The sequence below is a fragment of the Eumetopias jubatus genome, unplaced genomic scaffold (assembly GCF_037043125.1).
Source record: "Eumetopias jubatus isolate StellerSeaLion01/CBP00866 unplaced genomic scaffold, mEumJub1_p1.0 scaffold_3, whole genome shotgun sequence".
Lineage (NCBI taxonomy): Eukaryota > Metazoa > Chordata > Mammalia > Carnivora > Otariidae > Eumetopias > Eumetopias jubatus.
Genome location: NW_028274809.1, coordinates 138122451 through 138194539, shown reverse-complemented (window position 1 = coordinate 138194539; position 72089 = coordinate 138122451). Strand labels below are relative to the sequence as shown.

Genomic DNA, 72089 nt, shown 5'->3' with positions numbered 1-72089 from the left:
GATAATGCAGGATAATCTCCTCGAGATCAGCTGATTAGCAACCTTAATTCCCTCTGAAACCTTAATTGCCCCATTGCCAGGTAACAACACGTAGTCACCGGTTCCAGGAATTTGAATGGTGACATCTTTGGGGGGGGGCATTATTCTGCCTACCACAAGAAGGAACACCAGAGAGTGCAGTCATATGTCTCTAATCCTCATAGCAACCTTCGAGGTGGAATGTTTACCAAGAAACTTTGAGAATTTAAGTACTTTGTACTTTTTCCCAAGATATTCTGCTATTAAGAGATAGAGCTGGAACATGACCCAGATCTGTTCTGAAAGCCTGTGCTCATGCTCCATGCTATGTTCCTCCCCAGGAGGCAGCCTGGCCCCTCTACTGAATCCCTACACCACATGGAGCCTAAAGATTCCTCAGCAGGAACCTCAGAGAAAATTCATCTTCATTCAGGCATTTCAAGGAATACTAGCAATGACAAAGAGTCGGGACAATTTGCCTCTACTTCATATGGCATTGCAACCACTGCAGAACTGGGCAATGTGCTAAAACTTGCAGGTTCTTGGGACCCTCAACTGTTAAACCAAAGATTTGGACTGTATGATGTCCAAGACACATTCTAGCTCTAAAATTCCAAGACTGAGTAATGGTACTGGTGAAACCACTATGCTGCAGAACAGGTCCACTAAATGCATGGTTAAGTGTTCCAAATGCCCCTTATTATTGTCATGGACTCATTAGTAACATTTTCCAGGCACTCAAACCTATCAGCTAATTTTAGTGTTTTTCCCTGGAGCCCTGTTCTCCTGCTCCAAGTTGGTCTGTCTCCTGCTCATGCTTGCTGCACATGACATCCCACCATTTTTGTCCACTGCCATGTCAGGACTTTCTGTTTGCCATTCTCCTGTGTTCGATCTTCTCTTTTCTAGACCAAAATCCTCCTCTTTCTTGGTTTATTCCTTTGTTTTGATGGACCACAGACTCTGGTAGTTTCCTAGGAAAGTATAAAAGGAAGGCAGTTCTTTTGAGGGCTTTGAGAATGCCTTTGTTCTAACTTCAATGTGTGTAGCTTATAAAATTCAGGGTAGAAGAGCACCATCCCTCTGCATGGCTCCTTGCCTTGTCTACTACACCTCCGGTGTGGCTGTTCAGCGTCTGATGCTGGTCTGACTCATGAACGTTTGCAGATTGTTGTTGTTGCCTTTTTTTTCCCTCTCTCTCTCTTTCTCCAGAAGCTTTTAGTATCTTTATCTCTTGAGTTGTGCAACTACATAATGATGAGCTTTGGTATGAGTCTTTCTTCAGTTGTTGTGCTGGGCAGTCTGTGAGCTCTGTCACCTGGAGCCCAGTCCTTCAGTTCCGAGAGCTTATCTCATTGCGTTGCTTTAGCTCATTTCACTACTTCCTCCTCCTGTTCTGTCTCTTCTCCTGTATGAAAGTCATATTGGACATTCTAGACAGATCTATTTCCCTTATTTTTCTCCCATATTTTCCACTGCTGTAACTTCACTTCTATTTTATGTGAGATTTCTTCAATATTATATTGCAGCTCTTTAATTTTTTGGAAAAGTACCATTTTTAACCTCAAAGAAATGTTTCTTCCTTTGCTTACTTTTATAGTATCTCGTTCTTGTTTTGGATGCAGTATCTTCTCTTAACTCATTGGGGATATTAGTTTTTTAACTTTTTGTTTTGAAATAATTCTAGAATTGGCAGGAAGTTGCAAAGATAATACAGGGAGGTCCCAAGCACCCCTTCCCCCTTTGCCTAGTTCCCCCAATGGTTACATCTTACATACCTGTAATATAATATCAAAACTAAGGAAATGACATTGGTGCAAGGTGTGTATATAATTCTCTGTCATTTTATCACATAAAATACATTGCCACTAAGATCCCCCTTCTGCTACCCCTTTTTAACCTTATCCTTCCTCTTTCACCATAGAATATTGAGTTTTTAAAGTTATTTTTTCCTATTTTCAGCATAATCTGTTTCCTCAGTGTTCTCTCTCTCTCCCATCTCTTTTGTTTTGGAAGCTACTTCCAAATGTCTGGCAATGTTGCCTATCCATTCATAGCTGAGCATGAAGCTCAGCTGTGGGTATTTGGGGGCCTCACCACAGTGAGATCATTGGCAAGTCTGCTTTTTCATTGGAGGATCCTCCAGTGTCAGTGCCTGGGATCTTTCCTCTAGGTTCCTTAGGAAGCTCCAGTGCAGAATCCTCTGATCTTCTCCCCAGGGATGGGGAGGACTGTGAGCCTGGCTGCCAACTTCCTGAAAGCAGAGTGTGGGGAGGGACTGGAGAGCCTACTATTCCACGGACAGATGTTCACTTAATGCCCTTGTCTTCAGCTTGCATTCCATCTCTCCCCACCCCCTTCACTGTGATTCTCCCAAGTTTCTTAAGTTCAATTTCTTTAGACAATAAGCCTCCAGTCAATGAGAACAAGCCTCCAGTCTCTCAATCCAGTGAGAAGGCAGTTGCCTAACTTCACGAGGATAGGGGAGGGTGTCTAACTGCTCCCGACAGATTTCCAGGTAATTCCTTGTTCTCAGCCCTTTGCCCCATGGCACCTCACACCTGTGCAGAGCCTTTCTGAGGGTCTAAAAAGGAACCCCCGACTTCCCATCATGTTCCCTCTCCGTAGCCACCATCATTAGTTACAAATCCTCCAGCACCCAAAATTTTTTTGAAGTCTCTTTCATATCATACTGTTTCTTATCCAATTCACTTTGTCCTCTTGGACTTAAGTATTTTCTTACTTCCTTTAGAGTCATTTTAATAGGATTCTGGGAGGGAAGGGGAAAGGAGTATGTTGTTAATCTGCCATGCTTATGCAGCATTCAGTAATTGTTTTTTAGAACCACATTTGAAATACATGATGAAAGCTGAATTTGTGTCCTAGTGAATTTTAAATATAGAAGTAACATGGTCATATATTTCAGAAAAGTATCACACACAAAAAATTGACATTACCTCTACTACTCAGAGTAATTTTCTTCACCTCACTTGTCTTTAAAACTTTGTTGGGTGATATATGGCTATATCTTCCGGGTACATTAATCCTCATTTCCTGCTGTTGCCATACCAATGTTGTGAAATTTGACAGCATATATGAGAGAAGGCTAAAGTCGAAATGAGTTCCAGACAGCATGTAACTTTTGCCTCTGGAGTTAATCATGTCTAACAAAAGACGTGGACCCACAGAGCTCTTTCTCTGGGTTTCTTTGCAGATGACTTGCAGTGACTTTTATTTTCTTTGTCTTCTAGAATCCAAACTGCTTCTGACTGACCATTGCGCAAGTGGATGTCAAATAAGGTGTGAGGGAGCTGGGTACAGATCAGACTTGTGTATTTTGAAAGATGTGAGTAAGGTCTCCTGAAGGTTGAAAACCTGCAACAAGTGTGGAAGCAAGAGAGAGACCTGGTGAAGAAGAAAGAATTTAGCAAGAGGGAGAACAAAGAGAAAAGTGGACAGTAATGGAGAGAAAGACAGTGGAGAAGGTAGGAGAGGAGATTGAAAGCTATATGAGAGACATGAACCCAACACAGAGAAAGCCAGCACCATTAACCAGCAAATACTGATCTGAACAGAATTGAAATTAGCCCATTCATTCACTTAACAAATATTCAATAAATCTATTAAGCAGCTACAGTGTACAAGCCCTGGGTCAGAAGAAGTAAAAAGGACCAATAAACATATTTTTTAAAAAGAGGGAAAAGAAAATATCAGATAGTAAGAATTAAAATAAGATATAGCTGAGTGACAGAGATGGCTCGAGGTTGTGGTTGTTTAAGCTCAAATTTGAGCGACAAGAGGGAACCAGCCTGCAGAGATCAGGGCAAGTAATCAGCAAAAGGCAAATTAAAAGCATAATGAGATATCACTTTATACCTGTCAGACTGGCAAAAATTTAGAAGCTAGGTGATACCATATATTGGCAAGGATATAGAGCAACAGGAATTCTTATTCATTGCTGAAGACAGTACAAACTGGTACAACCACTTTGAAAACAATGTTGTGTTACCTAGAAAATGTTGACATACTTATATCCTAGAAAGTACTAGTCCACACCTGAGTATGTACTGTAGAGGAATTTTTATATGTGTATTAGGAGATATGTCTGAGGAAGTTTGTAGTTTTGTTGTAATAGCAAAAAGTGGGATAGGCTCAAATGTCCACCAATGGTAGGAATATAAAATCGATAATTGCATCTTGATATTTTAATGCAATAAAATGCTATCTAGCAGCAAAAAGGAATGCATTACAGCCTCATTCAACATCATGATGAACCTCAGGAACATAGAGCAGAATGAAAAAAAACAAATGGCAGAAGTAGTATGATTTCATTAACATGCAATCTAAACACTGTATTGTTTAGAGATACAAGCAAACAGACCATAAAGAAAAGCAAGAGCATGCTCCATACAAAATTCAGGCTAGAGTTTATCTCAGAGTGAGGAGAAGAAGGGCTGGGATCAATGCGTATCTCACAGAGTTGACAGTAAATGACTGGTGATTGGTGGGTACATGAATATAAGGTATGTTGTTTTTCTTTAAACATGATATGTATCCATCAAAAATTGCTTTTAGTTAAAAACAATTGTAGACAGAGGAAACAACAAGCACAAAGGCTTTAAAGTGGGAAAAGCTAGATGTTTTCCAGGATATGAGAAACCAGTGTGGCTGAAGCCCTTGGGGACAAGGTAGAGAAAGATGAGGTCAGAGGACTAAAATATGTGGGGTGATTGATGATGAGAAAGTATTAGGGCCAAGATAGTGAGGGACTCAATAATACTGAAGAATTGCTGGAGTGAGGATAGAGATGTATTAGTCAACATTCTCCAGAGAAACAGAGACAATAGGATAGCAGAGGAATTTATCATGAAGAAGTGGTTCACATGAAACAACCCACCTGGACTAGCCTGGAATCGGGCCCCTATCATTGTTGAACTGATCCCAGGAGCCCAACCTCAGAGGCAAAGGCAATACCCCCTTCCACAAGAAGCTAAGATAGGCATCCAAGAACATTTGACCAAACTCAAAGAAGCAGGTATTCTAGTCAAGTGCCAGTTGGCCTGGAATACCCCACCGCTGCCAGTCAAGAAGCCAGGAGGGAGATACAGACCAGTTCAAGACCTGTGGGCCATCAACAAGGTTTCCATCTCTCTGCACCCAGTGGTCCCAAATCCATACACCCTCTTCTGCCATATCCCAGAGTCGGCCAGATGGTTCACATGCCTAGATTTGAAGGATGCCTTCTTCTGCCTCTGCTTAGCTCCCCAGAGCCAGCCACTATTTGCCTTTGAATGGACTGAACTTGATACAGGGCGCCAGATGCAACTGACTTGGATGTGCCTCCCGCAACGGTTTAAAAACTCACCAGCCCTCTTTGGGGAAGCGCTGGCCATGGACCTCGCTAGCTTCCCAAGAGAGGCCACATGGTGCACCCTCCTCCAGTATGTGGATGACCTCCTCCTTGCCAGTGACACACAAGAAGACTGCACAAAAGGCACAAAGGCCCTCCTATAGCTCCTGGCAGACTCGGGATACCGAGCCTCATGGAAGAAGGCACAAATCTGCCAACAACATGTCTGATACCTTGGTTTCCTCCTCATGCAAGGGAAAAGAGAACTAAGGCCGGAGAGGAAAAGGGTCATCATCTCCCTGCCAGAGCCCCAGACAAAAAGGGGCCTACGAGAATTCCTGGGGGCTACAGGATTCTGCTGCATCTGGGTCCCTGGGTTCTCGGCCATAGCAAGACCCCTTTATGATCTCTTAGGGGGACCAAATCGAGAGCTCCCTGCCTGGACTGAGGAAGCAGAAGCCACTTTCACAGAGATAAAGACTGCCCTGGGGCGGGCTCCAGCCCTGGGCCTACCAGATGTAGAAAAACCCTTCAATCTCTTTGTGCATGAAAAGGAAAAAATAGCACTCGGGGTAGTACCCAGACTGTTGGGCCCTGGCAATGGCCAGTTGCTTACCTGTCAAAGGAGCTGGACCCCGTAGCAGCAGGATGGCCACTGTGCCTCCGGGTGCTGGCAGCCACAGTCCTACTCATCAAAGAGGCAGACAAACTTACCCTGGGGCAAGAACTTAACGTCAAGATCCCTCACACAGTTGTGTCTCTCGTGAATGCACAGGGACACTGCTTCCTTTCCAACTCTCAGCTAGCACAATACCAAGGGCTCCTCTGCGAAAACCCATAGGTCACCCTCAGAACAGTAAGGACATTAAACCCAGCAAACTTTCTCCCCTTTGAAGAGGGGGAACCAGACCATGACTGCTCTGAGGTGACTGATGAAGTCTATGCAAGCCATCCAGATCTGCGGGATCAAGCCGTAAAGAATCCAGAGCTCGTGCTGTTCAGTGATGGCAGCAGTTACCTATAAAAGGGTGCTCAGAAAGTGGGTTATGCAGTAACCACAACCACTGAAGTCCTAGAAGCTAAGGCATTACCAGCTGGATGGTCAGCTCAAGTGGCTGAAGTATATGCCTTAGTCCGAGCCCTCACCCTTGGTGAAGGCAAGCGAGTCAACATTTATACTGACTCTCGGTATGCCTTCACTACTGTACATATACATGGTGACATCTACAAGGGGAGGGGCCTCCTAACCGCAGCAGGAAAAGCTACCAAGAACAAGGAGGAGATACTGAGACTCCTTGAAGCTGTCTGGCTTCCAAAGGAAGTAGCAATCCTGTACTGGAAGGGACACCAGAAAGGAGACGACCCCATAGCGCGGGGAAATCCATCTGGCAGATGAGGCAGCTGAGACTGCAGCCAGTGAGGACACGGACAGAGCCCCTTCCCTCACCATGGCCCTGACACCCCCAGAAGAAGTCCCTCTGCCCAGTTACACTAAAAAGGAAAAGGAATGGGCCATGGCTGAGGGGACCACCCTGACTGAAAAGGGATGGTGGATGATGCCAGATGGGTGCATCTTTGTTCCAACAGCAACTGGAGGGCATCTAGTCAAGGAACACCACCGACTCACTCATCTGGGAAAAACTGCATTAGAGGCCCTTCTCAAGAAGCACTACAGGGGCGGCTCAGTTGGTTAAGCGACTGCCTTCAGCTCAGTTCATGATCTCAGGGTCCTGGGATCGAGCCCCACATCGGGCTCCCTCCTCGGCGGGAAGCCTGCTTCTCTCTTTCCACTCCCCCTGCTTGTGTTCCCTCTCTCGCTGTCTCTCTCTCTGTCAAATAAATAAATAAAATCTTTAAAAAAAAAAAAAGAAGCACTACATCAGTCAGCTGCCAGCACTGTGCCTAGCAACAAGTGAATGATGCATAATATGTGCTAAAAATAATGCTTGGTCTGCACCACAGCCCCCTCCAGGTGTCCAGAGGTTGGGAGCAACCCCCTTTGAAGATCTAGAGGTAGACTTCACAGATGTGCAGCCAAGCAGGGGGTTCAGATATCTCCTAGTAATAGTATGCACATACTCTGGGTGGGTCAAAGCCTTCCCGACTTGGACAGAGCAAAGCCGGGAAGTAGCTAAAGTCTTCTTGTGGGAGATCATGCCCTGGTTTGGCCTGCCATTAACAATCCATAGTGACAATGGACCCGCATTTGTGGCAGACATTGTACAGGTCTTAACCAAATCTCTCAGCATCACCTGGAGCTTCCACACCGCTTACCAGCCCCAAAGTTCAGGGAAAGTAGAGCGAATGAATCACACCCTCAAGGGAACCTTAGCAAAGTTTTGCCTGCAGACTAACGTCCCATGGCTGGAGGTTACCCTTAGCTCTCATGCGTGCTCGCTGCATTCCTGAAACATTAGGTTTCTCCCCATTCAAATTAATATATGGACAGCCTCCCCCATGCCTAGGGAGCCTTCCAGGAAAATTACATCAGGTTGGAGATAAAGGGATAAAGGAGAAGCTTCAGGCCCTGGGGGCCACCTTAAATAAATTACAAAAGTACACCATTGAGAGGGTCTCAATCTCCTTAGGGTCTCATGTACACTCCTTCCAGACAGTGGACTCCGTTTGGGTCAAAGATTGGAAGAAAGACCCCCTCAAACTGCAGTATGGATAGGGCCCAACACTGTTGTTCTAATGACCCCTACTGCCCTCAAAGTCTCAGGTGTCACCCCGTGGGTCCACCACTCAAGAGTGAAGAAAGCTCATCATTTGGACGAGGAGCCATGCCAGTGGAGAGTCCAGCCAGACTTCACAAACCCACTCTGGCTTCACCTTCAATGAGACCCTATGGAATGATGGACCCTGCTCACCGTGGTCCCTGGCTTTCATCGGCATGGTTTCCCTCATCTTGGGAGTCAGACATTACACCGTTGCCCCTCCTGACTGGACTTTCCCCCAGAGGCTTACTATTGTCATTGCTTATTGGGTGACCCTAGGGTGTATTACTGCACTCACTTGTCCACAGGTTTCATCTGCTGATGGGTTAGCCACGATGGCTCCCTCTAACTGAGGTCGTAGACCCCACTTTTACTGGCCCTCTGCTGTCTACTTCTGAGCACATTCTGTGGTTTTCCTGGCCCCAGTCAGTCCTGGTCTTCTGCTACCTGGTGTGCTGTTCCTCTTCACTGCCTCTAGCTTGCCTGGCCAGGCAAGGGGGGCAAAGTCTCATATCACCATTACTGGCAAATGGACTTTCCAGCTTATCACCCTCGATCTCTCACCAGCACCCCCACTGACTTCTTCCACCTGGGTTGGGCACACACCAAAAGTTAACCTCCATTTTGATGGATGCCAGCTTCTTGATACCTTCTGGGAACCTCATAGACAGTGTTCCTACCATGGCCCTCACTCAAGGGGCCCTATGCCTCAACAGCCAAACACCTGCCCTCAGTTCTGCTCACAAGCCTGGGGATGTGAGTCATGGGTGGCAACTTGGCCAGGAGTGAAATGATGGTCCACCAGGTGGTGCCCTAAACAGCGCAGTGACATCCGGATTTCCGTGTCACGCAGCGCCACCCCAACCTCTTGCTCTAACAATCACTGTATACTGCTCACCATCTCAGTCTTAGAACCCAGTGCCACATCATGGGCTACAGGAATCATTCTCCTGTTGGGCCAGTATCACCCTAGGGGGACTGACCCCATGGCCAAATTTATGTTAAAGTCCATGTTCACTCCAAGCCTTACGGTCAACCCCCAGAGTCAGACAGAAAATAAGTTGCCCTGGCGCATCCCTGGGTCCCCCATCTACACGCAGCAAGCATCTATAGCGCAACTGTTAGGTATGATTAACACCTCCCACCAAGTGCTTAACCACTGAAATCCACCCCTAGCATCTGACTGCTGGATCTGTATGAAGCCCGGTCCCATCCAATACCAGGTGTCATCCTCAACCAATCCACCATGTCACCTCCCACCTTGGCACCGGGGACCTCAGATCATCCCTTTCTGGCTTTGGTACCACTGTATGGCAACTCTTCCTCTCCCATCATGGGCCACAGTCGGGTCTGTGCGGCTAACAACACTTCTGGCTTGTGATCAAGGTGTATACATCTGCATCACCCCGCGCGATCAATCATGCACGCTTGTCAGTCTCTTACCCAATCTTTCAGTCCTTCCCCGGGAGCGAGGCCCCACTCCTATGGAGACCTCCTAGCCGCCCTCGACGCTCCCCTGTGGCCATCCCTCTTACCGTGAGCCTGCTGGCCACATCAGGTGTTGCCCTCAGCGCCACTGGCGTCGGGATGTCTCAGGCTCAGTACCAGGGGTTAATTCAACAACTCACAGCGGATTTTTTCGGCCCTCACTCAGTCGGCCCTGTCCCTGCAGCACCAACTCGATTCACCGGCCTCAGTGGTCCTCCAAAACAGGCGCAGGCTCGACGTGCTCACCGCCGCGCAAGGGGCCTCTGCCTCGTCTTACAGGGGAAATGTTGTTTCCATGCTAATGAGTCGGAGGTGGTCCAAGAAACTCTGACCCAATTACAGGAACGAGCACATCGCCGGTGGGAAACACTCCGGCAGACAACTTGGTGGGATTCCCTCTCACAATGGTTCCCTTGGTTCGCCTCCCCCGTCGGCCCCCTCCTATTGCTTCTCCTCATAGTGGCATTTGGTCCTTGTATTCTTAATGCCCTTACTAGGTTTATCACTACTCAAATTGCTAAAATCAGACCGCAGTTACTCCTTACTCACTATATTGCCCCTTAGAAGATGAAGATGATGTTCTCTAAACTAGGTATTTGGAGGGGCATCAAAGGGGGGAATGATAAGGGAAATCTGTGTCCTAAGATGGCTGATCAAGCGAGCGAGAGCGTCCTAGTCGTTGCCCCGGGGCTTTTCCGGGGTCTTCTCCCCGCCCCGCTTTGCGCGTGCACCAAAAGTGCCAAGTGTGCGGAAGTAGAAGTGTATAAATTGCCCCCTTTGTGCTTGGGGCTCAGACTTATGGAGACCACTCTCCTCTGATCCCGCTGGCATTAAATAAACCTCCTATTCTCCAAGATCTCCGGGTGCCGCTTGGTTCTTACCTCGGGCGATCTAGCCCAGGTTCCGTAACATACTCCGTAACATACTGAGTCAACCGATTCAAATGCTAATCTTATCTGGAAACACCCTCACAGACACCCTGCAAAATAGCGTTTAACCAGATAGCTGGGCATCTCTTGATCTAGTCACACATAAAATTAAGCATTACAGTGCAGTAAGTGGTCTGGGGGTCAAAAGATGGTGCTCAGAAAACAGGAGGCTTGAAGTTAAGATTTCAGAGGTGAGAACAGCCTGGGCGGCCCTGTCATTTTGACGTTCAACTCTTGGTTTTGACTCAGGTCATGATTTCAGGGTCATGAGATCGAGTGCTGGAATGGGCTCTGCACTCAGTTTGGAGTCTGCTTGGGATTCTCTCTCCCTCTGCCCCCTCCTCCCCCCACGCATGCACACACTCCCTCTCTCTCTCAAATAAATAATCTTTAAAAAAATATTTTGGAGGTGACACTATTACTAGTGATGACAGTGTCATAGGATTTTAAGAGTGGGTAGTCAAGAGGGTTGAGAAAGTAAAGGGCAGGGTGGGTCATCTGCTGGGACACAGGTCCTGGACGAATCTTACAAGCTGCTTGCCCGGCAGCCATGTGGGCCACGATGGGGCCACCTGTCCTGCCATCTCCAAATCAGCTACCTTGAGATCCAACTTTTCCTCTCAGTCTTCTGTGGGAAGGTGGAAGTTTGGCTAGATGACTAAGCCAAAGTGGCAGCATGCCTGGGCTTTGGGAGTGGGCAGAGTTCAAGGGGGCTGGCACACTGGCCCCAAGAGGGCAGAAGGCCAGTCCTTGGGCTACGTGTCATCTCCCCACAGCCCCTCAAATCTGCAGTGACCTTACTAAGCTCAAAAGTGGTGAGTATGTTGAATTCCTGATTGGAAATGGTGAAGGAGGTGAGCCGCATGTCTGGATTTAACACAAGGCCAAATGGCAGCACACACAAGTGTGGAAATTTACAAGAAGGGAAAAGCATGAGAATCAAGGCCCAGCGACTTTCAGAAATCACCAGAAGGACTTGCCCAGCTGTCCATCCTGGAAGTGAGGAGCCTGTCTGGGGTAGCCACTCCTGTAACAGCTACAATCTCTCATTTGTCCAAGGAGGGACCCAGGTCTCAGAGAGGTTAAATATTTGCCCAAGATTATTCACTTGCTAAAATGATAGAGGCAGGATTTGACCACTGGACTCCAACTCTATGCTCTTTACCACTCTCTGGCAGCCAGAGAAGGGACGTACTGGGTTCTGAAGGCTGAGTGGGAATTTTCCAGGGAAGAGGTGGGGAAGTGGTAGCAGGCAGAGGAGAGCACAGGTGAGCAGAGCCCAGAGGTGAGAGACCGTGCTGTGTGCAGGTCTCTTCTTCTTTTTTTTAATCTTTCAAAAAATATTTATTGAGCAGCCATATCTGCCAGGTCCTGGGATTGACACCGTTCCTGGTGCAGAGGTCCAGTGAAAAGCTTTGGGGTGGTAGGACATTGGGGGAGCCCCAGAAGGAAGCAGCCAAAGGAGCTCACTGCTCCTCGAACCTGGCAACGGTGGCATTGGCCAACCTCCCTCTGGAGGTGGCAGGGACTCTCCTGGGCATCGGCAGGATGGCTGGGAGGCCCTGTGGCGGCAGGGGTGGTGGCCTGGACTGCAGCGGGAGGTTAGAGCCCAGAGGTGAGAGATGGTGCTATGTGCAGGCTTCTGCAGAGGCCACACAAGATGACCAGCAGCTCCCCAACGCAATACACTTTCTCACCCCCAAGCAAGTGAGCTGTTTCCTCCCTCCAGAATTACTTCCCCTCAGTCTTTATCTCAAAGCTTTTTCTTATTCTTCAAAACCTATTTCAAGGGCCATTCTTTCAGGAAACCCAGCTTTTCTCCGAGCGCTGGGCACTCGGCTGGAAGCACCTTATGCTGTAGCAAAGTGCAAGGCTGCATTTTCCCTGCAGCTGAGAAAGGAGAGTGTGTGTCTCCCTGACTGAGCAGGACACACCCTCATTTCTGTGATATTCCCGCCGCAAACAGAGAACAGGGTGGCGGTTGAGAGAAAACAAACCCAGATGGAGGAACATTCTAGAGTAAGTAGACTGTCAAGGTGAACGGAGGAACTGACCCAAATTAAAGGAGCTGAAGGGGTGTGACGTATAAATGCAGTTCATGACTCTGGAGTAGAATACCAGTGGCAAATTTTGAACAAGGTTTATAGGTTTTTGAGAAGAGAACACCACTATATCAATATTCATTTTCTGATTTTCATCACTGACCTCTGATTATGCAAGAGAATGTCTTTATTTTTTTTTGAAACCACCCACTTCAGTGCTTGGAGGTCAAAGAGCATCCTTTCGGCAGTTCTTCACAAGCGTCCCTGAGAAGTGTTGGTAGAATTCCAACATTTGGGGAAACTAGGCAAAGGGGAATGGGGATTCTTTGTACTGTCTCTGCAACTTCTGTAATTCTTGAAACGATTGCAAAATAAAAAGGGTTTTACTGTTAGAGCTGGGAAGAAGGAAGAGAAAGCGAAGAAAGGGAAAGAGGAAAAGAAGAGGGGGGCGGGGTGGGAGAAGAGTGTGGAGGGGGGAGGGGAAGGGGAAGGAAGAGGAACATCTCCGGCTCCATTCCCGCTCAACACTCACACACCCCTGCAGGCTCGCTTACAATGAGCTCCCCATCCTTAAACACACACCTTCAATGTTGCCTTTGTCATGAGGTCTCCAATCTGATAGGGTCTTCAAAACTTTCTGTTGTCTTCATTAAGCAACTTAGTTGCAGAAAACTATAGAGACCCAAACTGCTTAAAAGAAGAAGAAGGAGAAGAAGAAGAAGAAGAAGAAGAAGAAGAAGAAGAAAGAAGAAGAAGAAGAAGAAGAAGAAGAAGAAGAAGAAGAAGAAGAAGAAGAAGAAGAAGAAGAAGAAGAAGAAGAAAGTGGAGGAGTTCTGCACCAGGAGCCCCGCATTTCCCTCAGGTGGTCCAAGGGCACACGGTCCCCTCTCCGTCCGAGGCCACACCAGTGGCTTCCCTTCCCTTCAGCCTGGCATTGCTGTTAACCCATCTGATGTCTTCCCTGCTTCCAGAAAAACAGAGTTTCTGTCCTACCATCCAACTCCAAAAAGAACATACCTAAAGTTGTATTTCCTGGGACTACATTGGTTTCCTAAGGCACACTCACCAGGCTCCACCTTTAACCTCCCGTGGCTTAAATTTGCAAAATCTGATAACTGGATTATATCATCTGCGGGGTCTCTTCCAGCTCTGCAATCTGTGGTTCCGCAGCTCTTGGGAGATCAGACTGAGGAGACCCCAAAGCTGCCTGGCCTTCCAAGATTTGAAAACATTTTCAGTCAAGGCTGTGTTGCCAGCGCCCTTTTGTGGGAAGATCTGACACCTAACATAGCCAGGAAATTGAGTCTTTAGGAAATTACAAATAAAAATAACAAAACCCTTAAATAATAATGATTGACATTGATTGGAGGGCGTGGATGCTGACCAGCAAACTGCACGAGTATGACCCCCCCACCACCCTTCCAGCACCCCTGTGCGGTGAGTGGTGCTACTTCTGCCATTTTAGAAGTCACTTGTCCAAAGTCACCCAGCTCCCAGAACTCAAGCAGCGGGATTCCAAGCTTTATTCAGAACCCAACATTATGCTGCCTCATCAGAGGAAAATGTCTTTTTTTTTTTTAAGATTTTATTCATTTATGAGAGAGAGAGCGAGCACAAGGTGAGACAGATCACGGCGGGGGGGGCGGGGGCAGGGAGAAGCAGACTCGGGGCTGAGCAAGGACCCCGAAGCGGGGCTGCATCCCAGGACCCTGACACATGACTCCAGCCGAAGGCAGATGCTTAAACTACTGAGCCACCCAGGCCACCCTGGAAAATGTCTTTAAATGGTTTTTACAATGGAAAACAACTTTAGGGATTGTCTAGCCACATTTCCCCAAAAGGCCCACTATCTAGAGACAGTTTCACAGGCTGTGGTAATGTTGTGGGTGTATGTTGGTGGGGGTGAAGAGACAGAATGTTCCAAGATCAAACAAGTTTGACAAATACCGGGTTAAAGAAAATTTATGGTGATACATCTCCCTACCTTCATTATGCTAATGTGGAAGAAAGAATGAGATAGAATAATGAGAAAGAAAGTGATAGAACTCCACATATATCCCCACATATATCCCCAACTCATTATTTTCTCATTAGTTCCTCCACCTCAGAACACTTTGGGCCAGGTAGTTCATTGCCATGGGAACTTTCCTGTGCATTGCAAGATGTTTAGCAGCATCCCTGGTCTCTGCCCACTAGATGCCCATAGCACACCTCCCTTTCCTCCACATCGTGACAACCCAAAATGGCTCCAGACATTGCCAAATGGCACATGAGTGGCAAATACACACCTGGTGAATCCTCTGTTTAGGCCATAGAATTCTTTTCTTCATGGAGGAACTCAAAGGACTCATGTTATGGAAAACTCACATCTGGAAACACCACTTTAGTTCACTTATGCTCACCTTGTAGCAGAAGAAATGAAGACCCAGGGAGGTGAGGTTACTTGCTCACATCAGTTATATAACTTGAGTGATGCACGTAAGAGCTATGTTTCCATAGGGGCTTCAACCCTATCCTAGCACCTCTTGGGTGACTCTGACAATGGGGGCTGGGGGCTGGAATATGGAGGTAGGCCTCACTCAGCTCAGCAAAGCCCTATCTTGGTCACTGTTCCGCAGATATTCAAATTCTCCAGCCATGTTTTTTCCTCTTATTGATGCAGCTCATGGACCCAGGGCACTTAGACACTCATCAAAAGAAAGACCAGCTCATGGCTGACCCTGCGGTCAAGATCATACTGTAATGAATTTCTTTTTTCCAACCAAAAGCACTGGGAGGCTAAGTTCAGAGACGATCCCTTTTCCTTAATCAATTTCCCCGAAGTCCCCTTTCCTTAAGGATTTACCAACAATGGTAGTATTGGGGGCCAAAGTTGACCTCTTGTGTCTCTTCTCCCTGAAGAACCTTTGGAATGGGGGCAGACTTCCACTTATTGAGGCTGATGTGATGTGGAATTAGGATCAGGGGTGCGAATGGTAGAGGGTCAGATGGAGTCTTAGAGAGCAAATGCTGTGCTTTCTAGAGTGTTCAAGCAGAGGCCAAATCCTAAGGTCAGGAGGACCCACAGGAGGGGAAGTTGGACTAGGTACAAATTTAGTACCCACCCTGCCTCTGCATGGGCTGGCCTATGGATCATTCTAGAAGCAGGGACACACCTTAGGCCTTTCTCAGTCCACTGCAGCTTTGGGTTTCAACCACCTCGATGTTAACTTTAGAAGACTAAAGAGACATTCTGGGGCCAGTTGCTTCCGGTCTGGGGTGATGAGCACTCGGTGCTCTGCAAAGCTGTTCTCACCCACCAAGTACACACACGGTGTTGACAATGTTAGCTGTCACCCCTACTGGGCTTGCCATGGGGCTGGCACTGTCCAGCAGCCTTTACACTTACAACTCGTTTCATCTCTACAGCCTCCCGTGGCAGGCACTGTTATTGTGCCCATTTACAGACGAGGAAACTGAGACACAAGAGTTCAGTAAGTTGCACAAGGTCATAGAACTAATAAGTATAAGAGCCAGCTTTGAAATCCAGGTGGTCTGGATCCAGAGGCTCTCAAACTCTGCGCTACCCAGCCCCCCTACATGCCTGAAAACACAGCTCTGAGAGCCCCGCCATTAAGGTGATAAAGACACTGTGGACTGGTCAGGAAACCACCCAGGGCACTGTATGTGATTGGGAACGACTGGAAAGACAGGAAAAACCAACTCTTCCTTTTAAAAAGGCCTTAAGGGAAATGACATCTTTAAAGCAGAATCTGATCAACCACCTTCCTAAAGGGTGATATTCTAGAGTGATCAGCTGCTTCTCTTCTCGCGCGGACGGACACCAAGGTGAGGTAGCCACCCTACAGTTTGGTAGCCTTGCGGGGCATGCTCTTTGCTTGAGGCGCGTGATGTGTGGAACGCAAAGCAATGCTGCCACCTGCTGGAGGAATGGATGATTTTTCCCCGCCTTTCCTGAACAATTTAACTGCGGTGGAAATAAAGGAGAGAGATTTCAATCTCAACCCATCTCCCCATGTGCTGAGTTGGTGCCCACTTGTGATCATGGCCAAAGACATTATTTTGGTTCACCTCACATTAGAGCATAAGTATATTTCCAGGTCTGTTGACGCTTGAAGAACAGACTTCCCTCAACCTCCACAGCCGCCACTGACACTCCAGGCATCTTTCTCTTTCCCCTGGACCTGGAGCCACCTCCAGCTGATCACCTGCCACCTTTTCCTCCCCTACACATGCCCTTTTCCAGGTGATCCCTTTCGAGGGAGGGCAGAGCACATACTCGCCTTCATTTAATCCCCCGGCGGGTTCCTGTCGCGCACAGAGAAAAATGCGGACTCTTACCATGGCCTGGGCAGCCCTACACGATCTAGCTCCTGCCTGCTCTCTGATCGCCCCCTCGGTTCCTGCAGCCATGACCCTCTGTCTGTTTTTTGCACATGGAAGGCTCCTTTGCACCTGGGGTCTTTTGTATTTGCCATTCTTTCTGCCAAAAGGATGCTCTGGACCCAAATTTGCAGTCTGTCAACTCTGTGGCCCATGGCCACAGTGTCTCCTGCGTGCCCCCCATTCCCACCCCGACTGGGGTTCGGGGCAGACGCGTGAGGCCGAGGTGAGCCAGCGCCGGTAGGATCCTCTCTTTATTTGAAATGTTGATATTTTGTTCATCATGAGTTTTTTGACATTAATTTTTTAAAAAATATTGCACAAAACATGATTTCTCTTGAATCTTGAGTTTTCAGGCTCCCCCGAAGTTTATGCCTGAGAACGAGTGCCTCGTTCCCCTCCCGCCAGTTCTTCCCCGCCTTTTCAAGCGTCTTTCCCTTCTCATTTCTTCCGTGGCAGCCCTGGCTCAGAGCCTCATCTCGTCAGCCTACAGTTCCTGGCTCCCATCCAACCTCAACCCGGACCCAGCATTATCTTCCTGTGTAGAGGTTGAGTTGTGAGCCTCTCTCTCCCCAAATCCTTCAAAGTTTCCTGCCTCTTTTGGGTCCAAAGCCCGTCATGCTCACTGGCTCCATGTTCACTAGGCTCCATGTTCTGGGTCCTGTTAACCTTTCTGGCTTCCTCCCAGGCCAAATCCCTCAGTTCTATGCTCGTTTACGCACCCTTCCCCAGAGAAGCCTGCGGTCTGCCTCACTGCCTCTGGGCTGCCCTTCCTCACTTGGGGCTTCTTCCCTCCCTTGCCTTCACTGTGGGGTCTGTCAACTCTGTTACTTAGTTTTAAGTTTTAAGTGACTCAGTGTCACTTCCCCAGGGACATTTTCTGGCCATTTATTTTAAAACATAAAACCTCAGTCTCTGCTGCATAATAGATATATGATAAATATTAATTTCCTTCTTTTTACCACACAGCACAGGCTCGGATGCCGTTGACACAAACAGAGCCATGAGCGTAAAGAATTACTGTCTGCAGTCCTCACCTGCTCCCAGCTCTGAAGTTAGTACAGGACTGGGAGAACACATCACCGGTTAGCAAAAGTTCACTTAGCTGGGAAGACCGAGGAAATCGTTATACACGGGCGAGTTTGGCTTGTGTCCCCCCGCCCCACACACACACCCACACCCACGTTCATCCTTCCAGTTACCCACACCCTGGTCTGGTTACTAATAAGCCATTTCCTATTGGAAACTGTCCCCTAGAGCCTTCCACCTTCGGTGGTAAGGCAAGGTGCTCTTGTTTGACACTTGTGGACTCCGTAAGAAGCAAAGTAGGTGAAAGACTTCAGATCTATAGTCAAGCCCTTTGCCAAAGGCATGAGCTCTCGTGGTGGTGTCCCAAGTGGATCCTGCCACTCCTGCAGTGTTTCAACTAAACCTGCTCTCCGACTTCTATTTACTTTACCTGCCGCCCTGCCCCTGCCTGCCTCCCTAGGGGTGACTGTGGGCACCTTGTCCCATGAGCCCGAGCCTTGTTCCCCATGCCCAGGGCTGGGTGGCAGCACTGAGGACACTTTGGCCTGCCCTCAACCTCCAGCTCCAGTTCATACTTTGACACATATTCTGCTTATCTCCTTCATGGCCTTTGTAATGGATCTTCTCCTCTGCCTGATGGTGTCCAGTGATGCCTCAGACTTGATCTGAAGTTGGAGCCTTAGGCTGACACTCTAAGCACCTAGAGCAAAGGTCTACGAAAGTGACCTCTTTTGTCCACAACCAAAGTTATTCCATAGGATACCACAACACCTTCTATTTGGCAGTCTCTCTCCCCCTCTGAGGTCCTCCACAGGGACCTGGGATGGGGCAGGGCTGCTAGAATCTGTCCCCGTTACACGCAGACGCCCATGAGTGTGGCCAGCAGCGAGCACCCTGTGTAGGCAACGAGGGAAAGGAAGGGTCTTTTTAACGCTCACAATCAACGCCCCCCTCGAGATTGGTCTGCAAGTATATTCCAATTTCTGTGAAATCTGAACATCAAGATGGATTCATTTGCTTTTTCATGTGAGGTAATCGCCACTTTCCCCGGCCACTCCCATGATGATTCAAAGCAGCACCTTCCAAGCTCGTGCCTACCCCTACCACCCGAGGGGGGTGGCTCTCCCCACTGCTCAAGGGCAGGAGTAGGAGAGGCGGCGGTAGCCTCAGTCGCCATTGCTCTGTGTGTGGGGATCTACCCGTACAGACACCCACAGATCGAGACATGGTATAGTTTCCGTGCCATTGTTACCGTTCAGAGTCCATTCTCTGTGTCTTGATGCTTGAAGGTAAGAAATCGAGAACAGGAGGACGCCAGAAACCGTGCCACTCACTCACCATTTAGCCCTCCTGATGACCCTGAATGTTGGTGCATTGGTCTCCCAGGCCTGTGGCAAAGATGACTGCAAACCGAGGGGGTTAAAACAACAGACATGTTTTCTCTCACCACTCTGGAAGTTAGAAGTCCAAAGCCAAGGTGTCTGCAGGGTTGGTTCCTTCTTGAGGCTGCGAGGGAGAATCTGCTCCACGCCTCCCTTCTAGCATCCGCTGCTTGCCTGCAGAGCCCCGTGTTCCTTGGCTTATGGACACATGGCCTCAGGGTCTGTCTCCATCACATGGCATTCTCCCTGTGATTTCTGTGTCTATGTCTCTGTCCAACTTTTCCCTTTCCTTATAAGAACACTAGTCATTAGATCAGGATCCACCTCAATCCAGTATGACATCATCGTAATTACATCGTCAAAGATCTATTTCCAAATAAGGTCACATTCACAGGTACCCGGAGTGAGAAGTTCAACATTTTTTTTTTTTTTTTGGCAGAGGGATACAGTTCAACCCACAATAGTAGGTACTGTTCTAATCCGCATACTAAACAGAGACACAGAGTAACTTACTCAAAGATACACAGAAAATAGGTGGTACGACTCAGTTTTTAATTTGTCTAGACCTAAATATTACCACTTGATAATTGCTTGTACCAGGCCCTCTGCTGCATATATTTATTATCCCCCATTTTATAAAGAGAGGCACGGAGCGTTTAAGTAGCTCGTCCAGAGTCACACGAATATGAAATGGCAGATCTGGGAATCGATCCAATAATTCTCACCCAGGTCAACCCACCAGCACATCTCCGAGATGCCTCACCCTTCCTCCCTCCCTGTCCCCAGCATAACTCCCTACTGCAGCTGAGAATCGTGGCTGCAAGGGACATGTTACTGGAATGTCCCAAGTGAACAGTGTAAAGGCAAAACAGATCATTGGGACCACAGCATTGCCGCTTGATACCTCACAGCGGGTACGAGTCTGATGGGAAAGACCAAGTCCTCGTCTTCCTTCTGGCAGCCAGGGACGAGCTGCCCGGAAAAACCAGGAGAGTGAGTGAGTCCCGTTAAAGAGCAATATATGTCATAACTAATCACTTCCCTGCAGGGCGCTGCACATACGCTGAGGCCGCTTCTGGGTTCTAAGGGGCACCTCACTGGGAAGAAGCGTCCACGACCACAGTGGGGAGGGACCACGTCTCAGCCAAACCCATTGAGTGGCTATTTATGTTGCCTCATTCTTCCTCAAAATAAAAAATCAAAAGCATCACCTTCTTCACCTCCTGCCGACGACTGTGCACTCTTCCCTCCTCAACACCAACGAGGAGGCGCACACGTACACGTTCCAGTGCAAACACAGCAGACTGTACATGGCAGAAGTCGCAGAAACTTCAAAGCAACACAAGAGGATGAGTGAGAAAGCCCTCAGCCCAATGCCGCTAACTAAGGTCTGACCAGCACTTACAAGCTAGGATTGGTTTTGCTTGTATTATCTCAAAAAGATAGCGTATGGGTAGGGGCGAGGAACATGGGCTTTGGAGGCAGGGGGGCTCAGATGCCGACGCCAACTCTCCCAGGCACAACCTGGGGGAACTTAGGTCATTTCTCTTCTCCCAGCCTGTTGTCTTACTTGTGAAATGAAGATGTTGACATAAATTCATAGAGATGTTATAAGGAATATTAACATACCAGTCTGACTCTTGATTCCTAAGAAGGACTATAAGCTACGGGTAAGAATAAAACACTGCTTTAAATTTGATCTTATTTATCTTATCCCATGTACCTAAATTTCTGTTTAAAAGAGACCTGGCTTAGGGGCGCCTGGGTGGCTCAGTCGGTGAAACGTCTGCCTTCGGCTTGGGTCATGATCCCGGCCGGGGTCCTGGGATGGAGCCCCGCATCAGGCTCCCTGCTCAGCGGAGAGCCTGCTTCTCCCTCTCCCTCTGCCACAACCCCTGCTTGTGCTCTCTCTTTCACTCTCAAATAAATAAATAAAATCTTAAAAAAAGAGAGAGAGACCTGGCTTAAGTGAATGGGAGCACAGCTCTGGATGCATCCAGGACGTGAAAATAAGTAACAGGATGAGAAGATACCAGATTGGTAGGAGACACTCATTTCTTTCACATGCTTGATATTATCCCACTGAATAACACACACACACACACACACACACACACACACACACACACACGACTGGACGGGGTTAGGGGAGAACCAGTACCACTCTACTGCCTGCCCCTCCTGTTGGAGAAGTTCATTTGGAATAGGATTAGGGCATGTGAGTCCCGGGGCTATGACCCCCAAGCTCCAGACTGAAGATGTGCCGGGAAGGGACCCAGGCCCAGGACCTTTCTCAAGTAGGAGACAGTACATAGGAGATGGGAGAAAATAAACCAGACTCACATGTCTCAAGAAAGCATATAAATAAAAGAAATCTTAGGAAAAATAAATTCATAACGGTTTAGTGATTTACCTCACCTTTTTAATTGATGTCTATGATTTTATTGTTATTACTAAAATCACATTGTTCATTGACAGTAGTTTCTCACAATTTAAGTCTGTAAATACCTTATGTTCAGTTTTATATCAATGAGACAAAATCCTAAAGGGCAGGGATGACGTTCTACTCAGCGGTGCCTCCCTTGACTTAGTGTGCGGAAGAGAGATGACAAATGCAGGCTGGATTTGTGCGCCTCTAAGAGAGCTACAGAGAGTCAACTACTTCAACCAGCAGCTCCGGGAACCGCCAAGCAACTCAAGCTCCTCTTGAAATTGATGCACCTGCAGAAGTAACGTGTACTCTCTATACCAACCCTGGAATAAGGAAATTCCGTAATACGGATACAATTACAAAATGGCATTTAAGTCGGAAAAAAACCGGGAGTAAACAGATCGCTGGTTGCATTTTTGTTCATTGAAAGTACCAATCCGTTTCACAAAACAAGCTTTATAGAAAGAGGAACAGGGTAATTTGTCTTGTCAGTTACAATTCATACAAAAATAGGCTCCAATATTAGCTACACACAGCCACTCAAATACGATTTAAGAAGTATCAAAAAAAAGCTCTTTAAAAAAATACAGTAGCAGCAAAAACACTGAACATTTGTAAACAAAACCACCAGTAACAAACCTATGCTTAATAACACAAACACATGCATTCTTTTTAAAACATTAAATATATATAATAAAAAACAATATTGGCCATTTTTTCTTAACATACAATACTCAACATCTGAAACGATATGATGAATAATAGACACGAATCGGTGTTATAAGGCATGTTGAACAGTCTTTTCCACGACATTCAGGGCATCATGTTGCTGCAGAAGGTAAACTATGCAAAAGTCTTCTCCTAGCTGTGATCCGTGCACACCGGGGGCACTCGGAGGACTGGAAGCACTGCTTGTGAAAGCAAGCTCTGCACCCTACAAGTAGGAGGACAGCCATCAGCGATCGGCCTATCTCGTCTTCTCACATACGTACAGATGCTCATCCCCACCCTGGGGAGAGAGGTTGTCTGAATCCAGAAACCAGTCGTGCAACAGGAAATGAGGAAGGTTGTGGAAACTGCGGGATTCTGAAGTCCCCGGTATGTCATGAACACGAGGCTGAGAGAGTCTGATGCAAGGGATGCTGCCATACACCCCCCCACACACACCCCAATCTGCCCCAGGACTGCTGCCCCAGCTGCTGAGAGTGTTGGTAGCTGACACTCAGGAGGCGGCCCTAACTGGAAATGGCCCTAACTGGAGAGACCTGCCTCCCTCCCTTCCCTCCCTCCCCCCCCTCCCTCAAGGTCATCTCCCTTTGCTAGCACTGGCCTACATCCGGTGACTGATCAACACGGGGTTTAAAGGTCTGGCTGGCCCCTGTCCCCAGTATGTGACAACGCGAAAGGCCATCTTGCTTCAGAGTGCCCTGTGAGATGTGCTGAGCCTTCGTTGCTAACACACCACGGTTCACCTTCTCCCTCTGCCAAGTCCTGCTGACTTCACACCCCCACCGGTGTGGAGCCTGAGAACACGCCCCAGGAGCTTTCCGCATGCACATCCATGCCCTGGAGCCTCTCCTACGATCCTGCCTAAGGGGCTCGGGGAGACAGTGCTGGTGTGGTCTAAGGGGACGAACGGCTCTTATCAAGGGTAAAGGCAGAATGCATGGTCAGATCTCTCCCACGAGACAGCTTAGAGATCACGGGATTTCCTCAAGCATGAACACATACAGTCAAACAATGTCTGAAAATCTCTGCTGTGAAGAGCCACACAGTAAATGCGTTAGGTCTTTCAGGGTACATGGTCTCCGTGACAATGACTCAAACTGCCCTTGGAGTGCGAAAGGTGCCAGAGACAGCACCTCAGCCTTAGGCATGACCATGATCCTATTCTAAAGCTGGGGCGGTGGCTGTGGCTTATCCTGGTGGGAAAGAACGGGGGCACAGGGAAAAGGGGGACCACTCTTCCCTCCAAACACTATATGGGGAGACGTCACCCTTCATCCACACCCCACCCAAATACTCCTCCCCAGGCACCCAAAATTCCACGATCTCCTACCCAACATACAAGCACGCACCAGCATCATTATACCTTAAGCAACGCTGCACTTGAATGATTAAGTTGCCATTAGGCTAATTTCGTGCTTCAGTTCTTAAGCTATTATCAAGCTGACATTATGAAGTTATTAAGATACCTGCACATCTTCTACATGTTTCGGTCTGAAAGGGGAAGATGACGGCTGTACTCTGGCAAAATTCACAAATGAAGCCCTTTCCTTGACACAGCTGCAAGAGAAGGGGCCAAAAGTTAAAATCCTCCTTGGCAACATTTCTTTTGATGGAAAAGCCAAGTCACTACTTCTACAGAACTTTATAAACATCTGTTTTTAAGTGTCTGGAACCCCAGCTCTAGAAGGAACGGGCTGCTCTATCACGCTTAGTAGAGTAAACGAATGCGAACGGTAGGTGCGCATCTGCTTTGCCTGGAGAGATTTCACAGCCCTGGATCCCAAGTCCACACGGCTGTCCTTGGCACGGCAGGGCAGATGGGAGTCAGGCAAGGCCCCGAGCAGGGCTTGGCACCGACACTAAGAAGTCACTTGGCCCAGGCTTGCTTCCCAGCCCTGCCACTTGCCAGCACGACGGCCTTGGCGGTTACCGAATATCTCTGAACCTCATTTCTCTCATCTGGAAATAGTGTTCCCCGCACTTCCCTCCCAGTTGGTGGGGGTTAAATGAGGTCAAGTGCAGAACACCCATCCCAGGTCCGGATGGGTAAAGGACAGCTCAGGGACACACCAGTCCCAGGTGCACCTTACCTCACAGCTGGCCACGTGTGCAAGGGAAGCTTTTAGAATGTCCTTGAGCAAGGGCACCAGCAGCCTTTTCTTGACCCTGACCAGATCCTCCAGGGAGAACAGGTGGAGCTCATCAGTCAAATGCCTCGGCACCTGCTCAAACTCCTTTAGCTCGCTGCCAGGGAGGAAACAAAGAGCAATTCAGACAGCCACCCACGCAGAGGCCACGACACAAGAAGGCTGAGCGGGCAGTGGTTTTCTCTGGTGCTCACACTTAATTTTTTTTAAACTCAGTTAAAAAAAAACACACACACACAACAAAACCCAAGAGCAAGTTGACCTGACTCACCATCTGACATTTTGCAAGTCTGTTTGGAAGCCAGGAACTTAAAATTCCATAAAAGCGGATTTCAAAAAGCTGAACCAGCAGAAAAACCTATCTCTTGTAGTCTGCCTATATAGATACTGAGCAAAAGACAACTGCACATTGATTTTTCAAGGCTTGGAAACATGTACTGAGATTTAAAAAAAAAAAAAGACTACCTTACTCATTCCAGCTCAATTTCAAGTCCATCCGCATGCTGACTATTGTCCAGCCAACAGGAGAACCACTGCTCGTAGGCAGGTGCACGACTCCCCCATCCAGGAGTCCACCACTGAGCACAAGACCCAAGCATCCAACTGTGAGCTGACCGTAGCCACCTGTGTGTCCCAAGGACATTCACCTACTGATTGTAACTTTCTCCAACCCCTACTGATCTCCTCCTGAATTCCCTAAATCAGTTAGTGGCATCACCATGCACGCATGCCCAAGCCAGCCACTGCCTACACTGGACTTGACATTCCAGTCATGCCAAACTGGGCTGAATTCTCCATCTGGCCTGAGATGCTCGCTCACACTGCATCTTCTGCTGAGGGATCCCTGACACTTCTTCTTTAGTCCGACTTGCTCTTCAAGCTCAGCCTTTTTCTCCAAGAAGCTCTGTGGCCCTCTTCCCCGCCCCACCCCTTAGGACCCAAATGTTGCCTCTTCTGCGTCCTCAGGGCCCCGTGCATCTGTGTCTAACACACAGTCCGGCAATGATGGGTGTGTGCTTTCCCCCTGGACGTAACCATGAGTCCTGTGGATTGTTTATCTGAAGCACAGAATGGATACTCAAGAAATTTTTGTAGACAGTAATTGTGGGGAATGTTATATGTTACAGACAAGAAAACTGACAGTCTGAGAAGTAATTAACCTGTCACACCACCGCCATGAGGTAGAGCTTAAGGCCAAATAACTACAGGAGACGTGCTCCTCCCCAAGAAATTTAATTCAAAAGCAATACATTATCATTAAATAAAGATCAGAAACTGAAAGAAGCTTTAAAACAAAACAGTTTTTTAAAAACTATGATCCCATTGTAACAGATAATCTTAACCCCTTGAGTAACCTATTTTTTCACTTAAAAAATTCTATCTCTGTCATTGAATTCATGCCTATACCTTTATGCCATGGCTGCCCGAAATTCCACCTCTAGAAGTTTACCCTAAGGACATATTATGGATGTGCACAGAGACTCACCTAAAGCCTAGTTTTTTTTAATAACAAATAGTATTAAAAATCTAAGTATCTATCAGATATTAAAATCTATTAGGTTTAATATCTATAGAGATATTAAAGTCTATTTTAATATAAAGATATTAAAAATCTACTAGATTAAAAATCTACCAGTAAGAGAACAATACTGACATTAACACCACATCATACTATAGAATACTACACAGTAATGACAGTTGGACACACCTCTCTATCAGGGCTTTCGATTCATTGATACACTCATGCTCATAGCGGCACTATGCACAACAGCTAAAAGGGAAAGCAACCCAAGATGGCTGAATGGGTAAACAAAATGTGTTAGATACATACAATGGAATATTTTTCAGCCCTAAAAAAGGAAGGAAATTCTGACACATGCCACAACATGGGTGAACCTCCAGGACATTATGTTGAGTTCGATAAGCCAGTCACAAAAGGAAAATACTATATGACTGCACTTATATGAGGTACCTAGAGGAGTCAGTTCATAGAGCCAGTAAGGAGAATGGTGGTTGCAGGGGAAGAGGGAGTTACTGCTAGATGGATATAGAATTCCAGTTCTGCAAGATAAAGAAGTTCTGTTGATGGATGTTGGTGACGGTTGCACACGAATTTGAATGTACTTAATGTCACTGAATTGTGCACTTCAAATGGTTAAGATGGTATATTTTGTTATGTGTACTTTATCACAATTTAAAATAACAACAACAATAATAATAGTGGCCACTGGCTAGAGTTATTTCATCTTTGTTTTGGCCAAGTCTTCTAACACGTTAAGTTCTCTACTCGTGAGCCAGGAAGTTTAGTAACCTTAACGACAGGGTCTGCATCACCAAGGAGGGGCCCCGAGGGAGTTGCTGTGCTAAGGGGCCCTGTGGACTGGAGGAGGTGGGAACCAGGTGGCACCCAGGGGACTGGCAGGTGTGTCGAGGCTCCCAGCCCTCCCTGCCCCTCAGGCCTGGCCTGGCCCAGCCAACCCCAGTACCTTTCAGCAAACCTGCAGGTCTTCAACAGCTTCTTGATATGAAAAAGCTGCTCCCGGGTTTCCTAACGTGAGAAACCAAACGGAGGAAAAGTTAATGTGATCAATGGCACAGGAAATGTATAAGTCCAATTTAAATGTTATTTCTAACTTTGAAATGCCACAACTCTATAAGACAAGCCTTTGAAGTAAACAGTCTATATAGCAGGGGTTCCTGACTTGAGTCCAGGAGGGACCCATGTTGAGTGGAGCCTGAAGTTTACACAACTGTTGGGGGACTTCTTTGAGGAAAACACAAAACTATGTATAAAAGATGGAGATCCTGCCCTTTGTGGCAACATGGATGAACCTGGAGGGCACTGTGCCGAGCGAAATAAGACAGACACAGAAAGAAAAAACTGCATGGTCTCGCTTACACGTGGAATCCTAAAAAAGTCAAATACACAGAAGCAAAGAGTTGAACAGAGCTCTCCAGGGATGGGGAGGTGGGGCAAATGGGGAGATGTTGGTCAAAGGGAACAAAGGTGAAGTTATGTAGGATGAATAAATCTAGAGATCTAATATACAGTATGATGACTATAGTTAATAATACTGTATTGAGGACTGGAAATTTGCTAAGAGAGTACATTTCAGGTGCTCTCACCACACACACACACCGTAACTGCGAGGAGATGGATAGGTTAATTATCTTGACCAGTAATTATTTCACTTGTATTTGAATATCAAATTACCATGCTGTACACCTTAAACATAAACAGGTTTATTTTAAAACTACTAATAAATACATTTCAAAAGCTACGTATACATGCAAAACTATGCGTAAATAGGAAATTTGGTACGCGGCCTTGGAAGGGGGTTCACGAAACTAAAGCTCCAGCGGCTGGCGGTAAATCCGCCCCGTGGAGGGTCCGCCTGGGTCAGCCCGGAGACCGTGCGAGGCGCATTCGCAGCCAGGGACCTTGGCGCCACCGGCCCCGCCTCCCCTCGCGGAGGCAGCTGCTCACCCTCGCTCTGTCCAGTTCCTTGGCCTTGGCGTACAGGCCGGGGCCAACGCTCAGCAAATTGAAAACGGGCTGGTGCCACAGGCCGTCCAGCAGCCGTCTGGAGAAATGGCTGACGTAGTATTTCCTGAAGTCCCACGTGGTCAGGATCCGGGCAGGGATGCAGGTCTCCTCGTACGTGTGGCAGCAATCACAGAAATACTTCCCCAGGTAGGTGCAGTACCGTAGGCGCTTCACAAACTCTGCAAGAGCACACGGGGCGGGGCAGGGGGGGGTTGGGGGGGCGGAGCACAGCTCACCTGGGCTGGCAGCCCACCGCCCTCTGCCCCCCGCTTCCCATTCCCACCCGGGTTCAAGCCTCGGACTGCTGGGTTTGCACTGGACCCCGCAGCAACTGCGAAAACCTTGGGCGGGAACTGGAGGCCGTCAATTATGGCCACTCCCGAGTGTTGCTTTCCAAAAACAGAAAAAAGAGAAACCTCCTCCCAGCCCCAGTACTCCTGAATTTGGAAGACGGGCATTGTAAACTGCAGCGTAGCCAAAAGAACAGGAGATTTAGAGTCTAGCAATCCGGTGGGCGTCCACTCTCTGCCTCCGGCTGGCAGGCAGCCTGAGGGCTGGTGGGAATCTCTTCCCATAAAAAGCAACTCAGAACTAGATTCTGGGATATCACATGGACCGAAAGTGCTTGGTAAATTGTCAAGCACCCTGCATACACTCTTAGGGAGTAGCACCCCAAAGACTTCCTGGATAAATCCGTGGGAAACACATTACAGAAATGCACCAAGGATGGGAATAGGTGAGACGTGGAAACACGGAATGCCGATGACCAGGAATGATGTGAAAAACCATCTCAACAACAAAGACGTGCATGTTGAGTGAACTCTTTGGTTTTGCATCAAACTCTTGCAAAAGTAGAGGACCCAGAGCAGGCGAGGTGCAGAGGGGCGGACACTCACTCTCAGGGCTGACAGGAGGGGACTTTCTCGGAGGACATTTCCATGATATACTTTAACTCTTCAGTGTGTAGCGGGAATCCTACTTCCGTGACACCAGACAGAAATGCTAACCATGCACACATGGAGATACAGACAGGTGTTCATACAGCACATTTATAGTGGGAGGGGGGACAGCAATCTAAAGATACATCAAGAAGCAACTGGCTAGACAAGTATGGTGCACTCAACAATGAAATGACAGAGAACCGATGAATTTCATGGATGAGGGTGGGCAGTGGACATCCGGTTCCAGATAGGTATACTGCGACCTTGATATTGCTTTTAAAAACACACATACACAGTCCAAAGGATCCTCACCAAAAAGCCAGTAGTGAATACTTCTAAAGCACGGGAGAAAGAATTTTCATTCATTTGCATTTTTTAATTTGCTAAAATGAGCATGCATTGCTTTCAGAAATATATCTAACAAAATATATCCACAAGCAAAAGGTATAGGGACAAAGACAACAAATCCCTGGGTACCCACCACCAAGTTTAAGAAGAAGACAGCAATTCAGTTAAGTCTCCCCTGTGTCCCTCCCTCAACATCTGAGTCTAAGATGAGCGAGGATGATATTTATCATTCACCCTTTGACTCACGGGTTTCTTTGTAATGAAAATACCATAAGGTATAATACAAATATTAGACGATACAGGCTGCGAAGATGAAATGAATCGCTGGGTGAGAAAGCAGCTACCAAAGTACCTGGCACACTGCAGATTCTAAATCTAGTTTCCTCACACCAGCTTCCAGAATAAACAAGGCCGCTTATATCTTAATGAAAAGAGATGTTACTTGCATAAAGTGAGCTTTCAATGAGTTAAGTACATTGCTAGTCCTGTATGCTTCTGCACATATGTTTACCAAAAAAATAAAATAAAATAAAACCAATCAATCAATCAATCAATCAATCAACAGGGCCTGAGTGACTGCAGGAGCAATCCTTTACTGAGCACGCACTTTGTGTCATGCTCTGGTTAAAAGTCTCACCTATGGTGTGTCATTCTCTGGGGCTATTACTTCCCTTATTTCACTGATGAGAGCAGAGACAGGGAATAACAAGCTGCATATGCCAGAGACACACAGGGAGCTGGCCAGTGGGATTCCCACCCATGTCTGCTCTGAAGCTCCAGCTTTTGGCCATCACAGCTCCCTCATCTTCTGCCGCATTCAACGGAGGGCAAGGGTGAGGAGCTAATGCCTTTGTGCTTGCCCAAATTATCCCTCAGACCCCGGTAGCACCCATTGATTCTTATTATTTACAATAGTTTATGTTCTATAAAGTTGTCATGAACACCAAATTCGTGAAGACTGAAGTATGCTCCTGAGGGAAATACAGGTTTAGGCTTCTGTGAGCCTGTGGTAACAACATTTTCACCAACTGGTCAGTATATAACCTTGTTTCATGTGTGTTTTCTGCTAAAAGACACCGTATTTAATATATTTTGTTATAATTTATTTTTAACAACCTTATGTATATTACCAATAATATGCCAATAATAACAATCTTTTATATACATTACCAATATATTATTAATATATTATTTTGTTATAGTATATTTTGTTATATCATTGAATTCAGGGCCAACAGAACTATCTATAACTCACACCTGAATGAAGCTTATCTAATGCATGTATATTTTCCATAAAGCAAATCATAACCTTCTCGTGCTTAGAAGCACTTCAGTACTACACGTGGGGGATATTTTAAACAGCTAAATCACCAACAAAAAATGCAAAACTGTAAAAAAAAAGGCATTCAATAAACCGTGAGAAGGCCTTATTTACAGTATGAGAAATAAAAACAAGAAGGCAGAGCATTGCCTTCTGCTGGAAACATGTGCATAGGGCAACTCAAATTTCAGGCAACTCAAATTTTTGGAGCTTTGTGCCTATTTGGGCATGACTGTGAAAATACCATGAGTAATGATGTTGTGGTCACCAATAAATATTATCGAGTAGATGAATCTGCAAATATGGAATCATAAATAACCGGGTTCAACTATAAGTACACACAACTAGGGTTGACGAATTATTGTTAAGAACTTAACAATAACAATGCTTAATGTCTGAGTTCTTAAATTTCAAAGCTTGAGAAGTCAGTTGTATGTGTCTACTTCCCATCCTGGATTAAGATTTCTGATTTGGCAGATAATGAGTATTTTTTTGCTTGTGACAGGGCCTTGATACATTTTCTATAAAATGGGCAGAAAGGAAGGTATGCTCTGGTCCTTGCACTCTACATTTCTGATCAAACTTAGCAAGATGGGAAAAGAGAGAGGGACAGACGGGGCCAATAAATTTTCCTGATGTAATTCATCTTTCCCTAAAATCTGCAATCTTAACATTTCAATATCCAGTCACTCATTCATCAAATTTCATTGACTATCTACTAAGTACTACACTATCAATACAGAATAAATTATGTCTCTCTCTTTCGGTTTCTTGAGTCCTTTAATTAAAACAGAGCCAGACGACGCATCCTAAACCACCAGTTCTAGACCAGGGGTGATTTTTTTTTTTCTCCCTAAGAATATTTGGAAATATCTGGAGATATTTCCAGTTGTTGTAATTGGGGAGCCACGAGGGGCATCTGATGATGCTACTGAATGTCTTAGAATATACAGGACAGCAGGACAACAAAGGTAGTAGTACTGAAATTGAGAAGCCCTGCTCTAAAACCACAACTGTTCTCATTGGAGGAGAAGTCAATGAGACAGAAAAAAAATAGGAAGGACAAATTCTAGAACAATGCTGTCCAACAGAACTTTCTGGGAGGATGGAAATGTTCTAAGCCCGTGCCATCCAATGTAGTACCTACGAGCCCCATGTGGCTATTGAGCACTTGAAATGTAGCTAGTGTGCCCGAGGAACTGGATTTTTAACTTTAATTAATTTAAATTAAATCTTAAATAGCCACATGAGCTAGTGGCTACCATGTTGGATTGTGCAGGTATAGAATAAAGATGGCTAAAGAGAAATAATAACTAAATGCAGTGTATGAAACTTGGTTAGAACCTGTATTGAAAAATTAGCTATAAACGACATCATGAGAAAAACACAAACAAATATGGACTAGTATGAGAGAATATTTAGAGAATTGTTATTAATTTCCTTTGGTGTGCTAACTGTTCATCATCCTTATTTTTAGAACACGCTGAAGTATTAAAGGGTAAACTGTCATGTTGTCTGCTTACTTTTCAAGTGGTTCAACATGTGTGAGACTGGAGGAAACAAAGGAGACCTGACAACTACGTGACATGTGCAATTCTGGATTGGATCTGGGAGCAGATCAAGGTCATGGGTGAAATCTGAGTAAGTCTGTGGCTGAGTGAATAGGATTGTACCAATGCAAAGTTCTCAGTTGTAGTAATTATACTCTGATGATTATAAAATGTTAACAGGAGGGGAGGCTGGATGAAGGGAATACAGAATATCTCTGTACCATTTTTGCAACTCCTCTGTAAGTCCAAAAATACCTTAAAATAAAAATCAAGGGGCACCTGGGTGGCTCAGTCAGTTAAGCGTCTGCCTTCAGCTCATGTCATGATCTCAGGGTTCTGAGATCAAGCCCCGAGTCAGGCTCCCTGCTCGGCAGGGAGTCTGCTTCTCCCTCACCCTGCTTGTGCTTTCTCTCTCTCACATAAAATCTTTTTTAAAAAATTTAAAAAATAAAAAGTCAAAATATATCCTAGGAACTATACAGGAAGTTCATAGGAAAAGTCCAAAATTGCCTCTGTGACTGATAACGCATCTACCATCTGTGCCCTGGGCACCTGTGGGCATGCTTTCTTCTCTCCTTATTACTCTCTGGTCACACAGGATTTCTCTGCAATCGCTGCAGGCCCTTTGCTCAGGGTGACCCCTACCCCTGCAACACACATGCACATGCTTCTGGGGATGACCACTTCCCTACAGAACTTCTCCCTCCCAGCCCCCCAAGCCCAGATTCAGTTCCCATGAGGTAAATCCCACAGCACTCTGGACTTTCTCTTTCATTGCAAGCATCATCCTTGCTGTTCACTTGGCTGATGACTCTGCCTTCCCATAAGCAAGCTCCGTGAGGGAAGGATCGCGTTTATGCCACCAGGGAAGGCATACATCTCCGTAGTTGAACAAACTTAGGGAGATCATTTAAAAGTTGGTGGAATCACAGTCACGTGTTCATAGTTTCTGACTCATGCACTCAATCATGCACTCGATACTGAGGAACCAGGATACAGTGGTTAACCAAACAGACATGGTCCGTACTGGACTAGCTGCGAGGATGAGTCCTGTAACTGAAACCAGTTACAACTATGATGAATGGTGGGCACTGTCGTCATTCAATATGGTAGAAGGAATCCCAGACAGATTGCTGTTTTCTGTTTTTATTTCCTGAGGTGGAGCTCCTCAAAGTCTTTTTCCTTCCAAGACTTCCTATCAAAGGCCAAAAGAACCCTTTCCAGCAAAGCTCCTCTTCCCAGCCTTCTAGAGGTCAGACCTGTGGATGCCCTCATAAGCAGAACAAGTGATTCAGAGTCTTCAGTGGGCAATTTGCATTTCTGACTGGAAGAAGTCTGATTTTCTAGGCCCCAGCTGGCCCAGGAATGATTCTTTTAGGCCACCTCCTCAAACCCTCTCAGAGGAGTTTGGCTAGCTCCTTGATAAGCCATCCAAGCCTGGAACAAGTCTCTTTTGAGGAAACTGCACCAGGTGCTCTTGTAAGAGCAGGGGATAGAGCAATGAATAAAACAGACAACATGTCTGTCCTCATGGAACTTTGAATCTAGACAGGGACACAGACCAATGATAAGAAAAATCAGTAGAATCTAAAAGAGTATTTTAGGAAGATAAGTACTAGAATGAAAAATAAGGAAGGGTAAAGTGTACATGTGTATGTTTGTGGCCAGGAGTGTGGCAAGGTGGACATTTTCAACAGGGCAGCCAGAGAAAACCTTGTAACTTCTGAGTGAAGATGTGCAGGAAGTAAGGGAACCAGCCACTGGGGATGTCATTCTAGGGCGAGAAAAGCAGAGATGCAAATCCCTAAGTCAGGAGTGAGCCTGCCTCCTTCAAGGACCAGAAGGGAGGCCATGTGGCTGGAGCTGAGTGCCCAATGGGGAGAGAAGGAGGAGATGGTCCAAGAGGTAACAGGCCAGCCATGTAGCCTTATAGGTCACGATGGCCTCTTCATGAAAGAGAGGGCAGTATCATGAAGTTCTTGTAACAACTTCATCAAAGGCATCGCTCACAAAAACAGTGCACTCTCCAACTTTACTATTCTTCCCCCGTCACTGCATACTCAACAGGTAATTCATTGCTCATACTTACTAGGTTCTATTGGAGTTCCACAACCAGCACACAAAAAATTCTGGGCTGCTACCACGAGTTCCCTCCTGAGTACATAAAATGATCACAGTTACAGTTCAGAAATAGCCAATGGAGCATTTTTCACTGACTGGAAAAGAAACTGACATCATGGTGCTTTTCTTGGCTCGGGGCCTTAATTTTGTCATTTTTCATTTGGGAAAAAAATAGCATTCTTCAAGAGAGTTTCCTAGTTGAGATTTCTGGGTCTTTTATTTTATTTGATTTTATTATTTATTTATTTAGAGATCTCTGGGCCTTTTAAAAACCCCTGCTATTACCCAAACCAAAGTCGGTACCATGAATAACTATTCCACCATGGGATCTTTAGAGACTGCTTACTGTGCATGCACAGGATCCCCACCAGAGAGAACTGGAGACACACAACGCATGGGAGAAAGTTCAGGGAGATGAAACACCAAGAGGTGATGTGCCCGGGAAGTTCACAAAAGAATCCAAAGAAACTTGGATGAATAAGAGGTCATGTAAGACCTAAGTATCAAACATTATTTGGTGAGCGATAGTCTACTGAAGTATCTTCTATTGAACTGTTGGCACCACAACTTCATATGTGATTTGGAAATATGAAGGAAGTTGCAAAATTTTATTACAACTTAGGGTCAGCAAAAATGACCAACGTAAAAATGTGTGGACCCCTACCTGTCTCCCTTAGAGAGGATATAGGGAAATTCTCGAGAAAAGATAGCCCTGGCTAAGGAGAGTGACCCCACCCCAAGTCTGGAGAAGGAGCTCTTCTGCCCAAGCATCCCAGAGACCTTCTTGTCATTCTCTCAAAAGAAAAACACAAGACAGAGCCTATAGGGCACTTCCATGGGGCACAGGCAAGAACCTTTGCCAGTCCCTTCTTTATGTTGCAGTTTAGGAACACATTAAATACAAGCCAAGAGGAATGGAGAAACTGTAGTTGGTTAAAATGTCCCCTTGTAATGTCATATGTTCTCAGAAACAAATTAAACTTCTACCTTAAATTATTATATATTTTATTTATACATATACAGTTATAAAAATGAGTTTATTTCTTTTTTTCTTTTGCATCCTCTTTTGTCATTTTGTCTTTTAGGATTTTGTTACTTCTTAGAGAACAAAGCTATTTTTATTTGCATCCTGTTGCATTTTTTAACTGTTAGGACCCCTCCTCAGGATTAGTTTCCCTTTTAAAAAAAAATTATCCATTGATTTTTCTTTCACATTGTGCTGGTGAATAGAGCGGTCTTTTAAAATTATTGTATATGATTTTTAAGGTTCAATATTAGCCACTTAAAAAAAAACCCCTTTAAACCTACTTAATTTTCAATTGCTATGTAATGTACATAATTAAGGACATAGTTAAATTCTCAACTTGTCAAACTTACAGAGCCCCCGCAAAACCCATGATAAACAGGGAGCTAAGAAGCTGACTCAGAAAAATATGCCCAACCTTCCTTTTCCTAAAACAAAATTTCCTTCATCCCTCGGTGTGTAATTTTCTTCCCTTCACCTACTTCCACAAAGAGGTGGGACCCAACACACCTTGTTACCTGGACTGGAGGCCCACGCAGCAACCCAGACTTACTTGAGTGGTGGATGAACATTAAATATGATTTGAAATCTGGGGGGCTCCCAGTCTTCAGCCCCTCTGATCCTCGACTTAAGGGTAATTTCCTGAACGACATCCACACTGGATTCAAAGTCTTTCCGGACCTGCTCTTCATTCACTACCTGCATAACACAGAAGAGGATTGCAGAGCAACCTAAACAAGCACATTTCAGGAACTGAAAGAAAAAGAACATTCAAATGTGTTTCCAGCATTAAAATTTGCCATGAAAAATTAGAACTGCTTTCAACTGAACGAAAGGAGCCCTCCCTGTATCTAAAGCCATCTGCACAAGACTTCCTTGAAACACCATCCAGCTGAGATCACTTTTCTTAGTATTTTTGGGAGTTCATTTGTTTCCAGACTTCAGATTGCTGTAAGTAGGTCATTGTGACCCAGAATGCTTTTATTCACAGCAGAAGCCTTACTGCTCTTAGTCTATAGGCTGCCAGATGCTGCCCACCAGAACCCGCAGCTGTTGTCAGACTTCCTCCGAAACTGCTCTTTTAAGATCATTCCCCTGCTTAAAAATGTCCAGTGGCTTCCTTCTGAACCATTCAACTTCCCTGTTTGCATTTAACATGCAAACTTCTCAAAGTAGCATTCTATGTCCTCCACAATGTGACCACATCCTTCAAACCTAATTTCCCAGGAAGATCAACGCCCCCCACACGGATACACACAAACACATGTTATCAACCACACCAAGCCACCCCGCTCGATAAACATACCACGCACCACCACCATCACTTTTACTCCTGCTGCCCTTTGCCAAGCTCCCCTTCCATGTGTTTCTACCTGCTACCATTTTCAAGTTCTGAGATCTCCAACCGGCCTTCCCAAGTCCCCTGATAAACACTCCTCCTCTGCACTTGCAGAGTGCTTTATTCCTCCCCCTATGTTAGCTTTGCCGCAAAGTTCTCTCCCCGCAGTAGGATGTGGGCTGTCAGAGGGCGGTGTGTCTACAAGGGACCAGGCTGGGCATGACTCCTGTTCTTCCACTGACCAGCCCTGCCGAGGGGCTGGAACTAACACTTTAAAATAAACATGACAACAGCATCTACTTAAGAGGATACTGATGAGGATGAAAATGTGAAAAGCTGAATTCCCTGGCGCATAATCAACACTCAATAAATGTCAGATTCATCCTTCATTTCATGTCTCCCCCAACACCCAGTGACCATACAAAGAAATGCATAAATGTCTGAAGTGAACAGCAGGAGAGAAGAGAGTTTAGGAACTTTCAATTCGAGGCCAGTTCATTTTGATACTTACTATCGAGCCAGCAGCATTTAGAGAATCTGCCAGTTGATGATTAACATCTGACAACATCCAGCACTTCTGGAATACTCGGTACAACTCTTTGGCTATTAGTTCAGCAGAACTGAAGTCTGGCTCATAAATGATACTGAAAGGTAGGAGATGCAAAAAGTGGAAAGCTACACGTGTGAGGAATATGTTATGAGTCTTCCTGTTTTCAATCATCCTTCCCACTCCAAGAACTCAGAAGAGGTGTCACATGAGGGAGCATGCACCACCCACCCACCGGCTGTCTTACTCAACACAGCAGCTTTTATTTATGGAGGATACCAAGACTAGGAAATGTGGTGAAAAAAAAAAAGCACTGGATTTGGAGCCCGAAGACCTGAGTTCAAGTCCTATCTCTGCTCATTTAACAGCATTATGTCCTGAGGCACATTTAGTCTGAGCCTCAGTTTCCACAAATATAAAAATGGGGTTAAAAACCCCACCCAGCCTGATTAAATGAGAATATATACAAAGGCATTTAAACACTATATATATATATATATACACACACACACACACACACGTATATATATAAACTATAGAAAGCTCTATAGAAATTTTAGTGGTGATTGTTTCATCGCTAAGTAGTAATCCCTGTCATTAGAACTGGCTGAATTTGGTCGGATATGTCAGAGGCCTGGTGTTCACAGTGCGTCAGAGGTGATGGCCCAGGGGTCTAGGGGCAGGTGGACACGGAGGAGAGATACCTCTTAGAGGAGCTGCAGGAACATCCACAGGTTTCTGTGATATTGCTAAACTCACCAAGTTCTGCAAGTAAATCAAAGAAAAGGTATTAAAGTATTTCAGTCTGTTTTATTAACCCACACTCAATTTTATAAGAACATAAAAATAAATCCCTGCATCTCAAAAAGAACTAGTTCTTCAGCATCTCCATACTTCAGGTTCTTTGGGTTTCTATTACAAGACTACAGCTAATGACCAAAGATGGGATTTCAAAATACACTCACCTGAAATTCCACCAAAATTTAATTGAGAGGCCAAACAGATCTCAGACTATAATGAGTATCTGCTTTTGCATTCAATTCTACAAGTGAGATGAGAGATTGATTATCAAGACATTTGAAATAAGAACATCCTTTTTTTTTGTTTTCCTGACATAATTTGATCTTGGGAGAAGCTTCTTTGAAAGCCATTATAACGTGGTACTGCATGGGATGCATGTCAATATGTGTGTGGGAGAGGGGAAGTACGAGTCATCGCTGGTAAGTTTCCAAATCTTACCTACGATAACAAAGTCATCGAAATCACATTTACAGGCTTCTTTCAGCACATCACAGTAAGTGGGTGTCCCAGCCACGGGGCTGCCCTGTAGCATAGCACAACCTAGAAAAAGAAATGAAGGGGGTTTCACCAAAAAGAAGAAAAAGAAAAACTGTCACAGCCAACTAACTAGAAACAGGGAAATAAAATGGGTCAAGAGTTTACATTCAAAGAGTTTAAAAAATCCAGCTTTAAGAATTAAAAAATGCAGGGAGCTATTTTTGTGTTGTTCTTCCATTCACCGTGATTAAATGAAACAGACGGATGAGGATCTATAATGATGAGGGGGATCATAAGAGTTACCTGCCTACTTTTACGTGTGTTTGAAAATTTCCATAATACAAAGTTTTAAAAAAATGAAAGAGGGCGAAAATCAGCTTCACAGTGAGTCAAAGAGTAGAGGTGACATAAGCATTGTACTGGGTTGAAGGTGTCCCCCCAAAATTCATATCCACCCAGAACCTGTGAATGCGACCTTATTTGGAATTAGGGTCTTGAGGAATTAGATATGATGGTTAAGCTTAGGTCATACAGGATTGGGGTGAGCCCTAAATCCAATATGACTGGTTATATTATAAAGAGGGAAATCTGGACACAGACACTGACATCCAGAGAAGGCCACATGAAGACGGAGGCAGAGACAGCAGTGATGCGTCTACAAGCCAAGAAACAGGAGGGACCGGAAGCCAGGAGAGGCATGGAACAGGTTCTCTCGCAGAGCCTCCAGAAAGAACCAACCCTTCCAACAACTTCATTGCTGACTTCTGGCCTCCACAACTGAGAAAGAATACATTTTTCAGCCACCCAGTTTGTGGTGTTTTGTTACAGCAACCTAAGGAAACTACTACAAATATATCCATGTTTTTCTATCCCGAATGCTAGCCTGGGGAATTATCGTAAGAATGTTGTCATTAAAAGAAAAAAAAAAGGTGAAAAAGGCAGGCTTTGATCAGAAGGAGCTATTTGCAGTCCATTTAAAATATTAAAATACTGAAAGCTACCTATATGCCAGATAATAGTAAATTGATATTGCAGATCATGTTATTGACTCAAGAAATACCATCATGGAAAAAGGTGAAAACTGTAGCAACTTGGAAGACTGGATATGAAATACTGTTAATATAATGTAATCATATTATTAATGGAATTACATTAATATGAGTATGTAATCACAATGAAACTGTACTCACTTGAATAAACATAAGAGAAAAACACAGAGAAATGGATACAGTTGTTTAGGGAAAAATTCTAGCCCGACGGTTATGCAGAGGTTACATGAAATCGCTTCACAGGGAACTGGTCAGGATTTAAAACCGCACTGCCTGGGTGGTGCAGTCAGTTAAGCATCTGACTTGACCCTTGGTTTCAGCTCAGGTCATGATCTCAGGTCCTGGGATCAAGCCCTGCGTCCGGCTCCGTGTGCTCAGTGTGGGGTCTGCTTGGGATTCTCTCTCCCTCTCCTTCTGCCCCTCCTGCTCATCCACAAGTGATCTCGCACTCTATCTCTAAGATAAATAAATAAATCTTAAAAAAATTTAAAAAAACCCCAACAACACTGCCCCATCCTAGCTGGGTGACTGTGGACAATCAACTTCTCAGCTTTGGTTTCCTCCTGGGTCTGACAGGGCAACCTCACCCACCTCTGTATTTCCCCGCCCTCTTTTGACCACGATCCACAATAACATACGTTCACATTGCAACTCAGTACAAACACAAAAATATATTTCACTGATTCAAAAAAAAAAAAAGTTCCAGGAAGCACTGCTCCCTCTAGGTGAGTTGAATGCTGATGCTTTCTATTCTTTTTGTTTGTTCTTAAATGCTCTCAAGACCAACCTGTAACTTAAAGTATGCTGGCCTACCTCAAAGGAGAAATACCTACCACGAGAAATGTCACAAGAGAGATATGTGATTAAAAAATGCGTATTTTTATTGGGGTGGAGAAATATTTTAAAATTTCACTTAACATATTTATATTCATATTAAAAATATTCAGGGGTGCCTGGGTGGCTCAGTCAGTTAAGCGTCTGCCTTCTGCTCAGCAGGGAGTCTGCTTCTCCTTCTGCCGTGCTCCCCCTGCTCATGCTCACTCTCTCTCTCTCAAATAAAATCTTTAAAAAAAATTTCCGCTCGACAAGAGCTTCCACTTAGCCATTCAACAAATATCTCTAAAATACTATTTCTGGCAAGGCACTATGCTGAAGGCAAATTCAAATGAGACAATTGCTTATCCATCAAAGAATTTAAAACCTCATAAGGGAGCTGAGACACTGACCCAGCATTCCCAGGAGCCTAGCCAAAGCAAAGGGTGGGAGGCAGAGGCTTGGGAGAAATGTCTGCAGGCAAGTTTACCAGGCTCGTGTAACTAAAACATAGGGAGATCAGGAGATGCCTGTTGGGAAGCTGCATCCCACAAGGCTAAAAATCCCAGGATAAAATGTGGCGCAATCTCAGCAGGCCATTTTAGAGGAGTAGAAGTTGTTCTAGAAAGACAGATGTGCGTGGGATCGATGAGGGGAAAGAGGCTGCAAATGAAGAGAAAATTAAAGCAGCACATGTGTCTTGAGGACCTAAAGGCACTTCTTACAGAATGACTGGCCAGAGGCTAATGTGATGGTGCAGGTCAAAGGCGGATAGGGAACGGATGGAGGGGATGTGTCATTATTACTCAGAAATCAGGGATGATTTGTTCACTAGAAATGGGGCCAAGAAACAGACACAGAAAAAGAAAGATTCAAAGATAAAGCACAGAAATGGGATACTGAAATAGGAATCATTTCTTTTCTCCCCACTGGTGGCCTCAGAGGGGATGATGATCCAATCACATTCCCTCGCTCCCCTGGCCATGGCTGGCTGACCAGCTGGGGACACCCAATCAAAGCAGGCCCCCTCATGTGCTCTTCCCTGGAAAACTGGACCCTGCACGGGGTCCTGCAGGACAGGGTTGAGCTGTGCAGCTGGTTATTCAGGAAGTTTTAGAAGGTTTTAGACAAAGGATTTGAAGATCGACTTTGGGATGTGACAGGAAAAGAGATGTAAGTGGAGAACACAGCATAAAGTTTCTCTGATTTGCCCCACTTGCCTTCATAGCCGCTGTCAGAAGAATTGGAAGACCCAGATTCTTGCTTTATGTTGGTATAAAAGGTGACTTCAGAGTCAGCGTGGTCATTCCCGAGCGCCCCACTGGCTTCTTCCACACCCCAGTGCTCTGTGTGCTGTTGACTCAGGATGGTGCACTTAACTTTCTCCATTGCTGCTATAATCATATCTGCAACATAGAAGTGGGCGTTTTCCTGCAGGAAAAAGAAAAAGTACCCATTAAAATACTCACAAGCACAGTCGATTGTTTTTCATTGAGGGTGTACTGGATTGAAAAATCAAGAAGCTGTATTTAAGTGGAGTTAATGCATAGAAATATAAATGTTCACTTAACTGAGTGATCACAGGTCATTATATGAAGTATAGCCCATATCTTCCAGACACATAAAATTTACTCCACTGCGACCAACAGACACCCCAAGATGAATTTCTCGTGATATGAGAGCCCGGGTTGGTGGTGGCCCAGGGGTAGACATCAGGCAGCAGTCATGCAAAATTTCCCAGCCGAGCACAGGCACTGACTCAGAGCCCTTCTTAGCTCAGTGCTCCTGCCAGAGGCTGAAATGCAACCACCTATCCACCAGGTTTCATCAAGTGAAGTTTCCAGATTTAAATCACAACAGCACCATCTAAGGAATTAACACTCTCTGTGGTTTTAAAAAAAGAAAAAAGAAGCTGTGTTCACCTTTTCGACATCGACTGGGAGCAGAAATACCTCTGGAGAGAAGGAATTCGAAAAAGTGGTTCTTCCACTGACTTGAACAGCACCTGCCAATGCAGCAAGTTATTAAAAACGGAGAAAAAAAAGTTCAAAGATTCCCTAAGAAAACAAAACAATGCTAGAAAGTGGCTTTTAAATATTGTGGGGTGTTTGTTTTTGAATTAGCACAATTCTAGAATAAATTAGGATGCCAGAAGAAGACAGATCCTTCTGGTGTTAGGCTTTGCAGACATTGCCTAAATGGGGGTCATTTCTACAAAAACCTATCGGAGCAACTTGGCAGGAATCCTCAGAGAAGGGATGAGAGAGCCAATGGAATGGAGACCAATGAGGTGAAGAGCGTAGGAGGAGAAGAGGATCATGGAAACTACCTAAAGGAGATGGAGAAGCATGAGAAAGAACAGTCTAGAAGCAGGGCCATAAGAATTATGGGATCTCTTCTCCCATGCACTGCAACTGACCCAAAACTTCTTTTTTTTTAAATTTTTAAAAAAGATTTTTATTTATTTATTTGAGGGAGAGAGTGAGAGAGAGAGAGAGAGAGAGAGAGAGAGAGCATGAGGGGGGGAGGGCCAGAGGATAGAAGCAGGCTCCCCGCTGAGCAGGGAGCCCGATGAGGGACTCGATCCCAGGACCCCAGGATCATGACCTGAGCCGAAGGCAGACGCTTAACCGACTGAGCCACCCAGGTGTCCCCCAAAACTTCTTGTTTACAGAAATAAACCTGTCTGAAAAAGGCCAGCGTTGCTTCTCTAAAATGGTCTTCCTGCAGACAAAAACTAGAAGAAACTGCCGAGGGTAGATTCAGCTGACTCATCCATGCTCCCCCCCCCCCCCCCCGAAGCCACTCCATTACTGGCAGCGAACACCATCAAAACAAAACGACTCTGGTCATGTGATTTCTTCTTGCAGCATTTAAGGCGAAACATTTCCGTGAGAGCCCTGAGAGCTGAGTTGTTCAAATTAGACCAAAATGCCACAGGTGGTTTCAGGATTATGCAGCTCTCAGGGTGACGAAGAGCAATGCGAGCAGGATCGCCCAATCCCTTGCCTCTTCTTCAAGAAAGTGACTGTTCATGAAGAACCTTGAATCTCTGAGCTTCAGAAACCATCAGGGGTGGGCAAACGTTTTCTGAAAAGGACTGGGAAGTAAATACTGTAGGATCTGAGGGCCATCTGTTGCAACTATGCAGTTCTGCCACTGGGGTGAGGGAGGCGCTATGAGCAACATGCACAGCGCTTTATTTGTAACATCAGGAGGCCAGCCGGAGTTGGCCCACAGGTCATAGCTTTTGGACCCCGAGTATAGACAAAAAGGGACAGAGGAGAGTCAAAATGTGGATTCCGATTCTAATGCAGCAGCTGGCTGGGCCTCTGCATCGAAATGTCCTCATCTCTCACACCGGGATAGGGAGCTCTTAGGAGACTGAAGGAGACCAGGAATGTGAGTGTGCTCTATAAATGAGTAAGTCCTCTGCAAGCAAAAGGATCTGTGGATTTGTTTCTTGGGGCCTCAGGAAATGCTTCTAGGCTTGGGGAGTGGGTGGGTGGGCCTTCCTCTACCATATTATCTAGAAAAGGAATACCCTGCTGCTGTCATTGGGAGGAAGCAGTAACAGGAAAAATCCCTTGTCTTAGTGGCAAATGCCTATTCTCTGCAATGCTGTCCCACAGCAAAGAAAGACCAGATCTCTGGGGACTTCTTTTTTTAATCCCATGGGCTGCATCCTCCTACCAAGTTTAAGATGGAGTAGTTTTTAAAGGAACTTAGAGAAATTCCTGGGGGTTATTGGCTTAGGACAGAAGGGGGTGGGGTACCTGTTTTCTTTCTGGGAGAAAGACAAAGCTACAGGATAATTTAAAATTGCAGAACCACTTGCTGTAGAGTGTGTCATTTTGCTTATTTCAAAACTAGCCCATTTTAAGGTTGTCCAAAATCTGCTATTCTTTTTTTTTTTTAAAGACTTGTTTATTTATTTGACACAGAGACACAGCGAGAGAGGGAACACAAGCAGGGGGAGTGGGAGAGAGAGAATAGGCTTCCCGCGGAGCAGGGAGCCCGACGCGGGGCTCGATCCCAGGACCCTGGGATCATGACCTGAGCTGAAGGCAGACGCTTAACGAGTGAGCCACCCAGGTGCCCCTGGTGAACTATTTTTTTTTAAGATTTTATTTATTCATTAGAGAGAGAGAGAGCACAGGCAGGGGGAGAGGTGGAGGGAGAGGGACCTGAGCTGGGAGCCCGATGTGGGGTTCGATTCCAGGACCCTGGGATCATGACCTGAGCCGAAGGCAGACGCTTAATGACTGAGCCACCCAGGAGCCCCCAAAATCTGCTATTCTTAAGCTATGAATAATATGTTAAAGATTGTCATCATCTTCGACTTTTCAAAAGTTTTTCCAATAGAACAAATAAACCCCATAATTTAGGGAAGGGGGAGGACTGGTTCTTGCTAGTAAGAAATGAATAAATACCTACATACAGACACACACACAGGCAGGCAGGCAGCTTTCAAATTGTTTTGAAAGAAAAAGACTTCATTGATTATCTGAACTAGGGTTCTAAGAAAAATATAAATTAACGCAGTGAATATAACATAATGAATATTTTTTAAAAAATTAGAATGTCACAAATTGTAACAGTAATAGATAACTTACTGACTCTTGAGTGGCATTTTGCACACATTATCTTATTTTAGGAATTCCAGTATTTTTAAGAATATGTGCATTACGGGGCGCCTGGGTGGCTCAGTTGGTTGGGCGACTGCCTTCGGCTCAGGTCATGATCCCGGAGTCCCAGGATCGAGTCCCGCATCGGGCTCCCAGCTCAGCAGGGAGTCTGCTTCTCCCTCTGACCCTCTTCCCTCTCGTGCTTTCTATCTTTCATTCTCTCTCTCTCAAATAAATAAATAAAATCTTTAAAAAAAAAAGAATATGTGCATTACTTCATAGCAATGGGAGCCCTGGCTTTAATTAAAAAAAAAAAAAAAAGGTTTTGTATAGTCTTTGGGGGAATTGTGATGACTATTTTTAAATCTTACTATTTTCTAGTCACACGCGGTTCAGGGAGAGGTGAGGTGAGTTTATCTCCTAGGAAAGTACTTGTGTGAAATAGAGCCCACTCTGTCTGGAAACATTTTCTCCCACCACACTGAATTGAGAACGCCCCCAATCCTCTCTTTTGCAGGCAACTTCATGAGCTGGAAGCTCCTGAAGGCACACACCAGCTCAAAGATGGCATTGATTATCAGCTAAGCTGAGCAAAGATGGCACCTCCCTGCTATCGAAGAAGGGAAATATCTGATTTTAGCCGGTGTGACTATCCGGGTAGCTGGACCGGGGACAATATTAAGTGAGCTAATGCACTGGCCTCTGATCAAAGTGGAAAGCCATGACTTTTTTCTCATGAGGAAGACAATAAGACGGGCTGTAGACCAAGGCCAGCATGGGAACAGATGGGAATGAGGTAAATTCCTGACGGGAGTTACCTTCATCGGTGGAAGCTGTCAGCTGGGAAGGCTGCAGCAAAGCATGGTCAGCTTCAGGACCGGGAGAGGAGCTTGTGAACAGAAACATCTGAGGAGAGTGTCCTAAAACCACCGCCTGCTCTTCTGTGGAGGTAAAAGAGAGGTCGCTGCTTTTGTCACCTGAGCGCTGGGCAGAGTCTGCAGGATCCTGCGACAGTGATGTCTCCACCGCGGAGTCCCCAAGAGACAATGGTGAGGAGCCGAGGGGAGAGGCGGTGTCCCCTCCAAAGTGGCTCCCACTGTGCCCCCTTGTCGGCACCCGAGGGGGCAAATCCTGCAGCTGTTGCTGCTCACACTGGGGGTTAATCCAGGAAGCTTTGTGCCTCATGAACCTGACATCTGAGTGGCAAGGGGACTGGTCAGTGTCCAGGAGGCTGGGAGAACCATCAATGTTGCCAGGGTCATTGCCGTCCCTTTCCCACAAGTCCACCGGAGAATCCTGCCGGCCTGTAGACTGTGACACCATCTTTCCAGGCTCAGGGTGGTGTGAGTTCTGCTGTGCTACTGGATTAGGGCCTTGAACTCACCAGGAGGCCAGCCAGGGGCCAGACAGCTTATCTGCAATGAGCAAAAATCATTCCAGATAAATAAGAACGCAGTCATATTTTTAACTCCAAAATCTTTTGAGGAGAAGAAACAAAAGATAAATAAGTTTGTACTTCACCCTGTACAATACAGTAAATTCCACTTGGATTTACAAGAAATAACTAAATAAACAGATCAATCAATCAATCAATCAATCAGCAATACAATTAGCAGCAGACACAGGAGGCATGACTTTGGGATAGGAAAGGGTTTTCAAGGCATAAAGATAACTGAAGATTGCTTTTATATAAGGATAAAGTCATATATGCATACTGTTGATAAAACAGATTAAAGTGTAAGGCAGCCGTGCATTATTCCAATAAAATTAAATGTCAAACCCCACAATGGGAATACCATTGGGAAGTAAAGACACATTTTTGTCGTTTCTTAGTCTCTTGTTTTTATTTAGTCTGTGTTTGTATTTCAAAAAGTAGACAAGTGGTATGTGAAACTGAGGACAACCACTAGCACTAAAAACTTTGTTTCATGTAACTTAGATTATAATACTGAATTATAACAGCTATGGGGGAGAATTTGTGATTGGCTTATAATATCTAAAGAACACCCTGTGAATCTAGGGTCTATCTTTTCTTCTCTTTTTCTTTCTTTCTTTCTTTTTTTTTTTTTTTTTTTTGAGAGAGAGAGAAGGAGAAGGGACACAGGGAGAGAGAGACTCTTAAACAGGTTCCATTCCCAGCGTGGAGCCCGATACAGGGCTTGATCTCACAACCCTAAGATCATGACCTGAGCCAAAATCAAGAGTCGGCTGCCTAACCGACTGAGCCACCCAGGCATCCATCCCAGTTTGCTCACGTTTAAGCTCAGTGTTTGGCTCTAGTAAATAAGTCATGGTTAAAATGTCGAGAGCTACTCCAAAGAGAAGCACTCTGGTCACCATAATCACAGACCCAGCGTGTGTCCTATAGCTCCCACTGTCCTTCACCCTGTGAGGCTCAAGGCAACCTTCAACAGCAAAAGTGAGGTCAGCAAGGGGAAGGCCTAGAGATGGAAGCAGTCGGCTTAGGTGAGCTTAGCTTAAAGAAATGGTGGAGAACAGAGGTACAAGGTGGTGAGCTGAGACTTTGGAGTCAGTTTCAGTGTTTTAAATACTAGTGTTATGTATCTAGATGGCTCCCACCTGGATCCCTGCTCCTGACCTCCCCTGGGACCACAGGCTAGCATATCTTACTGCCTTTCCGACATTCATCCAGGGGACATCGCAAACTAACACATCCAAACAGACCCTAATTTCCCTCAAATCTGCTCCTCCCTGGTTTTCCCATCCCAGGAAACATACCTCCCAGTTGCTGAAACCCAAAATCTAGAAGTGATCTCTGATCCTATCTTTCTGTAGCTCTCCATCTTTAATCCATTAGCAAGTTCATATCCATAGCTACCACCCTCAACTAAGTCGCCATCCTCTCCCACCTGGGCCTCCTTCCGTCTGCCCAGTGGGTCTCCCTGCTCCTACTCTTGACAACTTATAATTAAGAGGTATGCAAATATCTTTTATAAGCCTACATCAGATGTCAGTCCCCTAATCACCCACCCACCCCATCCCATCGAATCTGGAATAAAATCCAAAATCCTTACCTTGTCCTTAAGGCATGACATGACAGTGCAGACCATGTTCACTTATCTCTGTCCACCCCCGATAAGTCCCAATCACGCAGCAAACTCTTACGTCCCACGGGCTCTTGCCCACCCTAACGGTGCTCCTCCTGGACCGCTCTTCCCCCAGCTGATTGTATGTCTGGCTCCTTTCTGCCTTGTTGCATGCTTTGGTTTATAAATTACTTCCTCAAAGAAGTCTTTCCTAACTACCTCTCTTAAAGTAGTTCCCCAGTTACTCCCTATCACATAACCTTGCTTAATTTTCATCATAGTCGTCTCACTTCCTGATATATTTTTACCTCTTCACTGTCATCCCCCTCCACCCCCTCCCTATAAGTCCGTGAGAGCAGGGTCCTTGTCTGTTCTCAGCCAGATGCAGAGCTGCCTATGGGGGCTCAACAAACTTACAGACTGAATGAGCAAATCCAACAAAATGGAAATAGTGTCATGAGCTAGAGAGAAGATTTCTGTGGTAGATACACCTGTCCTGTTACTCTGGCAGAATTATTCGTACAGGGATAGAAGTGAATCCATGTTTCCTAACGATAGGACCTTTTTCTCACCCAACACTTACAAATAGACTGAAGGAAGGTACATGGGAAAACTGTACCACAATTCCTTGTTTTTTCTTGATTTGGGGGCCTTTCTTTCTAGGTCAAACCTTTTGAAGTGACACATACACATAGATAAGGTGCACATAATACTGCATAGTACTGCAGAAGCTCCAAATCCCTGCCCACCAAATATCATGGGCTATGGTGGCGACTGCCGGAATTCATCTGAAGTGCTTCGTCTTCCTTCTCCAAACCTCACAGCTCGCCTGGTGCCCCGATTTCTCTTCATTGCCCATCTTTTCCTCTCCCATAATTTTGGGTGTCATCATTACAAACGGGAACCACGACTGTGTTTTTATGGAATGCCCCAAACACAGAAGCCTAGAGTGAGTGAAGCACGCACATGGGCCCAAACCTGCCAATCCCACCTCATGCCCAGAAATGACACTGGTAACCACTTTACCCCTTCCAACCTCTTCCTATGAGTTAACATACATATGTCAGATCAGAAGATGGGGCCCATACACATGGGCTCATACTGGACAGAATCTATAATGAACCTTCTTTTTCTCTCAACAAGGTCTTGAGGGTGCTTATCACTCTTCACTATCTTACCATTTTCTATAGTATAAATGTATCAAAATTTACTTAGCCAGACTCCTATTGACGGAAATTTATTTTCAGTTTTTCACATACAGCAATGAATATCTTTGTGTTGCTTTTTGTAGATTTTCTCACTAGACCTCTTCTCTTACAAGTTCCAATTTTAGTTCTGAGTCTGTAGTTCCTGATAACATCAGTATTTCCAAGAGAATGAAGCTAGGAGTCATGTTTTACGTTCAATTCTCTACACGTCATAGCTGTTCTTGTGTGGGGGAGATAAGTATAGATGTGAAATCACATAAAAACGCACAGCCTCCAACCAGTGATAAGTAGCAGTGATCCCTGTGTTTTTTAGTTCAAAAAGAATGATGTTATTTATGAGCCTTCCAGATATGGAATTGACTTAACTGCACTGAACGAAACAGACTTTCTTCTCAAAAGTAATTTCAGAAGCAGGTGCTTGCTCCATTTCCTTCTAGAAAGATGTTCTTATTTCCCACAAATAAACAGCAGGCGTTGGCTTTTCTGGGTTATAAAATGAGAACATGTTAGAGCTGGAATAGGCCCGTAGAGATTCAAAGCCATGTCTAAGGACCCAGCTGAGTAGTGGCAGAGAAAGAATGACAAGGTGGGTTGGACACTCATTAAGGAGCATGAGTTTCTCTGGGAGGGAGACTGACACAGGGGAGAGCAATGATTCGAAACAAAGTTCAGGCCCTGGTCCCCAAGGTCAATATCGCCATTGCTTGATCTTTGAGGCAACAGATAATTCATGAGATACCATCATATCATTGCATTGCTCGTTGTCACCTTGCTTGTAGATTGTTAATTATTCAACTGAACAAATATTTACTGAGCATCTACTACATGCCTGGCATGGTTTTTGTTTTGGAAGTACCGGAGTAAAATAAGCTCCATGATTCCTCCAGTAGTTTATGTTCTGGTAGAGGGGACATGGTGACTAACCTTACACATTCATACATTTCAGTGCTGATAAGCAGGAGGTAATATGGGCCTAAGTGATGGTTGGCATCTTCCCAAAATGCTCCCAACTATCATAAATGGTGAATCAAAGAGGCTTAGATACAAAGATAAAATCAATTTCCAAAAACATTTTAAAGGAAGAGAAATCAAATTGCAAAGCTTACCGTCATTTCTATTGAGATTTTCCTATTGAGGGTGAGCACGGGCCAGATTACTAGTTAGTATATATGCAGCAGCAACGGTCCTAGACAAAAGAGAGACTCCTGGACCCTCCCTGCCAAGTCATTCTGGATGGGTCTCTGGCCCTCAAAGTCAGTGGTTCTGTCGAGAAGGACTGCATCATGAGGGCAACCTCAGAGCCAGAGTATTGTGGACAATTCAGTTGGGCATGAGCCACCATGACCTCTATAGTGACCTCACAAAAGTCTTTCAGACCATAACTGGCCAGCACTTTGATGGCAAAAGAGCAGCTTTTAGCTGCTAAGACCCTAACAATCTTATGAATAGGCACAGGCAGGTCAGATTTAGGGTTTTAGATTTTTCTCTGCCCCAGCACGAACTACTGACTGAATACATTACTAGGAGCATTAAAGACTCATCTTAAATGTTACCATCTCAGCAATGGCTCCATGGTCCCCCCATATAAGTCATGGCAACTGCCTCAGCCAGGAATTCCTCTCCCCCTACCCACCTCTAGTTTTCTTTTTACTCCTTAGCACGAATCCCCATCTTATTTAATCTCAAAGATTTAACACCCTCTAGAATGCAAAATCTCTGAGGGTAACTTCTTAAAAAAATTCTACCTGGACACGACTTTGTTCCCAGAATGTAGAACAGGGGCACATAATAGGTGCTCAGCAAATACATTCTTCAAGTGTGAATAAAATGAATGAAAGAATGAACGAACAAACAGTACCTAAGTATGGCTCTGTTGGTTATTCCTGTTGCCCAAGAAAGAAAGTCTAGAATAGATGTCACCCTTTAGAAGAAACTGGAGATCACAACCTAAAATTTCTGTCAACCATTTCCTTAGAATAAAGGAAGTTAGAGAATAGAAATCACAAGTAAGAGTTGAAGTGAAAGATAAAATTCATTTATGCCGATTTTCGGGTGGCTTCCTGAGCGTGCTCAATAATAAACAAATGCAAGTGAACAGACAGCATGTCAGCTATTTGGGGTTAACACAGTTCCCCAGTCTTCTTCCCATCCTTCCGCATCTACTTCCCTTCAAGCTTTGACTTTAAATAGACTCACATCCCCAAAGGATGGTGACAGACTCACACTATCACTTGTCAAACAGAAACCATTAAGATGCCCAATCAAGCGAGTCCATAGCTTCCACGAAGTGGCCAGGAGTCAGAGTAAACTGCCATTTTCATACAGCAATTTCACCACAACACATGCTGAACTCTGTGTTCTGACACGAGAAGCACCAGGAAGGAAATAGGGCAATATTGCAATGGTGGCTGTGGCATTGCGCAGACTTCTCTCCGACCAACTTGACCTTTGACAATGATCCCTAATTTTGAAGGTCTGCTGTCAAAAGAACCCAGAGGAAGGACAGAAAGCAATTATGACAAATGGGTGTGGTGAGAAGGGGAAGACCCAACAAAGGCAAAGACCAAGGAACATAGATATTTTGCCTAAGAAAATTAAAAGGTTGCCCAAGATACACAAATGACTAACTTCCTGTGGTCACTGTGTATGTCACACTTACCACTCTCATTCTACACAATGAAAACTTGAAATATTTCAGGTTTTAGTATGCTGATTTGGGAACTGAAATAAAGAATGTTACGGGACTTGCCCAAAGCCTCAGCATGAATAACTACGGGAAGTAAAACAAAAAACAAGTCTGACACCTGATCCAAAGCTCCTTCCACTGATATTTATGTGTGCCATAAATATTAGGATAATTGCAATTTCATTGGCAAAGTAATTTTAAGAATTTTCCCAAGAGATCTGTCACAAAACAAAGGATTAAAAACCATACCACTATATTTGATTCCATGTTTTTAGAACACCATGCCAGGAATTTTATGATTATACCTATTTATAAAAAAACAAACAAAATCATTGTACATACATCTCCAGTATGAGACTATTTATTTATAAACCTTATATGTGCATAGCTATTCTAATAAATTGTGTAACTTAAAAATTCATGAAAATAGCACTCTGTTTTCCTTTCCAATAAATCATCTTGTATCCTAAAGGTACATACCACCACTCAAATAAGTAAAACCTTCTCTATATAAAAACAATAATAAACAAAAAATTACCTATCCATGAATATTAGACAACAGAATAAGACTTACAAAAATATTAATACAAACATTTACGCAAAGTAAGGGTAGGTACCTACCCTTGAATGATGGTGAGGTTCCCATGTTTGAGTAAAATAAAATGGGGAGCCATGTCAGAAAACAGTCTGGCAGTTCCTCAAATGGTTCAACATACAGTTATCATTTGACCTAGCAATTCCACTCCTGGGTATATACCCAAGAGAAGGAAAGCCGGCACATGCGCACAAATGTGAGTGGCAGCACTATTCACAATAGCCAAAAAGTGGAAACCATCCAAATGTCCATCAACTGATGGATGGGTAAGCAAAGTGTGTGACCACCAGAGAACGCAGTATTATTCGGCCACAATTAGAAGGGACGTATTAAGACATGCTGCAGTGTGGGCGAGCCCTGAAAACATTATACTAAGTGAAACAACCAGTCACGAAAGATATTTCATATTGATAGATTTTTTTTTTTATGAAATGTTCAGAATAGGGAAATCCATAGAGACAGAACATAGATTAGTGGTGTTTCAGGGGAAGGAGAGGGAATGAGAACATAAAGAGTGATAATTAAAGGGTACAGGGTACCTTTTTGAGGATCTAAATGTTCTAAAATCAACTGTGGAAAGGATGACACATATCTGTGAATATACTAAAACCACTGAACTGTACACTTTAAAAGTGCAGTTTTTTTAAAGATTTATTTATTTGAGCGGGAGGAGGGAGGGGCAGAGGCAGAGGGACAGAGAATCCCAAGCAGACGCCAAGCTGAGCGTGGAGCCTGAGGCGGGGCTCAATCCCACGACCCCGAGATCACAACCTGAGCTGAAACCAAGAGCTGGGAGTCTTCACCAACTTAGCCATCCAGGTGCCACTGAACTGTATGCTTTAAATGGCTGGATTGTATGTTATGTGAATTCTATCTCTATCTCAATAACGCTGTCCAAAAAAATGAAATGGGAAGAAGTTCCCATCTCCCTTCAAAAAGGCATAGGAAGCCTAGAGAGTGCTCGTATCGCACGGGCTCCGGGGTCGGGGGTTCAGAGGAGCTCCAGCTGTAAGTCAGGCTGCAAACACAGGCGCTGAAAGCTAAGGGGGAAATGGAGCGTAGATAAAGGGAATACAGAATATAGGTGCCTAAAGTCGGTACGGAGAAGAGAGGGGAAGTAGAAGTGAAATTGCCACAACTGAATTATCTGGAAAAAGAAAAGAGAAAAAAACAAAAACCAAGGACTTTACCAAGGTAAAGACAATATCACGAGCATGATGGCAACCAGCAACTGGGCACCGGTCGCCGGACCCTACAGGGCGGTCCAGACATCCACCCTCATCTTCAAACCAGGGCTGTGAGGGAGGTTCTGCTGGTCCCGATTTATAGATGGGAAACAAAGTCAACACAGTTAAGTACTGTGCTTCTGTGTGATTAAGAGCCTATCTTTGAGAAATATATACAGACGTATGTAGAAATCATTGATGGAATTTCTGACATCCGCTTTAAAATAATCCAGTAGGAAGTGCCAGCCGGGGATATGGATGAAAGCCAATTGGCCACGTTGATAATTGTTGAAAATGGGAGAAGGGTACATGTGCTATTCCCTCTACTTTTTTTTTAAAGATTTTTTATTTATTTTTTGACAGAGAGAGAGAGACAGCAAGAGAGGGAACACAAGCAGGGAGAGTGGGAGATATTCCCTCTACTTTTAAGTTTGAAATTTTCCATAAGCAAACTCCCTAGGTAAAAGTAAAAAAACAAAAAACAAAAATAGGGGCGCCTGGGTGGCTCAGTCAGTTAAGCATCTAACTTTTGATTTTCGCTCAGGTAGTGATCTCAGGGTTGTGAGATGGAGCCCAGGGTCGTGAGATCGAGCCCCGGGCCAGGCTCCACACCGGGCCTGGAGTCCGTTTGAAATTCTCTCTCTCCCTCTGCCTGTCCCCCAACCCCTACCTTGTATACAGGTGTGCCCTCTCTCTCTCTCTCTCAAAAAAAAAGTTTAAAAAAACAAATTTAAAAAAAGAAAAATTCCATCGACAGATGAATGGATAAAGATGTGATACACACACACACACACACACACACACACACACACACACAGGAATATTACTCAGCCATCAAAAAAATGAAATCTTGCCATTTGCAACAATGTGGATGGAACTAGAGGGTATTATGCGAAACGAAATAAGTCAATCAGAGAAAGACAATTATATGATCTCACTGACATGTGGAATTTAAGAAACAAAACAGAGGATCATAGGGGAAGAGAGGAAAAAATAAAACAAGATGAAACCATAGAGGGAGACAAACCATAAGAGACTCTTAATCATAGGAAGCAAACTGAGGGTTGCTGGAGGGGAGGGGGTGGGGGGATGGGGTAACTGGGTGATGGACATTAAGGAGGGCATGGGATCTAATGAGCACGGGGTATTATATAAGACTGATGAATCACTGACCTCTACCTCTGGAACAAATAATACATTATATGTTAATTAACTGAATTTAAATTCAAAAAATAATAAAATGAAATTAAAAAATTTTAAATTAAAAAAAACATTTCGACACTGCTATATCTGCCCACGTATCCCTGAGCTACCTCTCTGACCCCTCTCTACTACCTCTGCATCCCTACACCTCTATACCCTTCTGCATCCCTACACTCCTCTATACTCTTCTACTTGCACTCCCTTCTTTATTCAAATTTCCCTTTGGAATGAGACTTTCCTCATCACCCTTTTTAAAACTGCATCCCTAAGGTGTACGCTATCCTCATTTACTGCCCTATTTTTTTTTCCCAGAGCACTCTTCTTCTGTTATCTTAACCATCGTTATCAGTTCATAACTACACTTACATGGCATTTACTATGTGTCTGGCACTGTTCTAGATTTTCTACACACACACACACACACACACACACACACTTGATCCTTCTAACAATCTATGAAGTAGATATAACAACACTAGAACCCGAGGCACTGCTTGTAACTGGAGCGTTTCACACCCAGGCTGTCTTGCTCCCAAGTTCACATTCTTACCTGTGACAGCACAGGGATAAAGGAAAGACCTTTAAATCTCACAGATCCAAACATCTCTCCAGAATATCAAAACTGATGAAGCACGAAGGGGCTGCCGGTAATGTCAGTGACATGCTCATGCTTACCTCCCCGGGCCCAAATCTCCACAGGGACCAAGAGTTTAAACTAAGAATGAGACCAAAACCAAAACCAACAAACAAAAAATACATTTTATATATTTCACAGGACAGTTCAAATGATTTGGCCACTGAGCCATGTTGCTTAAAATACCCTTAAAATGTGCATAAACAAAAGTTCAACTCTCCTGACTTACCATATTTAAAATAGCCATCCCTCGAGCTGGCTTCTAAGAACAATCTCCAAATAAAGAAGGAGAGAATAGGGAAGTACGTTACATGTATCTCCTGGACAGTTGTTTTCTGACCCACTACAGATGGTTGAAATAAAAGAATGTGGAAGAGTTTAAGGCCACCCCGCCCTCCAGTCTTCAGCTCCTGAAATCAAGAAGACAAAAGCATCTGCTAGTCCTGGGTGCTTTTCAACCTGACCTGCTCCCCAAAACTTTGAGGTCTAATTTACATTTATCTCTTTTAATAAGTGTAAAACTAAAGATCCAAGAACAGAACTAAAGTATTTTCTTAAAGTAATTTCCAAACATTAATTGTTGGGCAGATCACATTTAAGTGTGTAGATTATTTTGGCTTTTTCTCCTTTGTCATTTTCCAGCCTACGTTGAGGATGACAAAAACACTTGCCTCTGAAACTTCCTTTTACATACTGGGAGTGTTTCTCTTTCACAGTTCACACTTCATGTTCCAGTGAGAAATAAAACATTCATTCAATACAGGATTATTATGACTATTTTGTGGATGAGAAAACTGAGGCCCAGGAAAAGGAAGAAAAATGAAGACTACACAGCAACTCAACAGCAAGCTCAGCACTGGGACATGGAACCTTGCTCCAGACCCCCCAACCTCACCCTCATGCTGCCTGTATGTATGGGATAAAACACAGTGCAGAAGTTAAGAAAAAAAACACCAGGGTCCCAATCAAATATAATTTTTATGCCAATCTGAGAAATTCCTCACTTACTAGCTGTGTGACCTTGGGTAAGGCACTTAACCTCTCTGTGCTTCAGTTTCTTTACAGATTGTTGTGAGAACTAAATGAATTCTCAGTCTGGCACACAATATTCAATAAAAGTTAGCTTTATCATCACCATCAGTGTTATTTTATAAAAAGTTACAGTTCAGTATATGACAGCACAACTAAGGAGAGCTAGTCTTATTTCCCAACTTCATAAATGAGTCACCTCTCAACTCCTTTTAATTAAAATGAAAAACCAATCAGACAGCTTGGTGACATTGACATGCTTACCTTATTTATCTTTTTAGAAAAGATACATACAATACAACATACAGGCATTAGGATTGCTCATGTTTATAATGGCTGGAAGGTTGGACATGCTTATTTAAAAAGAACTGCTTAAATTGTAACAGTAACACCACCAACCTTGTGACTCTTTCCTTTCCATATTAGAAATATGAATCTAAATTTAGTAACAAGGGAAACTATTTAAATTTGGCAATGCTATTATTTGTGTGCCCTCAGACAGGTGGGGAAAACCTGTTAGCAAGCAATGGTACTCTTTCTTTAGCTCTTTACTATCTTCCTCTAAAGGTCATTCGAATGAAAAATGCTTATTCTTGCTTATTTATCCTTGGCTCTGACAGAGTCTTCCCCGAATCAGAGAACAAGAACTCCAACTTCAGAAAGCCAACAATGTTTTCAGAATTAAATGGTCTCATGAAGAGCCTGTCAAATGATGAATCCCCACCCCCACCCCATTGGCCACTACCAATTTTCCTCAACTTTCTTAGCATCCCCCTCAGGCCCTAAAGAAGACGGGGAAGGCAAAGTTCCTTTTCCCTGATCCCCTGATGTCACACTGTGATGCGCGGCGGCGTCAGGTGGTAGCGCTGGGAAGAGGAATTGCAGCAACACCCCCAGAAACAGACACATCGTGACATTTTGGATAGGGAAGCAGGAAAATGCCCACAACTACCCGGACGGTGCTGCCTTAACTCTGCTCCAAAGGAGGTTCTGTTGGCGGCCAGGAGGGAGGTGTGAGCAGCAGTGTGGTGATAATCTTAATTTATAGTAATCACACTTCATACTTTTCAAAACACTACCCTCCCTCCTTCCAAACCATCCAGTGGGGGGTGGGCCAGGGATTATCCCCCCACTTCTCACACAGGCATACTGAGGTTCAACGAGGTTTCTTGACTTGCCAAAACCTCACTGCTATTCGGCCTTAGGACAGAGTCGACGAAACCCAGATTTGCCGACCCTCAGCGCCTCGAGCTTTCCCACCACATCTTCAATTCAAACATCCTTCCATGTTCCATTGCAATCATACAGTAAGACAGTTCTGGAATATACCCCTTCTTGTTAGTCTTAATTCCCATTTAGGGCTGAATAACCCCTCTTCCGAAGGTTTTCCACATTCTCCAGGCTGACAGCATCAGTAGTCGCAGGAAGGGGGGTGGCAAACCTCACCGCGCGGCGACAGGCAGGCTGGAAGGGGTGGGGGTGAAATGCAGCAATTCCGCTTTCCCCGCTGCAATCTCAGCAGGTGGACTTCACAACGCACGCTCGACCACGATATGCCGCGCTCTCACGCTCTAACCTAGCTCGGTGAAGTAGCAGAAAGTTTGGCTTTTGCCACCAGATATCCAAGGCTCGGGTGTGTTGGGGAGGAGATCCTCCGCGGGCCTTCGCCATCTGTGCGCGCGCTTTTGGGGAACCGAGAAAAGCCATCGCGTCCAGAACACAGCGCCTGGGTCCACGCAGGACGCAGGCTTTGTGCTCCCTGCGAGTCGCCAAGCGATAAAGTGCCTGGAGGTCCCGCTCCTGAGCCTTCCGCATCCAAGCCGAGCACAGGGCCCCTCCCTTTTGCAAGTCCCATAAAAATCCTCTACCCCCGCTGAGGAGCCCCTTCCTACGTTCACCCAGGGGCCTCGGCACTGCCCAGCCCCGGCACGGCCCCGGGCTCGCGCAAGCCTCCCCGGCGCCCCTCGCGCCCCCTCACCTCTCCAGCAGCCTCGCCCCGCCGGCGAGCCCCTACGTTGGGCACCCCTCGCACCCCCACCGCTCCGACAGCCTCCCCTGTCGGCGTGCCCCCACCTCGGGCTCCCGTCGCTCCCCCAGCCCGGGCCGCCTCACCTCAGCTCGCCAGGTGAGCGCCGCGCGTCGGCTCCCGGCTCGCGTGGATCCGCGCGGCTCGCGGCGGCCGTGCCAGGTCAGCGCGCGCCACCGCGGCGGAAAGGGGGAGCGCGGAGGGGGAAGCGGCGCCCTGACGCTGCCACGCCACCACCACCCCCCCACCCCCCCACCCCCCGTCGGAATCCCGGGCTACCGCCGCAATCCGAGAAGGCCCCCGGGGAAGCGAAACGCAGCCCCCCGAGCCGGCTGCCTGCTGAGAGATGCGGACTAAGCGAGCCGGCAAGAGCTGGGGCGCCCGCGCTCCTCCACCCTACGCGGCCGTGCCCCAGGCCCCCACCTCCGAGCCCTGGGTGACGTGGGCTGGGAGAGCCGGGAGCAGCCGTGCTCTGCTCTCCCCGGGTTCCTTCCCGAAATCACCCCCTGCCCTCGCTGGGGGCCCAGACGCAAGCGCGCTGTCAGGGGTTGAAACCCGGAGAAAAACGCAGACCAGGAGGACAACGGATTCCCGGCCCCAGACGCCCCAAGCGGCGGTATTTGCATCCGTGCAACTGCCTGAAATGGGGAACGGTTCTCCTGAGTAATTGGGATTAGTCTGCATAGAAATCTGCACGCCCAGCGGGGACCTAAAACTTATCCGGAGCGTGACCTCAGCTGGCTGCTCCACGCGGAGCCCGGCTCCGAGGACTTCCCTGGAATCCGTCCCATGTAATCGTCACCTTGTATTCTAGAAGCGAGGCTTTGCAGTTCAGTCACAGCTATGCCGCGGGTGGTAGGTATCCAGATCTAGGTGGATGCTGGGGAGAAGCTGCCAACCGAAACAACGTTTTCATAATAGAAACCTAAGCCCTGACTTAGTTTACTAGGGCAGAGTGCACGATGTCCCTTCTCCCCTAGGGAACGCACTTCAACGCACTCCAGCAGCGCCCTAATCTCCCTTGGGGAAAGACTCTCAGAGTTACCTGTCCCCATAACAACAGGCAGGTGAGCCTGTCTGGGATTACTTAAAAGAATCCCTTCTTCAGGGTAAAACCAACCGCATCGCACCCCCCGTGGTTCCTTGGCTTTGTCTTGTGTCACTTCCAGGTTGTGGAACCAGGTCACAGGTATGTTGGCCTTTATGTGCTGGATGTCTCTCTGGAACACCCCCTCCGAACACCCCCTCCCTGGCACAGCCTAGAGTGCAGTGGCTAAGGGGCGGCTCCAGGTAGTCGCTGCTCCTTCGGATGACAATGGGATCCAGTATCAAAGCCGGTTGTTATACTAGCTGTCAATCACCCCCACTTTTGTTGAACACAGTCTGTGTGGAACCTAGAGCCGCTTAGACCTGAAAGGACTCTGGACTTTTGGGGTTCTGTCTCAGGAATTCAGATAGGCTGAAGGCAGACTGGGAAGGGCTTACCTTAAACAGAAAGAAAGGAAGGGAGGGAGGGAGGGAGGGGAAGGTTGTAAATGTGTGCTGCACTCCTATGTACCAGGTACCTTTCTACATTATTTTGAGCTATCCATCAACATTCCTGAGAATAACAAATCATCTGCTTCCATTTCACAAAGGAGAAAGCTGTGTCTTAAAGAGGTTAAGTTACTTGCCCAGGGTCACACAGCTAGTAAAGTACAGTCAGGCTTTAAAGACCAGTGTCTCTAACACCAAACCTTATGTCCATTTTCCACCATGCTACTAGCAAGACACAGAAAAATAATGAACCTGAGGGGCAAAGCAAGAGCCTTTCCCAGGAATATTTAAAAGAGAAGAATCAAGAGGAAGTAGAGAGAAAGAATATCATGCGAAGTAAATCAGTCAGTCTGCTAGTCAAAAAAAAAAAAAAAAACCTCAAAATACAAAAACAAACTGTACTAGGTGGTAGCCTGGACAAGTCCAAGATAAGAAAAGCATTCTTGTAAAGGCACTGGAGGTTTTAAACCAAGATGGTAAGATTTGGTCAGTTCCCTTTGAAGTCACTTTGAAATCATCTTTACCTATGCCCTGTTATGTGGACATCCTATAAACTTGAACATACACATTCACCAGTCACAGATAAAGGAGGCCCACATTCTGGAAGAGTATCTCTACAACTCAGAAAGAAAGCTCAAGGACAGATTTTTTTCAAATAAGAAATACTCACTGGAAACCTACTGTCCCCTCTGGGATTAGAATTCTGGAAGTAGAATTTCCCAAGTACTAAATGCTGAGGATGGGTTTTCTAAGACTGCCTAACCAATTGTTCAATTCTGAGAAAGTCACTAATAATTACCAGCCAAAACCCACTTTGGGAAAAGCAGAGGCTGCTTTTCTTTTTCATGGGGAAGGTCATCTTCCAGGTCACAGTACCCTCCACGCCCCAGGGCCCAAGGGCAGTGAGAGCAACAGGAACAACTCACCACTTCAGCTGGTCAGGCTCGTGCCCAGCACCCACTGGTCACACACAGGCTCCATTGTGGCCAAGACAGCCTCATAGGAGACTAGAGGCCTGGCAGCTGCCTGCCCCAACCCAGCCAGACTTCACAAGAAGTGATTTGTGCCATCAGCAGGGATCCGACACTGTTTTTGAGCTCAGCAAACGAAGTCAGCAAAGGAGAACTCAGTCTCTGTGCAAAACAGGAAGGAAATGAGATGAACAGCATAATCAGCTATGAAAAGAAGCCTACTGACATCATGACGGACATTCAGGGAAGGAGGGATGAGCCTGATCCTGCGATGGCAGAGAAGTCAACACATGCGACAGGGAGGCAAAGAACCCAGGGAAGCTGCATTTGGCTTGTCGCTTGTTCTTTTCCCCCTTTCTGTCTGCTGGAAACATCCGTTATCCACAAGAGGACAAATTTGTATGATGCCACTTATATGAGGAACCTAAATAGGCAAATTCACTGAGGCCGAAAATAGAATAGAGGTTACTAGGGCCTAGAGGAGGGGAAATGGGGAATTTGTGTTTTATGGGTACAGTGTCTGTTTGGGATGAGAAGAAAGTTCTGGAGATGGATAGTTGTGATGGTTGCACATTATTGTAAATGTACTTAATGGCACTGAATTGTACACCTACAAATAGTTGAAATAATAAATTTTATGCTATGTATATTTTACCATAATGAAGTATATATGTATGTGCATATGTATATACATGCATGTAAATATATATTGAAAATATATGTATTATAATGTTACATATGTAATATACTATATAAGTTAAATATAATATGTGCTATCTTATAAATTCATATTATAAATAAGTATATATTACATATATGTATTTAAGATCTGTTATCATGATGTAATACTTCTTTGGAGTAAAAGCCCAAGTGAAAGCAATATGCCTAGAGATGGCCTCTCCCCCTAGAAACTCTTTTCTTGAATTTTGTCTTGCCTCATTTTGCTTTCCTTTAGGGGTGCCAGGGCCTAGCTTTGAGGTTGTTGCCCTCGTCATTCAGAAGGAAGAGTAATCCTGCCATTTTACTACTTGCTTCTGCTGGTGAAAGGTAGCTTGGGGGCATATTCAGAAATGCCATGTCCTTCAAGAGGCTCTTTACCTTTCAGAGAGAGAGAGGAAGCTGAAACAGGTGAAAACAAACAAACAAATATAATTTAACTGAGTATATTTAAAGATCAAATTGACTTGATTCAGTGATTCATCAATCAGGGAGCAGCCCCTCCTGCGAACAGAAGGGAGCTCTGAGGTTTTTAAGGGCAGAGCAGGGCTGGGACAAGGAAGTCAAAAACAAAGGAAAGATTATTTCCAGCAAGATCGCTTTCCTCTGGGAGGAAGGCGGGAACTTAACTTCTCACGGAGACTAACCTGACTAGCACTGATCAGTTCCTTCCAGACTGACTGGTTGAAGGACACATTCCCTGGTGGGGGTGGGGGAGGGGCTGCGTAATGAAGTCTTGGTTTCCTCTTGTGGGGGGCAAGCGACTCCCTTTCGGACCCGTTGTTCCTTTTGTAACAAGCAAAAGCGTTGTGGACTCTGGTGACAATGTTGTTTGCTTCCAGTCAGCCAGGAATACCAGACACACAACCTCACCGCCTCGGGCACACCCTGACCCCCAGGGTCAGCCTGTTCCAGTGGAGATGACCAGATGAAGGGCATGTGCCCTGGGTCTGACAGATAATCACTAAACCTTGTTGCTAGTCTCCCCCTCCTCTCCTCCGTACACAGTTCCCACTTTTCCTCTTGGAAGATGCCCTTAGCTGGACAAGCAGAACCTCTCTCTTCTTGATTCATTTCACCAGCCATTAGGGCATTCAGCTTGACTTGATGCTCTAAGTTCATGCTCTCCAAGCTGCCTTCTATTTAAAAGTAGATTTTCTGTATCAATTTGCCTACAGGGAAGGAAGGTGGTGACCAGCCACCATGGGTATTCCCACCTACTCTACTCCCCCAAAGTTATATTTTTCATAGTTAATGGTAATTAATGATCATTCCTCCTAACGTATTAATCTCCAGTGAGTTTAGTCAGAAGGTGCACCTGTCCTGTGGTCTATTTCCACAAAAAACATAGTATACATAAAAATTTGGGGTCTCACATGAGTGCAATGGTACACAGCAAACTGCTGTTAGAGCTAAAAATATCAAGTTGTTTGTATTCTGTCTTGCATTCTAGATAGTGGACCCAGGAGGACCTCACTTAATTCTGAATCCCCCCCCCCCCCCGCCCACAACCTCCTTCCCGAGGCCTGGTCCCGTACTTCCATGTTTCTGGTGCTCCATGTATTTGTTAACTGCTCGTGTGGCTTGTGGGGTGTGATTTGAATGCCATCCCACGGAAGAGAAAGACATTAGGCTAAGATTATCTCATGTGTGGGAAAACTTGAAGTGTCCAACATTCAGTTTCTTAGTCGACATTTAAAGTGTTCTTTACTGTGATCCCAACCCAATTTCCAGTCTCATCTCTCACTCGTGCCTCAATTACCCTAAGACCCTCAATGGCCCACCAATTGCTCTGGGAACATTCTTCACATTTTCCTATCTTTATACCTCAAGCCATTGACCACATCACATATTTTTCATGTTGGCTTCCCAGACCTGACCCGATACTTCTGTGTTTCTTGCCTGACATTTCTTAGCCTTTCTGGTAGCCTTCTAGCCCAATTTAGACAATTCCTTACGTCATTTCCACATGGACTGTTTGATAAGGAAAGGCCAAAACACCTAGATTAACTCCTGTGTGGCTGGTAGGAATCTTTCTCTATAACAGATACCAAAAAAAAAAAAAGAAGGTCACTTTATGTTTCCATTTTTTTTCTAAATCATATTAAGTTGACTCAGTATCCCTACTTGAAAAAGTAGCAAGAAAAATCTGCCATGTGCTGGAGAGACTCACCCCTTCCTTAGAGTTTCTCAAGAGCTCAGGTACCTATGTAACATCTAAGGAAAGATTTCTAGTCTCTTCTATCAAGGTCACTGCAGAGATTCTCATTTTTGAAAACTATTAATTTGAACATTTCCATCACCCTATGCCAAGTGTGGGAATAAAGATCCTTCACCAGGCTCTTAGGGATTCAGTCAGTCAGCATTCAAATGTTGCCCCTTCAGAGAGTTTGTCCCTCTCTCACAGACCTTCTTTGCCCTTCCCATTAAAAAAAATATATTTATTCTTCTCTTTGAAGAAGCCACTTCCCACTCAGACAACTCCTGCTCTTCTGCTTGCCATACCACACGATCACAATTAAGTTAAACACAAAATCTCTTCACTCTGCCCTGGGGTACTTAAAGGCCTTCTGACCCTCCTCAGGGAGATGGGAGAACAGTGGTCTCATTCATTCGGATTTTTCTGCAAAGCATGAAGAATAAAACAAGTGCATTTCTCAATAAATTATCACTAACAACAAAATACAAAGTCCTCAATAAATTATTTTGCCGCATTAAGTTACAATCTTTTCATGTGCCAGTAAAGTGAATACCAACAGAGGCTGGTCTCCAGTCTGAAGAGAAGTTAGCAGAGATGGATCCAACCAACAGCGTCTCTCTCTCTTCTTAATTCATTTCACCAGCCATTAGGCCATTCAGCTTGACTTGATGCTCTAAGTTCATGCTCTCCAAGCTGGCTTCTATTTAAAAGTAGATTTTCTGTATCAATTCGCCTACAGGGAAGGAAGGTGCTGACCAGTCACCATGGGTATTCTCACCTACTCTACTCCCCCAAAGTTATATTTTTCATAGTAAATAGTAATAAGTGATCATTCCTCCTTACATATTAATCTCTAGTGAATTTGGTCAAATTAAATTAAATCAACTCCAGTGAGTTGTAAAAGGGAGAGTAATGGTCCCCCAAAGACATCTACATCCTAATCCCCAGAACCTGTAATTATGTCATGTCACATGGCAAAGGGGAATGTAGGTTGCAGATAGAATTAAGGTTGCCAATCAACTGACTTTGAGATGAGATTATCCTGGACCATTCACATGTTCCAATGTAACCACGAGGGTACTTATAAGTAAACGAGGGAGGCAGGAGAGTCAGAGTGATGCAGTGGGACAAAGATCTAGCCCATTGCTGGCTTTGAAGATGAAAACAGGCCAGGAGCCAAAGAATGAAGGCAATCTCTAGAAGCTGGAACAGACAAGGAAATAGATTCTTCCATGGAAACTCCAGAAGAAACACAGCCCTGCTGACACCTTGATTTTAACTTTGTGAGACCCATTTCAGACTTCTGACCTCCAGAGCTGCATGATAATAAATTTGTGTTGTTTTAAGTTACAGACCCCAAGAGACTGAGTAATTTTGGTTGCACTGATGAAATGCAGTTTTTGGAGCGGCAAGGTAGTATCCTTGCCAAGTGGTTTCCTGGATTCCATTGGAAATATCTCAGTTTTTTATGTCTGATCATCAAAGTGCTTTGAACATAATAGAGACTCTTAAAAATATCTGCTGAATAAATAAATTTTGGCAAAATATAGAGTCTGTGAGCCATGATTGGTGTATTTTTGATAGCCTGGAACTTTAAGGATAACCATCTCTCTCTAGCTAGTTGTGAACGAATGCCTCTGCTATCAAGAAATTGTTAGTTAAATTATATGGACTTGAAGTAAGAGAGAAATTTGTGACGATAATACCCAGTTCTTTCTTCTGCTTACAGAGAAAAATGTGGATTCAATTTAAAAATCAAAGCCAGGGGCGCCTGGGTGGCTCAGTCGTTGGGCGTCTGCCTTCGGCTCAGGTCATGATCCCAGGGTCCTGGGATCGAGCCCCGCATCGGGCTCCCTGCTCGGCGGGAGGCCTGCTTCTCCCTCTCCCACTCCCCCTGCTTGTGTTCCCTCTCTCACTGTGTCTCTCTCTGTCAAATAAATAAAATCTTAAAAAAAAAAAATCAATGCCAGTCTTAGCAGATAGCAGTTGACTTCCCTCACAAGAGGAAGCTTCATTTCTCCTCTGCGACATGAGGAAGCTCTTCAGGCTGGCAGCTGAGAGAGCGTGTGACATTCTTGTCAACACAGCTGACACCCATATCACGTACAACAGGCAACACTAGGCCTATTTGAAGAAGGAAAGACAAGTAGAGCATTTCAATGAAGCATTACAACAGTTGGCCAACTAAGAAAGGCTCCCAAGAGTCCTGTTGTCATTCTCTGGGTTTGGAGCTTCTGTCAGCGTCAAACCCAGGGTAAACACAAAGGTCCCTTGAAAAATGCCATTAGTTGAAAGTTGCTGACTCAAGAACCCCCCTGGGGAGAGCTCTGCTTCTTGAATTCAGCTGTGTACGGGGCTGACACACTGACCAAGCCACATGCACGTTCGCTGGCTCCTCTGGGCCATGGGACCTTTTTTCTTATGTCCATCATTCCTAACCAGTGCTATATTTCTTTGGCTTTAAGACAGTCCTGTTTCAGTGAGCAGAAATATGTGCAACACAAAGAAGAAAAAGAAAGCCTGGCCAGTTCCTATTGCTGCTCTAAATTGAGCTTGGGTGGAACTCGAGAGGGAAGAGTGAGGGGAGGAGGCTGGAGCTGAGAGTCTAAGGCCACATTAAGGTGTTGGAGCCTTCGCCCGAGGGCTGGGGAGCTATTACAGGATTCTGAACAGTGGGACATGATCAGCTTGGGAGCCTGGTGATGTTGGCATTTTCCTTCCTTGGTGATATTAATATCAAGTTCTCCAACTTGCATGTGCATGGGAATTCCCTTGAGTCTTGAAAAAAATGCAAATTCTAACCCAGCAGTTCTCAGGCTGAGCCCCAGATGTTACAACAAGCTCTTAGGTGATGATGTCGGGGCTGCTGAGCTGCAGACCACGCTTTGAGTAGCAAAGGCCTAAACAGAATCACTTGTGAGCATTCACCATTGATTTTTTCCGGAGCCTGGAAGAAGGCAAGGGAGCAGCTGGGGGGCACACACAAAGTTCTTTTCCATCTTCAAATAGCTCTGTGTTTTCCTGGGGTGACCTAATAGCCTGGGCAGAGAACATCATGACAACGTCCTTAGTCATTCTTTCTGAGCCCTTCGCTTGTTCTGGACCATTAGTCAGACACTCTGCACTTTCAGCTCAGAACTCCCTGCTTCGTCCTGCTCTTTGTGTGCCTCTTTACAAATAGGCTTTGGAATTCCTTTTTCCTAACGTCTTAAGCAGGATTGACTTCTCCATTTCTTGAGGTCGACATCAAGCCAAGAACATCCGATTCTTCAAAAAGGATCATCGTGCCTTGATTTGGATGATTGAGAGATGTGAAGGAAGGTTGCAGGAAAATAAATTAGGTCCGTTTCAACTGATACTGCAGAGAGAAACACAGGACTTGTCAAGCCTTTTTTTCATCAATATTGCATATCCATACACCATTGTATAGTATAAATGACATGATAAATGTAAAGTACTGAGCATAATGTCTGGTACACAGGAAGCATCCAGTGTATGGCTTTATGATTTACTATATTAAACCGCATTAAACTTAGGTCTTCTCTTCCTTTCAACTTCAGAAAGACAGGATAATTCACTAGTTAATGCCCAAGGCTTTCATTGACTGATAGAGTAATAGAACAAAGGAGAGAGTTTGAACAGACTCAGATACACGGCCACTTGATTGGCAACAAAGGGGCCACTGCAGCTCAGTGGGAGAAAGGTGATCCTTTCATGTAACTGGTGCTTGGGCAATTTGGTACCATGTGGGATATAACTGAACCTTGATCTTTACTTCACAAGATACACAAAAATTAACTTGAGAGGTATCACAGACCTTAATGTGAAAGGTAGAACAGTAAAAACCCTTCTTTAAAACACACATAGGAGAATACCTTTGTGATTTAGAGGTGAATAAAGTTTACTTAATCAGGACACAGGAAGCGCTAACCATAAAAGATAAAATTGGTATTTGAAATAATATATTCAATAAGACCTACAATCTAGCCGTATCTTTTATATTAGCTACGATTTGTATTTATTCGGGATTTACAATGTATTGTAAATGACGACTCAGCAGGATCCAAATACTCACACACAAAGCCTTAAATTTCACATTCATTTCGTAGATGCATTACAATTGCAAAATACCAGTCCCTTTCCCAGCTAATGAATTGTAAGAGAGAACAAAAAAGAGGTGTCAGTGGTGCTTTTAAAATCCCCCTAAAAAGATGGCAGCACAGAAAGAAAACTGGCTGTTGGTGCAGAGAGCTCCCGGTGAAGCTGTGAGCATTATTTTGGGTCATGTGACCCTCCCAGCCACAGGAGCGATGATGTCCTCTTTCTCAACCCTTTCTTTTAAGATTATTTATTTATTTATTTATTTGAGAGAGGAATGTAAGAGAGAGTGTGCATGAGTTGGGGTGGGGGTGGGGTGGGCAGAGGGAGAGGGAGAAGCAGACTCCCCACTGAGCAGGGAGCCCAACTCAGGGCTGGATCCCCCAGAGCCCAGGGTCATGATCTGAGCCTGAGCCAAAGGCAGACGCTTACGGACTGAGCCACCTAGGCACCCCTCAAATCTTTTTAAGCACGCAATTCGAAGTCAAATTTAAGAATGAGCTTACTGACATTAAAGGTTGGTATTCCAGGAAAGTCTTTGAATAAAATGCATGACCATCATTTGTGCAATTATACATTGGATTATTCTGTCAGAAAAGAGGATGATCAGGTAGATAATTTCTGGAAGCCCGGCGACACCAGGATTCTTAGCTTACATATTACTTTAACTGCTTTTTTCCAAGCTGCAATTTATGTAACACATTTGATTCATCGACTTTTCTTCTTTGTAGCGTGTAATCCATTTTGATTTCTTCCCCTTGTGCTCTTTTGTGCAGCGGAGCTACGTTCTGGTTTTGCCCTACACTCATATTCCTTAAGGACCATCCCCCAAGCACATCATGTTCAATCAGACTCTTCCTGACTCCCAGCATCTAACTTCCAAGGGTCCCAAATTAATGTCCATCACATTATGGAAACTAAGGAAAAAGAGGCACCCTCCTAATAGGGCTGAGATGCAGGGGTGAAGACATGGGATCTTCTTTATGCCAGCCTTTTACTGATGATCAGAAATGAAAAAGTACCTTGCTGAAATGTGTCTCTTTGGTATTAGTATGTATTTCTCAGAGATAAGCTAGGACTAATGGGGACTAATGTTTGTACTTTGCCAAGGAAACAAAGCAATAGATAGTATCAATGATGAGTGTTTATATGACATTGGGCAAGATATTTAAGCTCTCTCAGCCTCTCTTTGCTTAATTGTAAAGTGTGCTTCATGATAAGAGTATCTACTTCAATATAGTGCTTATGAAGATTAAAATAGGCAATATGATATTTAGTACAACTTATATAATAAATGCTTAGAACATTATTTATTACTAATGCTGATAATTTCATTATAACTTATTTTTCCTATCTGTAAAAAAGGACAATAACACCTATTACATAGGGTTTTATGAAGATTAAATGGGATAATCTTTTAGAGTTCTTTTTTTTTAAAGATTTTACTTATTTATTTGAGAGAGAGAGAATGAGAGATAGAGAGCACAAGAGGGAAGAGGGTCAGAGGGAGAAGCAGACTCCCTGCTGAGCAGGGAGCCCGATGTGGGACTCAATCCCGGGACTCCAGGATCATGACCTGAGCCGAAGGCAGTCGCTTAACCAACTGAGCCACCCAGGCGCCCATCTTTTAGAGTTCTTAAGCCCGATTTCAACATGGGGGCAGACTTCCCCACATACAACACCAAGAAATTCTGGGACACCAGCAGGACATCCAAGAATTTCACTCAATTCTGACTCTGTCCACCTGAAGATAGCATCACATTCCACAGGTTAAGGGCTCAGTCCCACAAGACTGCCCACGACCCCGCCTCTACTTCAAATGCCAATCTCAAAGTCCCAGGCTGCTCCCTGTGCTTCTGATCAGCTGCCTACAGACTGGAGGTTCCAGTGACTTCTTCCTTAGGTTGGATTAATTTGCTAGAGCGGCTCACAGAACTCAGGGAAACACTTACTTATGTTTCTCAGTTTGTTAAAGGATATGATAAGGGTACAGATGAATAGCCATGAACAGATGCACACGGTGACTGTCCTGAACAAAGGAACTTGGTCCTCATGGAGCCTGGGGGCTGGCTTGGTAGCACGAGGAAGGATTCTGGTTTCCCAAGTGTAGAAAATCTCTGAAGAAGACCAAAAAACTACCAAGTTTGGGTTTTTAATGGAGGCTTCATTACATAATCAGGATTGACTAAGTCATTGGTCATTGGCAGATTTAACCTCCCATCTCTGACTCTGAGGTCCAAGGGTGGGTCTAAAAGTTCCAAACCTTTAAATCCCATGGTTGGTCCTCCTGGCAACCAGCCCCCACCACTGGGTGGGTGCAGATGTCACTTTCATTGATAATAAGACACCCATTTCACCTTTATGCCTCTGAAGTGTTTTCAGGAACTGTGGATGAAGACCAAATATATCTGAGAAATCTATTTGGCTATCTGAATGATCAAAATTTCTATTTCTTAGAAACCAGTATATTGCAGATAATGTGTACATATTTAAGAATATGTGTGGTACATTTCTGATACACTGTAGAACTTAATAAATGTTAGTTTTTTAAAACAAACTTCTGTCAGTTGGTTGCTTCACCAGGGCTACACCACACACACACACACACACACACACACACACACACACACACACACACACACACGATTTTCCCTGGTCCGCATTGATACTATTGAAGCAGACAGAAATCTATACATTGTTTCATGAACCTTTGCACTGCTTGAAAGGCTCAGGTCCGGTCATAGAGATTTGTACCATCAAACTTATTGATAGATTTAAAATGAATATTCTTTTTATTTTTTTTAAGATTTATTTATTTATTTGAGAGAGCGAGAATGAGAGAGAGAGAGTACATGAGAGGGGGGAGGGCCAGAGGGAGAAGCAGGCTCCCCGCCGAGCAGGGAGCCCGATGCGGGACTCGATCCCGGGACTCCGGAACCATGACCTGAACCGAAGGCAGCCGCCCAACCAACTGAGCCACCCAGGCGCCCATGAATATTCTTTTTAATGTATTCTTTTCCTTGAATTCTACTTGGTGGGGGAGGGGGACAGAAGCTATTTATCCTGTATCCATTTTTTTTCTAATCCAAATGGAAATTGTAAATGACACAATCTGTTTGAAACACAAAGATTCCTTTATAGTGTTGTTCCCTCCCCTCCAGTTATTGCCATCAAAAGCAGGTTGCTTGCCATGTAAATTCTCATAAAACCCATCTAGTCCTTATCATAATCCATTGGATCTCAGGGCATTTCCCTTTCTGTGAATCAGACATGATTCTTTTTTATAGACTTTCATATTTAGATTTATGAGTAACATGGTAATGTGTCCCAATAAATGTCTTTTTTTTTAAACAAAGAGGCATTTGTTCAAGTGACTAAATATAGCAATTACTCAATCCATTTGCCCCCTCCTTTTAGCAGGGGAACTGTGTACTGTGTCAGTGACATGAAGCAACAGAGTCTAGGGGATGTGTTTATTTGAACTCAGCCTTAGTCTGCTCATCTGTAAAGTGTACATGATAAGAGTATCTACTTCAAATAGAACGATTATGAAAATTAAAGAGACAATATGAATATTTAGTGCAGTCCTGGCTTTGCTTTAAACAATTGACTACCTTTATTTGTTTTGAAGATTTATTTATTTATTTTAGAGAAGGGGGCAGGGCAGAGGGATAGGGAGAGAGAGAATCCTGAAGCAGACTCCCCACTGAGCACGGAGCAGGACCCAGGGTTCCAGGCAAGGCTGGATGCCAGGACCCTGAG

At 45.0% G+C, this 72089-nt stretch overlaps 1 protein-coding gene and 1 long non-coding RNA gene across 5 annotated transcripts; one reads left to right on the top strand and one right to left on the bottom strand.

Moving 5' to 3' along the window:
• Positions 1–21738: 21738 nt before the first annotated feature.
• Positions 21739–61453, bottom strand: RUBCNL (rubicon like autophagy enhancer). Of its 4 annotated transcripts, none has more exons than XM_028103758.2 (14): positions 61268–61453; positions 45970–46566; positions 42446–42528; positions 41744–41954; positions 38623–38724; positions 38088–38148; positions 37348–37480; positions 36051–36250; positions 34442–34506; positions 28133–28371; positions 27132–27193; positions 24589–24742; positions 23965–24055; positions 21739–22703 (listed from the first exon to the last, which is right to left on the bottom strand). In XM_028103758.2, the coding sequence occupies exons 2-14, from the start codon at positions 46472–46474 to the stop codon at positions 22591–22593; spliced, it is 2019 nt and encodes a 672-aa protein (XP_027959559.1). In that variant the 5' UTR covers positions 46475–46566; positions 61268–61453; the 3' UTR covers positions 21739–22590. The 4 variants fall into 4 exon arrangements, with proteins under 4 accessions (XP_027959559.1, XP_027959568.1, XP_027959556.1 ...); XM_028103767.2 differs by lacking the exon at positions 61268–61453 and adding an exon at positions 58892–58914; XM_028103755.2 differs by lacking the exon at positions 61268–61453 and adding an exon at positions 48187–48389.
• On the top strand, positions 43436–46980 carry LOC148164755 (uncharacterized). The gene is made up of 2 exons (XR_015767901.1): positions 43436–43946; positions 45669–46980. It is a non-coding gene; the product is annotated as an uncharacterized LOC148164755 (long non-coding RNA).
• Positions 61454–72089: the final 10636 nt, after the last annotated feature.

What these genes read in the sequence shown, in the direction of transcription:
- RUBCNL (XM_028103758.2), bottom strand. Translation starts at nt 46,474, where the DNA reads ATGGTGTCACAGTCTACAGGCCGGCAGGATTCTCCGGTGGACTTGTGG. An exon ending in TTCTGACAGCGGCTATGAAG is followed by an intron (nt 38,725 to 41,743) that starts GCAAGTGGGGCA and finishes TTCTTTTTCTAG; the next exon opens with GTTGTGCTATGCTACAGGGC. An exon ending in TAAATGCTGCTGGCTCGATA is followed by an intron (nt 36,251 to 37,347) that starts GTAAGTATCAAA and finishes TTTTTCTTTCAG; the next exon opens with TTCCTGAAATGTGCTTGTTT.